Source organism: Ursus americanus, chromosome 25 (assembly GCF_024610735.1).
Source record: "Ursus americanus isolate L20-20 chromosome 25, mUrsAme1.1.p, whole genome shotgun sequence".
In the NCBI taxonomy this organism is placed as follows: Eukaryota; Metazoa; Chordata; class Mammalia; order Carnivora; family Ursidae; genus Ursus; species Ursus americanus.
Genome location: NC_142151.1, coordinates 45,676,143 through 45,748,231, shown reverse-complemented (window position 1 = coordinate 45,748,231; position 72,089 = coordinate 45,676,143). Strand labels below are relative to the sequence as shown.

General features: G+C 36.7%; 5 protein-coding genes and 1 pseudogene across 5 annotated transcripts; 2 read left to right on the top strand and 4 right to left on the bottom strand.

The window, feature by feature from the left end:
• Positions 1-16,714: 16,714 nt before the first annotated feature.
• LOC123794597 (olfactory receptor 9S13-like) lies at positions 16,715-17,662 on the bottom strand. Its single transcript, XM_045800756.2, has one exon. It carries the CDS (start codon positions 17,660-17,662, stop codon positions 16,715-16,717), a length of 948 nt encoding a protein of 315 aa, XP_045656712.2.
• A 9,080-nt stretch (positions 17,663-26,742) lies between these two features.
• LOC123794555 (olfactory receptor 9S13-like) lies at positions 26,743-27,679 on the bottom strand. Its single transcript, XM_045800722.2, is given in 2 exon segments — positions 26,743-27,507; positions 27,509-27,679. Coding segments are annotated over 2 exon segments (936 nt in total).
• Positions 27,680-34,695: 7,016 nt separating this feature from the next.
• Positions 34,696-35,715, top strand: LOC123794598 (olfactory receptor 9K2-like). The gene has a single exon (XM_045800757.2). The coding sequence runs from the start codon at positions 34,753-34,755 to the stop codon at positions 35,713-35,715; it is 963 nt and encodes a 320-aa protein (XP_045656713.2). The 5' UTR covers positions 34,696-34,752.
• Positions 35,716-45,732: 10,017 nt separating this feature from the next.
• On the bottom strand, positions 45,733-46,731 carry LOC123794599 (olfactory receptor 9K2-like). Its single transcript, XM_045800758.2, has one exon. It carries the CDS (start codon positions 46,672-46,674, stop codon positions 45,733-45,735), a length of 942 nt encoding a protein of 313 aa, XP_045656714.2. The 5' UTR covers positions 46,675-46,731.
• Positions 46,732-67,979: 21,248 nt separating this feature from the next.
• LOC123794600 (olfactory receptor 6C75-like) lies at positions 67,980-68,918 on the top strand. The gene has a single exon (XM_045800760.2). It carries the CDS (start codon positions 67,980-67,982, stop codon positions 68,916-68,918), a length of 939 nt encoding a protein of 312 aa, XP_045656716.2.
• Positions 68,919-71,779: 2,861 nt separating this feature from the next.
• LOC148107827 (glyceraldehyde-3-phosphate dehydrogenase pseudogene) overlaps positions 71,780-72,089 on the bottom strand; it is a 987-nt pseudogene continuing 677 nt past the window's right edge.

Here is a 72,089-nt window from a genome sequence, read left to right as displayed (position 1 = left end):
TCATGACCTGAGTGAAAACCAAGAGTCTATTGCTTAACTTGACTGTGCCACCCAGGTGCCCCAAAAGCTTTAAAATTTTTAAATCTTTAGAACACTACATTCCCTACTTAGAATAAGAAATCCTCCATCTCTAAGTGATAGAAGATTCTGGGAAAGGTTAAAAAAAACAGGTAAATTATAGCTTAATTATTTAGTGTCAGATTAGCCTCAAACAAAAGGTATAAAATATTTTATTTTGGACCACCAGTTAACATAATGTGTTTTTACTTCCTAAATCAACAACCAGTTAGGCTATACTTGGCTAGTTTCATCAAAGGAGAATCTCATATTTTTAGGGCAGTCCATTTTGCATTGTTTTAGGTAAATTACAGACTCAGTATTCTCATAATTTCCCTCTCTTCTTTCATATTTATCAATCTTAGTCATTACAGTCATGGAATTCCTCCCTGTAACTATCTTCCACTGTTATCACTAACTCATATTGAGGCACAGGAGAAAAACTCTTTTAAGATGACTGAGCATAATGGATGTCTTTGAGAAGACTTGAATAAGGGTGTTTTTGGTAGCCGTCCCTCAAATCCTGTGTATACTTAATTGTTACTACAGGTTGTTTGTGATGTGATTTTGATGCTTAATGGATACCAAGTCTTAGGAGCATTAATGTTTAAATTAATTCATTATTCTATTTTGTGACTGCTCTGGTTAAAGGGGCTAGGTGAAAATAGTGACTCAACATAGTTTCTAATGTACTTCAAAACAACTGCTCAGTCTAATCAACTGAACAATAGCCCTGAGATGTCATATATATATGTATATTATATATTCATATACATTATATATACATAATTCTATAATATTTATACATGCATTGTGTATACATAATTATATATTTATTATATTATATATACATATAGAATATTTATTATATTATATAAAATATATAGTATTTTTTATATATTATATATGTAAAAATATAAAGAATATATTACATTATATAATGGTTATATATATATAAAGGTTTTTATGTATAATATATGTATATAAAAGTTTGAAGGGATTAAAAATAATAATAATGTATCAATTGAGGGAAGTAAAGATTGTAACAGGTTTGTCGGATTGACTCATGGATATATCGTCTTTGAACTCTCCCATAAAATTTTTGCAGCATCTTGAGAAATTGTTTAATTGTATCTTGTCATTCAAACTGATTTTAAAAGAAAAAAATATTTTAACTTTCAGGAAATTAAGTAAAATATCATTTTACATGTGTGTACCAGAAGTAAGAGAAACTGTAGTTCAAATTTATGTATACATAAAGGAAACAGTTTCAGAAAGACAGCTTTTTTTATTTCACATTTATTCTAGGTTATGTTTATTAAACATGATGAATAATATAAGACCACTACTTCCACTGAAGGAATAAAAAATATAAAAAAATTCTAAACTAACTTCCAGGGATTAAGGAATGTAAAATGAGTTTAAACCAGAAGCTATAAATTGCACCTTCAAATAGATTCTTTTAAAAGATAAGTGGTCAAGGGCAGATGTAATTTTTCATGGAAAAAGTCAGAAAATAGTGTTTGCATATATATTAAAGTTATTTTTAACACGTGGACTCTTTGAGAACTACTCTAATAACATCAGCATCTACCCAAGAGATTCTTGCAAGCTCATGAGTGTGTTGTGTCTGTGTGTGTGTGTATGCCAAGTATGGAAATTTAAGGAGACACTTATCTCTGACTATATTTTTTTAACATTTAATGTATTTCTTAGAACTATTTCAAGCTTGAGTTACTCAATAATCACCTACTCAGGGATTTCTTAAGGTTCTTTCTAATTTAGATCTTTGACGAAATTCACTTTTTAATAAGGCCCAAAGAGACGGATTAAAATCAAGAGTTATTTTACATGGACTTCATTTAAGATAATTCATAGCAGGATATAAAAGTTTCATTCCACCAGTGGGAATCATCTGGTTGCCCTGATGTAACCTATAGCTAATTATGCCAAAACAAGATCAATTTGTCTGAGAAAGTTTGAGGAATTATCTGCCCTACACCCCAGTTGTGTCTTGAGACCAGTGGGATCCCATCTTCTCATCAACCTTCTTAAAGGCATGATTCTCTCATAGGTATCCCTCTAACTGGTACACTTAACTGTGAAAATGGAGTATTATTTTAGACATCCAGTGGGAATCACACTATTTGGAAACCATCAAAGTAAACTGGCTTCAAACATGCTATCCTGAGGATGACTTCATCTTGAATTAAAAATATTTATATAAATATTCTCCAAGGACAAAGATGATTAATGGTAACAATAGAGGAGTGCTGTGTTTCTGATTGGTCTCCAGGGTTTGCTGCACTAAAGATGTAATTTTTTTTTTACTATAAATCCCAGAAAGTGCATTAAATGCTTTAGGGAAAAAGGATATCTTAAAGGGATTTTGTCCTCTGGCATAATTAAGATGAGACACTCCTCTAAATAAATAAATAAATAAAATAGTATAAAATAAAATAAAATAAATAGATAAATAAATAATCAGAAAATTTCCCCATCAATTATACAAATTCTCAGGATTGGAGGTGGGGTGGAATCTAGTTATCAAGAACTATTTTTCTCTTATCTAAACTCTAATCTAAATGTAGGTAACATATTGTGGAAAAAAACAGGAACTTGGAATAAGAAGAATTGGATTCTAGTAGTGATTGGGACCAAAAAGAAGTGTGCACATGGACTCATTTTACGTTGCAGGTATTTCTCATTTAAAATCTATTAGAATTCCAGCCTATGTCACAAACTCTTTTGAAGACTGATTTTAACACTCCAGGCAAACTAATGCACACACCATTTCCTGTTTCCAGGCTGAACCACATTCAACTAAAACATCAGGTACTTATCATATTTTAAAGGAAATAAAAACAAACATCTAAAACAAGAGATTTGTTAATTATTTTAAATTATTCATTTTAATTTCACAATCCTACTCGCCAACACAAGTTAGCATTATTATTATTAAATGAGTCTTCAAAAATTGCCATGGCTTACTTCTTCACACTATTTCTTGGTTCAATTCACAATAGGGAAATAGTAACTTAATTAGAAATCCATAACAATAATAATAATACATCTAGAAAATCTCCAAATAGATGGAGTTAAATAACATCTAAAAATCTATGAACCAAAGTGAGAATTAAAAAAAGAAAAAATTTTTAACTGAGTGGTTTTACATTAAATGATACTGGGAAAAATAATTTCAAAATAACTGAGATGAAGATAACGCCATATTGATTTTGTCAATGATTTATTGATATTTATTCATATGATACCAAAAGCATAGAGAACAAAAGAAAATATAGACAAAATGACCTTTAAGAAAAGTTTAAAATCTTTTGCTTCAAAAGACATCATGAACAGAATAAAGATGCAGTTCCCTGAATGGGTGAAAATATTTTCAAATCACATATCTAATAAGTGACTAGTACTTAGAATAGAGAACTAAAATTCAACAAAAAAAGCAAAAAACATGACTCAAAAATGGGCAAAAAAATGAATAGACATATACAAATGACAATCACATGAAAAGATGCTGAATAGCACTCGTCCTTAGGGAGATGCATATCAACCCTGCGGTGAGATACCACGTCACACCCATTAGGATGGCTGCTATTAAAAAAAAGAAAGAAAGAAAGAAAGTATTGGTGAGATGTGGAGAAATTGGAACCACGGACACTTGGGAATGTAAGGTAGAGCTGTGGAAAGCAATACAGATGGTCCCCAATTTATGATGGTTCAACTTAACTATTTTTTGACTTTACAATCATGCAAAAATAATATGCATTCAGTAGAAATGGTACTTTGAATTTTGATCTTTTCGCAGGTGAGATGTGGTTCGATACTCTCTCCTGCTGCTGCTCCCGGTCAGCCACACAATCACGAAGGTCAGCAAGCAATACCATTACCTCAATTCTGTACCTGTACAACCATTCTGTTTTTCACTTTCAGTACAATATTCAATAACCTACATGAGATATCCAACCCTTTCTTATAAAATAGGCTTTGTGTTATATGATTATGCCCAACCATAGGCTACTGTAAATGTTCTGAGCACATTTAAGGTAGGCTTAGCTAAACTATGACGTTCAATAGATTAGGTGTATTAAATGAATTTTCAACTTCTGTTATTTCAATTTATGATGGGTTTATCAGAATGTAACCCCAATATAAGGTGAGGAAGATCTGCATAGTGGGTTCCTCAAAAAATTAAAAATAGAACTACCATATGATCCAGCAATTCCATTTCTAGGTGTATGCTCAAAAGAATTAAAAGCAGGGTCTCACAGGGATTTTTGTACACCCGTGTTTCTAGCGGCATAGTTCACAGTAGCTACAACATGGAAGCCTATCAGTGCGTCCACGTGTCTATCAATGGATGAACGGATAAGCAAAATATGATGTATACATACAATGGAATATTACCCAGCCTCAAAAAGGAAGGAAATTCTGACATATGCTACAATATACATTAACTTTGAGGGCATCGCTAAGTGGTATAAGCCAGTCACCAGATAAAAAGACAAATCCTATGCGATTCCACTCATATGAAGCAGTTAAAGTTGTAAAAATCGTTTAGATAGAAAATAGAATGGTGGTTGCCAAAAGCTGAGAGGTAGAAGGACAGCTAAGCATTGGGAGAAAATATTTGAAAAACATTTATCTATTAAAAGTTACCTACAACATATAAAAAACTTTTACAACTCAAAAATTAAAGGAAAAAAAAACCCAATAGGCAAAAACTTTAACAGACACATTACCAAACATGATATATGAATGTTAAACAATCAAATGAAAAGACCCCTAAACATCACTAGTCATCAGCGTAATGTTAGTTATGCACTAGAACGACTAAAGTTAAAACCACCGAGAATACCAAGCACTGATAAGGATTTGGAGCCACTTGAACTTTCATACATTGCTGGTGGTCATGCAAAATGCATAGGCACTTTGTAAACCAGTGCAGAGCATCATTAAAGTTAAATACACACTTACCTAAATCAGTAATCTCATCCCAAATATTTTATTAAGGAAATGAAAATAAATGTCATCATGAAGTTATGTATACAATTGTTCACAGCAGCATTTTCGATAAATGTTAAAAAAAGAAAGTAAACCAAATTCAGGTTCGATAGGTTGATAGATAAACGAATTACATCTATGTAATAAAATGTGACTTATGATGAAAAGGGCAAGCTGCTGATAGTAACGTATTTAGTAACATAAATATATCTCTAAAGCATTATGCTAAGAGAAAGACGTTATTACAAAAAAGATAAATACTGTGTGAGTCCATTTGTATGCAATTCTAGAAAATTAAATATGGTGACAGAGCTGATCAATGATTCTTAGAGGCTAGGGATGGAGTAAGGGGGTTGACTGTAAAGGTGTATGAAAATATTTTTTGGAATATGGAAATATTCTATATCATGATTTTATTTTAATTTTTTAAAGTAAGCTCTGGGCCCAACATGAGGCTTGAACTCACAACCCCAAGATCTTTTATCCTGAACATATAAGAACACCTATAACTCAAAAATTAAAAGACAAACATATCACCATGAAAATGAGCAAAGGAACATTCATTTATTTGACCACTAATGGCCAGTGAGTTCATGGAAACATACTAATTTGACATTATTAATACAGAAATTAGAGTTAAAATCACTATGCAATACCACTTTCCACAGAATAAACTGGCTAATAGCAAGAAGACAGATAAGCATTGGAACTCTCCTACCTTTCTGAGGGGCTGTATAAAACATTTTGTCAACTTGTGATTTAGTTAAAATGCATAGACAATGGGGCACTTGGATGGGTCAGTCGGTTAAGTGTCTGCCTTCAGCTTAGGTCATGATCTCAGGGTCCTGGGATTGAACCCCACATTGGGATCCCTGATCAGGGGGAAGCCTGCTTCTCCCTCTGCCTCTGCCCTCACCTCCCCCTGCTTGTGCACTCTCTCTCTCTCAAATAATTTTTTAAAAAAATCTAAAAAAATTAAAATAAAAAATAAAATGCATAGACAAATTAAAGACACCAATGTAATTAGGACATAATTAAAATAAAAATATTCTTATAGATAAAAATGAAATTTAGAACTAAATCAAAGTATTCTCCAATTGTAATTAATAAAATAGCTTCTATATAGAAAGCATATTACAGAAACAAATTGCCAAGTTTACCATCATAGTAGGAAACCATCACATATCTCACTAAATATTAAAAAATAAAGGAGACGAGAAATCAGGAAAAATGTAAAGAAGTACAAATAACAAGAAAAATATATATGCAGGAGCATATATAAATAGCACACATATAATGTGTGTGTGTCCCCAACACAAACAAAATACAGTTTCTCCCTCAGTAGGTGAGGAAAAATTACCAAAAAAAAAAAAATCATAAATTAGGCAATGAAGTTAGATTCTTCACAATTAGAAACATACATCAGGGGCGCCTGGGTGACGCAGTCGTTACTCGTCTGCCTTGGCTCAGGGCTTGATCTCGCCTTCTCCGATCCAGCCCCACGTCAGGCTCCTCTGCTGGGAGCCTGCTTCTTCCTCTCCCACTCCCCCTGCTTGTGTTCCCTCTCTGGCTGGCTGTCTCTCTCTGTCGAATAAATAAATAAAATCTTAAAAAAAAAAAAAAAAAAAAGAAAGAAAGAAAGAAGAAAAAAGAAATATATATCGTTTACATAACATTCTCTGAAAATAGAAAGTCAAAAACTAGAAAAGCTCATTACCAGTTCCCTCATATTTGTCTCTGTTTTACGAGCTCACTGGATTATCTTGACACAAAGGCATGGCAGCAGGTAGCAGGTCTCTGTGTCCTTTCCGCAGAACTGTCAAGAGCATCAATTCCACGACACACCGCGCAGTCGCCCAGGATTCTGGGCTGGGTTACGTGCCCAAGTGAGTGTTCTCCCAGCAGGCACGTCCCTGGGGACCACCCTCCCTGCGGAAGCGCATCTCACGGGGTGGTCCTGAGGCCCTTGCTCAGCCGGTGAGGTGCGTCCCGGGCGGGGGCCACGCAGGCACGAGGCGGGACAGACCCTGCGGAGCCTGCGCGGACGGGAGGGGCCTGGAGTCCCACAGCCCCACCGCTCACCGAACGACGCCAACCAAGACACGCTGCACTGGACAGGGAAAATGTAAACCAGCAGGGTCCGGGTCCTGCTGCATCGGGGGCGCCGACTGGACCCCAGCCCCGGGGACGGCTGCCCGCCCAGCAGGTGAACACACGGGTGGGACGCAGGGAGCACAAGGGACAGCGGCCTTCACCACCCTTCGGCCGGCAGTGTCCTGACGCACGGGGTGTCTCCGCAGGGAACAGGTGCCCCCGGCAGGGTCTCGGGCACGCGGGTGGCCTCCCAGAAGCAGCGCACGCCACCCGGTGCCCTCCGTGCAGCGCCCTGGGCCGGACCGCGGTGACGCTTGCTGCTCGGGCGCCGGCCGAGCTCGCAGAGCCCTGGGCTGGGGCTGCGTCAGGGCTTCTGGCCTGAGACGTGGCAAGAGTCACAGCCCAACGACAAGATAAACCAGGGCAACTATCACTTTGCCCTCTGCACGGCGGCCGCGTGCTGTCCGGGGGGCGTAGGCCGGCTCAGCGCTCCGCCACCCCAGCGCCCCTCTGGCAGAGAATTTAAAGTAACTTTGATTACTATGTCAACGGTTATAATGGAAATAATAGACAACATGAAAGATCATAAATTTAATTTTAGGGAAAAGATAGGAACTATAAGAAAAAAATGGAAATGCTGGAAATCAATACAGTAATGTAGATGAAGAATGTCTTGGATATTCTCATTAGTATACTTCACACATCTCCCCAAAATTATCAGAATTAATGAACATGAAGATAAATCAATATAAATTATTTAAAGTGAAGTGCAAAGAGATAAGACATTTTTAAAAGAGACAGCAGACATCCAGTAACTGTGGGACAATATCAAACAGCGTAACATATGGGTAATTGAAATCTCAGACAAGTTACGGACAAGTTTGAAGATACGTTTGCAGGTAAGTTTGATAAATAAGGCACCTGGGTAACTAAAAATTTTCCAAAGTAAGTGACAGATGCAAAACCAGAGATCCGACCAGGATAAGTATCAAAAATACTGCACATAGATGTATCATATTCAAACTACTTAAATCCAAAGACAAAGAGAAAATCATGAACATAACAAGAAAAGTGAAGGAAGGGCATCTATAAAAGAAATAAGGTTGAGAAGAATGGGAAAACAGAAAAGTTCTCGTAAGAAACCATGCAAGCAAGGAAACAATAGCGTAACATCTTTAAAGTGCTGAAAAACCAAACAAACAAAAAAAACTACAGACTTAGAATTCTATATCCAATGAAAATACCGTTCAGATATAAAAAGGAGAAAGACTGTCTAAGATAAAAACAAAGAATTCATTTCCCGCTTAAGAAAGGGTACTGAAATATTTCATAGGGAAGCAATATAATACAGGACAGAAACTTGAATCTACAGGAATTAAAAGTTTCAAAATGGGATAAATGAAGGTAAAATAAAATCTTACTTTCTCATTTTAAATTTCTGTAAAAGATAACTGTTTAAATAAGGAGTCAGCAAACTATACAGCCCTTGAGCAAATCTGACCAGCCACAAGTTTTTATATGTCTGTGAGTTAAAAACATTTATTCACTTTTAAATACATAATTTTAAATGACTGGATAAAATCAAAAGAAGGATATTTGATGACACAAGAAAATTATACGTGTCTCAAAAATGTCAGTAAAGTTTTGTGGGAAATTTGCGACGCTCATTCATTCATGTTTCTCTATGGTTGTTCTCTGTTACAATGACAGAGTTCAGAAACTGCAAGAGACCCAGTTACGTTGTACATTTCCTTCACATATTTTTATTTGATGCTTTTGTTTGTTTGTGTCTTTATCTTTCCACATTTATTTGGCACATTGCTTATTGAAGGCTCTTCATAAAGACAAAATGTCTAAAATGCACATTTTCACTCTTTATATAACATGATTTTTTTATTGCTTTGAGAATTTACTGTAATCTGACTGGATCATTATTGGTGAATTCCCAATTTTGGTATATTTGAGTCTCTCCTTCGAGAAACGTGAATTACTGAATTTTGGATAGAAGTCTGATAGCCAGTATTGTGGTATACAAGTGAGGGAGGAATCCAGAAGCATCTCACATTTGCTCAGAATATAGTTTTAATTGCTTGATCCTTTGGTATGAAGCCCACTTACGTTCTGCGCTGTCTCCAAATCTAGAAATTCTTTGTTTTACACTGCCTGGGATATAAATCTCAAATCTGTGGTGTGGGAGAAGCAATCACCCAGCATCACTATGTGGGGGAATGAAGGAAATCAGAAAGTCATCCCAAAATATGCCTCCTTGACATAAAAAGTGTTTTGAGTTAAAGGCAATTAAGAAATAACAAACCCAGAAAAAGCTCTCCCTTTTTGCCTAAAGAAATGAATCCCTCTTTAACTGGAGATGTACTCTTATCAGCCCAGAGACGGCACCAAAGAAATCTGCAAATAAAACTTACTCCATTAGTGTTTTCTGACATTATTTAACTTCTCTCAGTTTGGCACTGTGGAAGCCTAAAACTGCTTTCTTTTGTCCCATCATTTCTCTGTAAATTTACTGTTGTTTGTGGAGGAAGCTATATAAACTGGAATTCTAAATCACCATTTTAACTTACTTCTATTTTAGGGTTCTCCCATGTGTGTGCACTGCACACATTAATAAACTGTTTTTTTCTCTTGTTCATCTGTCTTTTCGTTTGAGTCCCAGATGAAGACCAGAGAGGGGTAGAAGTAAAGCTTTGACTCCCTACCAAAGAAGCAGGCGAAATTACGTATTTGTAAGCATGATTCTTGAAAGTTGTTAGTTCATTAATCACAAAATAAATGTGGCTTATACATTTATTTGCCTTTCAAAAAATTGATGTCCTGAGATAAACGATGCAGGAGTTCTGTGGTGGTCATATATTCATCAGGGACACTTGCTCTTTCTAACTTGTTGCCCTGCACCCTTCAGCGGGGGAGATACCACTTTGTAGTTCGTGACAAATATCACTCTGAAATTTTCCAGCTTCTTCTTACAAAGGGGGGAAGTTCACTTCTCCCTCTTTTGAGTCTGGGGTGGCCTTGTGAATTACATCAACTTATATGATGTGGTGGCATTGATGTTGTGGGAATTTTTAACCTTTATGAGGATTTGCAAATTCCCCTCTTGCTATATTTGTGAACTCTGTGCCCATCACCATGTTGAGGAGATGGGATTAATAGTCTAGAGAATGAGACATGTGGCCGAGAGCCCTCAGAGACAGTCACCCACCCAACAGCAAACAGGCAGATATGTAAGTGAGGCCGTGAAACACCATTTGACTGCAAGACACTGAATGATAAGCTTTTTAACGTTTGTTGTTTTAAGCCACTTAGTTTGGTAACACCACTGCTTGACCTCCAGCCAAAGAGAGAAATCTTTAATTAAAAAAAAAACACACACACATTATAGCCCTGATGAATTAAGAAGGAAAAAAAGATGTACGAATTTCCTTTAAGGATACTTAAATTTCCAAATGACACTGCCGCTTTTACCCTTTTGGTGAGATCATAACCATACAACCTGATGAGAAAACTCATGGATGTTACTCAGCCTAACAGACTAAAAATGAAAAACCATAATAATATTTATTGATAAGGAAAAATTCAACCTCCACTTCTGATGCAAGCTATAAAAGAATTATAATATAAAGGAAGTTCTACACCTCAGCCAAAGCATCTACAATGGAACAACAATTAACATCATACCTAATAGTGAGAGAATTTTCTGCTAACACCAGGAAAAAGACAAGAGTATCTGGCTCACCACCTCTGTTCACCATCGAATTGGGGTTCAAGAAGGTGCAATACAGTAAGAAAAAGAAATAAAAGGCACGCAAAATTAAAAAGAAGACGTGTAAAACTGCATTAGCAGATGACATAATTATCTGTGCATTAAATTCAATAAAATCTACAAAAAATACCAAAATTAACAAATGTCCAACCAACCTTACTCTCTTGGGATAAACTGTACTGGTCATGATGCAATATCCTTTTTATATATTATGGATTTGATTTTTCTAAAACTTTATCAAGAATGTTTGCCTATATATTCAGGAGAGATGGATATGCTATCAAAGTAATGGCCTCATAATGAGTTGCAGTGTATTATTTCTATTTATTTTCTAGTGGAGTTTGAGTAGAACTGTAATTCCACAAAAAAATACAATTTTTGATAGAAAAAAATATTAAATATTTAGTGATAAGTCTGACAAATGGGTAAGCCCAGTTCACTAAAAACTAGAAAATATTGACAAGAGAAATTACAGAAGACCTAAATAAATGGAGAGATGTGTCACAGTCATTCATTGGAACACTCAATAATATTAAGAGATGTGTTATACCCAAATTGATCTATGAATTCACCTCAATTTGAATCAAAATCCCAATAAGGTTTTTGTAGTTATGGGCAAGTTTATCCTAAAGTTTTACATAGAAATTCAAAGGAACTAGGATTGCCAAAACAACTTAAAAAAGAACAAGTTGGAGACCTAAATAATTTTAACACTAGTCTTGCAATTCTAAGATATTATAAATCAAAACCATATGGAAATTACATCAAGATATCCAAGTAGACCAAAGCAAGACAGCCCAAAATAGATCTATGCCTATATTGTCATATGCTTTCTCAGCAAGGACACAAAAGCAATTCATTGGAAAAAGAGAGAATCTTTTCAACAAAGTGCCGGAACAATTGGGTATCCATATACAAAAAATGAAATTTATTTATACTTCTCACCACATACAAAAATTAACCCAAAATACATCATAGAAATAGATGCAAAACCTAAAATATAAAATTCCTGGGAAACCTAGAAGAAAATGTTCGTGACTTCTAAAACTTATTAAAAAAAAACAAACAAGGGGGAAGAAAGAGAACTGAATAAACACTGCAAATAGAGGGGGTTGCAAAGGTTAAAGAAAAAACAAACTGCAAACAAAAAGGAAGAAACAAAAATATTAATAACGTATCAGATAGGATTCTGGGGAAAATCATTAGGCACATACAGAATAATACTGCATTATAATTTTACTACGTTTGAACTTCAAGTGTACGGAAAGGGATTTATGGTAATCCTTGTTTCATGCTACACTATCAGCTTCAGACCACATGTGACATGAACCGTTTCCCTCTTCTCTCATACCTGCATCCCCCATCCCAAGGTAATATCCTGACTCCCTTGTTAATCATTCCGTTGCTAACATTTAATATAGTTCGAGTAAATACATATGTCTTTTTAATTATTTTTATTTCTGTTGCCTTTATTAAAAAGTATCACATACAGAATTCCATATAATTTATGTATACACACCCCTCAAGGAGGTAAAGCTTAACTCCCCACTTCTTAAGAGGAAGCTATACTTAGTGATTTGCTTCCAAAGAGAACAGTATGAAAAGAGAGAAAAAGTAACTACAGAGGAAAACTTGGTAAGTACTACCTCAGCCAGGTGGTAATATTAACATTGTCACGGATTAAGTAATGATGACATATACTACACGCATCCTTGATATCGTGTGTTGAGAATGACACTTCACCTGTCTTCCTTCCAAAAACCATAAGAAAAAATTTCAGTCAAACCCCAGCTGGGAGGCATTCTACAAAATAACTGACCAGTACTCCTCAAAACTATCAGGGTTATCAAAAACAAGGAAGGTCTGAAAAACGGTCCCAGTTTAAGGTAGGCTAAAGATGCATGAGAATAAAATGTAGAATAAAACGGCACCCTGAGAGAGTCCCTGGAAAAGAAAAAGAATGTTAAGAAAAACACTAATGAAATCTGAATACAGTATGGACTTCAGTTTTTTAAAAAAGCGAATTCTATATGTAATGTTTTGGGACTGACTTTCGTCCTTACTATATTATTGCTCAGATTCACTCTCATTGTGGGTATATCTATCATTTCTTTGTTGTATAATAATCTGTTGTGTAAAAACAACAGTTTTCATTGATCAAAATTCCTGTTGAGGCACATTTTATTTCTGGAACTTTTATCTTGTTAGCTATGCTGTCATCGATATTCTTACACATGTCTTCTCCACTACATGTGTAAGATCTTCTCTTGGGCATCTGTTCGGGAATAGAGTTTGTGTGTCATAAGATACATAAATAACGCACTAGAAGAGATAGTGACAAACTTCCTAAATTATTTTTACTTTTTTACACCACCAAATGTAATGTAAAATTTACATTTACAGATTCAATCAGTGCTCCCGTGGGCACTGATTTGGTCTGGCCCCTGGGTAGATGGGACTGCCTCCTGTACTTTGTTCAGGAAGGTGGCACTAAGACAAGGATCTGCTTCGGGGTCCATAGTCAGGTCCTCAATCAGCAATCTATTGCTGGGTACACAGACAGGAGTGTCTCCTGCTGCCTCCCTAGACCTTAGGACTGCTGGCCACTGTGGCAGATGCAGACAGGAGTGTTTCCTGCCTAGTCCCTGTGTCAACAGGACCACTGATGAACTGCCGTGGGGACAGGCTGGAACCCTGTTACAGGACTACTCAAAATCTACAGTCTGACCCAGTTTGGTGGGCTTATCTCCAGGGGCTCCCAGACTCTGGCGGAGAGGGGCTAGAGCTGGTTTACCAGCTACTTCAGGGTCCACAGCCAAGATGAAGGTCTGTACGCCTATTACCCAACCCATGGATGGACATGATTCCCTTGAGTGCCCTGCCATATGGGACTGGTCACAGGATCAAGTCAAAAGGGGCTGCATTTGAGTCCTCAGGGGTATGGAGCTGTTTCCAGGACCATAGCTGGGACCATGTTGATGAGTCAGGCTGCTTGGGTGTGGGCCTGTGATCTCAAAGCTGTTCTCTACCATCTTGGACTGCACCAGGGTTGCATAGTCTCCTACCTGGATCCCAAACCTTCCCAAACCTCCCACAAAGGCATTGTTGTCCATGGACGGATGCCAAATTATTGTTCAGGAATATGAAAAGAGGATGGTTTATTCTATCATCTTGCTGATATCACTCTTCCCTTCTTCTTTGTAATTTTTGAATTATACTTTTCTACTGCATAATCCAAAGAATTTTATAATTTTCCAAATTGAGGTCTTACACATCTTTTGCTGAATTATATTAAATCCTTGATAATCTCTGATACACATATAAATGGTACAGCCTTTTAATTAAATATTTTAGTTGTTCATTACTGTTCTGTAGACATGAAATTGGTTTTTTTAAAGATTTCATTTATTCATGTGAGAGAGAGAGAGAGACCATGAGTAGGGGGGAGAGACAGAGGGAGAAGCAGACTCCCCGCTGAGCCAGAGCCCAATGTGGGGCTTGATCCCAGGACGCAAAGATCATGACCTGAGCTGAAGGCAGACACTTAACCATCTGAGCCACCCAGACACTCCATGAAATTGATTTTTTATGTTAATCCAGACATCTGTATAAACACTTCATATTTTCTTTGTAAATAATCATGTAAATGAACTGTTTCATCCTACACTTAATCCCTGAAACTTTAAATTTCTATTTATCATAACATTGCTCTTACTAGATATAATAAAATGCTGAACTGCATTGGGGATAATGGGGATTTGTCTTTTTCCTAATTTTATAGAAAATATGTCTAACAGCTTCCCCTTTAGAATGTGTGTTTATTCAGTTTGTATAAATGTACTTTGACAGACTACTGAAGTTTAGGGGTTATTTTTAAGGTTTTATTTATTTATTTGAATGAGAGAGAGAGCAGGGGAGAGGCAAAGAGGGAGAAGCAGACTCCCCGCTGAGCAGGGAGCCCAACGCGAGGCTCGATCCCAGGACCCTGAGATCATGACCTGAGCAGGAGGCAGACCTGACTCAACCACCCACGTGCCCTGAAGTTTAGTTATTTTTCTGATTTCACTGTTTTTAAAATCATAAAGGTCTGTTTATCAAATACTCTTTCATCTATGAGATAATATGGTTTTTTATATTACTCAACAATAAAAAGTTATCATCTAAATAAGTCGAGTACACTGAAATAAGAAACGTCATCTAAAGAATCCTTAACATCAAAAGTAAACAGAAAAATTATATATATAATGATGAAAACAAAAGCAAATTACATGGAAAACTATGTAAAAGTTTTAAATATATCATTAAAAACAGAAAATAAAATAACCAACACATGAATTTAGAAACAAAAATTTAATAAAACCAAAAGATCTTAAGTAAATGAATTAAAATAATTATGTAGATATGCAAATATATATGCAGATATTACATTAATGAATACAAAGTGTGTATGCATTAAATTTATGAGTTGTAATTTTGAATACATCTAAGCAAAACAAAACTAGAACAATAAACCTATGTAACAGCTGGATGCGACATTATAAACTATTTTAAAGATAATGACCAGGAACTCAAAATTCTCATAGTATAAAGTCAAAACCGTGGCAAATTTAATTAAAGAACATAAATACGGGGCTCCTGGGGGGCTCAGTTGGTTAAGCACCTGCCTTTGGCTCAGGTCATGATCCCAGCGTCCTAGGATCCAGCCCTGCATCCGGCTCCCTTCCCGGCTCAGTGTGGAGTCTGCTTCTCCCTCTCCTTCTGCCTTTCCCACCCCTGTTTGTGCTTGCTCACTCTCTCTCTCTCTCCTGTTCTCTCTCTCAAGTAAATAAAATCTTTTAAAAAAGAACATAAATAGATAAAGTTCTAAGGATTAATAATACAAAAGTATAGATAACCACAGACATCGAAAGAATTAAATTATATTAAGATGTGATTTTATGTCACTCCATGGCAATGATTTTTCAGATCTAGAGAAAAAGAAGGATTTTCAATCAATTTACAAGTTGTGAAAATGACCCCAGAATGTAAATAGACAGTAATGAGACCAATAAGCATGAGTGATACTGGAAAGATTGTCAAACATTTGTTGTTAAGACCCCCATGATAAGATAGTTTTATAGCAACCACATCACATTTATTTATTTATTTTTATTTTTTGCTTCTTGATGGAATCATTAATTTTTGGACAATGGAAGGACATTATTGAGAATATTATTGGTCTAATACTTTGTACCACTCCTTTGTATAATTTAGACAAAGCCAATAGTTCATATTATCATAGCACCTTGAATTCGCATTTGCAAAGATTGGACAGTGGCAAGCTTGATTATTATTTGGTGAAAACAAAGAGCATAGAGCTTCAGTAGTGTCTCTCTCACCTTTCTCCCCCCGCAGATATATAGACGGATATGTAAATACTTACACATATTCATATATATTTGTAGATATTATATTAATAAATTGAATGTGTGTGTTAATTTGGTATACCGTGTTTGTAAGTTGCAATTTTGCATACACGCAGGAAAAATAAAACATTAACAACAAACCTGCATAATAACTAGACATCACACCAAGAAATAATTGTGTAGGATTATGAAAAACCTATAATAATTTTTAAATTCGTTCCTAAAGAATCCATTGATTTTATAAAAATAAAATAAACTTTGATCTTCAAAACATCTGGATGTCTTTAGTTGAAACTATTGTATAACAAATTATTGGAAATATTGCTTTTAGTCTCTTCTAAGTTTTATAGATAGCTGGGCATCAATGAAAAGATAATTTTCTCAATAATACCTTTTTCACAGCATTTTTCACCTCCCTGTTCCTTAAACTATAAATCAATGGATTTAACATAGGGATGATAAGCGTGTAGAACACAGCTATAATCTTGCTTTTCTCTGGTGAAGAGATGGCCCCAGGCTGGGCATACATGAAGAACACGGTTCCATAGAATAAACTCACCACAGTGATGTGAGAGCTGCAAGTGGAGAAAGTCTTACTCCTGCCATGGGGGGAGGGGATCCTCAGGACGGTGGAGAGGATGGAAGCATAGGAAACCAGAATGACAGCTGTGGTGGTGAGGATGATGACGGCAGAGAGAATGAACAGCACAATCTCGTTCACAGAGGTGTCATCGCATGAGATCTTGATCAGGGCTGGGACGTCACAGAAAAAGTGGTCCAGTCTGTTTTCTCCACAGAAATGCAAACTGAAGGTGAAACCTGTTTGTATCATGGAGTTAATGCCTCCACAGGTATAGGAGCCCATCACCAAACGAACACAAGCCTGTTGAGACATACGAACAGGATAGAGGAAGGGCGAGCAAATGGCTGAGAAGTGATCATACGCCATCACGGCCAGAAGAAAGCCTTCAGTCCCAACACAGAGAGCGAAAAGAAAGAACTGTGTTGCACAGCCATTGTAGGAAATTTTCTTGTCCTTGGACAAGAAAGTAGCCAGAGTTTTGGGAGCAATGACTGTGGAGTAGCAGAGATCTAAATAGGACAAGTTTCTGAGAAAGAAATACATAGGTGTGTGAAGTCTGGAGTCTATTTTAATGACAATTATCATGCTGATATTTCCCACCACAATGACCGTGTAGATCAGCAGGAAGAATAAGAATAAGAGAATCTGTGTATCTGGAGCGGTTCTGAATCCCAGCAGAGTGAACTCGGTCACTTCCGAGTAATTCCTGTTCAGCTCTGTCTTCATAGCTGAGATCTATCTGAGAAAATGTGTGCATGATCATGAGGCCTGTGGATTGTCTTGTTAATTTTTGGTTCCTGAAGTTCTCAGTGAGAGAAAAAGTGTTGAGAGGTGTCCTTGGCAACACGTCTGACAGATTAGCCTTATTTTTTCTAATATATTTAGTGTCCTTATAATACGGGACATGTGGATGGGCAAAGGATGTCTGGGACAGTGATGACATCAGCCATTCTATGCCATTTGCTCTAACCCATGGAATCAGATGGACTGCGCCCAGATTCTACGTCTCCCAATCTAACAGAACCTAAGATAACTACCTGCATGTCCAACGCCTTGAGATCGTCTGTCAGACGGCAAATACTAATAATCCCTGTATTACAGGGCTACTGTGAGGGTCACATGAGACTGAATGTGAAAATAAACACTTACAGTTACTAGAACATTTAAAAGCGTAATAAATATTAGCCAAATAAATACACTAGCGAACAAGCACCTAAAAAATTATTTTTGCGTTAGGGATGGAAAGCTAGGTGAAAACACAGGTCATGTCCTTTCCCACCACGAGATGCAGTTAATTTGGTTCTCAAAACATTCTGCTATTTAAGAGACATTAGGAAACACGGGATTACTGTTTCATGAGGGAGAAGGAAGCATCCGTCTAAAAGTCACGTGACGCGATGACTCAAACTCCACACGAATGCTCTGTTCGACCTCTACGTCCTACGTCATTCACTCTGAACCTCTAACCTCTGATTCTGGGACGCCCACTCTCTTGTTGGCAGCCAACCTCCAGCCTGTCTGTTTCCCTTTCCTGTCAGATGCTAACATCTTAGCTACGGGAATCATTCTGTTGACATAGACGTATCATGGTTGAAGTACAAGATTAACTTCCCTAACGAGAAGTATTTTTTTCCTTATCTATGTTGTTAATTAAACTGAAGACATTAATGCAAATAAATAGAGCAAAAAATATCAATATTACACAGGTTTTGTATTTTGCTTTCTTAATAACTATCCTTCCATCTTAATGTCAAACACTAAAGAGACAAAGGGGCTCATGGGTAAAATAGTAATAATTTTTAAATATCAGAAAAATTAAATCCAAGTGGAATAAAATAAATTTTATGTTATGATTCTGTGGTTCCATTACTTTATTTAATTTCTGAACTGACATTTTTTTTCCCTTCAAGGAACTTATCACCATAGTTGAAGTCACGTTTTTATTTAGAAATTTACATAAAATTAAAGTACAGTAGAGTCATAAGTGAAACTGATTTAGCTTCTGTTGCTATTTTTGTGTGTGTGAAGTCAAAATGTTTTATTAGTTATAAGTATGGGATTTTAATTCATATAAATCTGAGTTTTAATCCATGTCCTGCTACTCACTGGCTAACTAATATTAGGCAAATTGTCCAAATTCCACAGAGCCTCAGTTTTCTCATTAGCAAACTGTATTTTAGAATATTTACCTCATAGGGGCGCCTGGGTGGCACAGCGGTTAAGCATCTGCCTTCAGCTCAGGGCGTGATCCTGGCGTTGTGGGATCGAGCCCCACGTCAGGCTCCTCCGCTATGAGCCTGCTTCTCCCTCTTCCACTCCCCCTGTTTGTGTTCCCTCTCTCGCTGGCTGTCTCTCTCTGTCAAATAAATAAATAAAATCTTTTAAAAAAAAAAAGAATATTTACCTCATAGGATTGTTGTTATAAGGATTAACTTAAATGATGTGTATAAATTAAATGAAATATGTAGCATCTGAGAAGAAAAAGTGCTCAAATAATGGATCTATGAAAGACTGAATGGAAAAAAATAAATGTTTGCCAAATTAAGAAAATGATCTTCAGAAAAAGTTGACTTTCAATAACTATGTACCTTACTTGAGATCCAGCAGTTTCCAAACAAGGATCGTTGAAGAATTTTAATAGCTGATCATTCCTTTAAAGGAAGCTCTGAGAAAACTGTAGTGAACTACAAAAGGGCTTCACAGTATGTGTTAGACTCCTTCTACTATCTGAGTACACTGAATCAGTAGACTTTTTTTATTTCTAAGTCTCATGTACCTTAATTTTACTTACTTGAACTAAAAGAGAATCTTAGTTTGGGTGTTCAGTTTGAACCTCAAGAAATATCTTACTCTATATTCTGCAAAGGCAGGGCTGAAAATTCCTGTGTTATCTGCTATATGTTTGATCTAGCCATATAGTTATTCTTAAAACCGAGGAGGGAGATTAGAAATATATATATACAAATGTGTGATGTTCATGAAAAGTAAGAAGGCCCTGGAGGTCAATTAGGTCAGTGTTTGCAAACGTCCCCATACCTCAGAATCAGCGGGGGAGGCTTGTTTTGCTCTGCTTTTAATATTGATTCCTAGATCACACCTCATTCTTAATTAATCTGAACATTGAAAATTATCTATTGTGAAATGAGTGTAGAGAAGCATTCATTTGTATTTTAAGATTTCCAACTGACTAAAGAAATCAGTCCCTATGTAGAAGTTTGAGAATCAGTGAATTTGGTCTTCTCCTTGCTTCCTGGAAGAATAGTGATTGTCTCACTCAAAGTCAATCAAAATCATCATTAATTAGAGGGCACATATCGCATGGTGCACTGGTTGTTATACACAAATAATGAATCATGGAACGTTGCATCAAAAACTGGGGATATACTGTATGGTGACTAATATAACAAAATAAAAATTTTTAAAAATCATCATTAATTATGAAGTCTCTTCTAAAAGGATACTCATAACCCTTCATGGTATTGTTTTACAAATACTACCTCCAGGAATTTCTATCTGTATCCAACACATATGTGTAATAAATACAACTAATTTCTTGCTTTTCTGATGCAATGGATGTTTAAAGTAGATCACTACAGGTTTATATAAACCAGGTTCACCCCCACTTCCAAGGCATTCTTTTACTTTCTTTACATTTCCACGCTGTACATCTACTTTTATCTTGGGCTCTAAAAGACCTTTTAAACAATGACGTAAAAGTAGACAGTGTATTTTATATATAGTTGAATATCTGGATCTGGAATATTTGAAGAAACTTCTGAGATATTATGAAACCCCAATAATTTTAAATAAAATTTTGTGCATTTAAATGACAAGTTTTAAGATTTATATCAAATTCTAAAAACAACTCCTAACCTAAAATTATTAGTAATAAAAGTTACAAGTGATATACCTACAAGTTAAGAATAATTGGACAATTAAAGTAAAGAACATATGTTATATTTTAGCATTCATAGTTGCAAATTATTTTTTAATATGCATCATTCAGTCAATTAATATCAACACAATACATGGTACAGAAGGAATATTAAATTTATTTTATTTTTCCTTTTTACACATTTGTTGTGTATATAAAATCATATTTTATAAAATACCTTATAATGGCTACCAACTATTTTAAAATTCTGTAACACTCCTTCTATACTGCTGTAGTTACTCGAGTCGAGTATTCTTTTTTTATTTTTTTAAAGATTTTATTTATTTATTTGACAGAGATAGAGACAGCCAGCAAGAGAGGGAACACAAGCAGGGGGAGTGGGAGAGGAAGAAGCAGGCTCATAGCGGAGGAGCCTGATGTGGGGCTCGATCCCATAACGCCGGGATCACGCCCTGAGCCGAAGGCAGACGCTTAACCGCTGTGCCACCCAGGCGCCCCTCGAGTCGAGTATTCTTACATAATATATTCATTGTCTCTATCTCATTTTGACTTTTTACTTAAATCTATTAATCTTTGAGTGCTTACATACTCAACTCTACCAGCACTCATAATCTCTCCTCAATACCAGGTATCAAACATTTTAAATTTCTTATTTTGCATATACTTTTCACAGTCTCCACTTCTTTTTTTCATTTTCCAATCACATATGTTCTTCATTTGGAAACTGGAGATAACAATGAATGGTATCTTCTCATAGAGTTGTTATATGGATTAAATGTTAAAATATGTAAAAAACAGCCCTATATATATATGCAAGGGATCATCATGATTATATTTCACATATACTATGAAACATTAAGCTACATTTCAACAGCAACAGCAGCAATGATATTACATTAAGACTACTCAACAACAAGAAAAAATTAAAAAGATAAAAGAGCCTGCCCACTGAAAAGGAAAGTTGTAATCCTTTGCAGCAAAACAAATTTTCAAAAAACTTTGTTGGTTTGAAGAAAGTAAATTTTTATTGAGGCATGAAGATGTTTGTCTTCCCAAAGTTCAAGAGTGGCAGAGTGGGATGTAGTTTCACTGTCCAGGAAAGAGGATTAGCAGCGCCGATGGGGTAAAAATGTTCAACCTGTGAACTCAAACGTGGAGATTTACATTTTCAAAAATAAAAGGCATGTGACTCACTCCTGATGCAGTGATTCCTAGAAAGGAAACAAGGAATCATTCCTGGTCTATGAATGAGGGACACACAAATCATTTCGACATAGAATCAAAGAGAATTCTCGAAGTTAGCATACAAAATGCTGGAACTAAGAGAAGCGGTCTTAAGAATCAAAGTGTCATCCCCAAAAGAATTTGGTCTTCAGAAAGCGAGATATTCTTCAAAAAAAGGAACAGAAATATATGTTTCTTCCCCGAACATCATGCAGCCTGTGCAGGCAGCTTTATCAACACTAGAACAGTTTTATCCATGGGAAATTTAATTTTAATCCAGAGGACTATTCAATGTTCAATGAGAAGCAACAGTCACATTGACCATACCTATGGAAGCCCCTAGTTAAACAGATAATTAAAAAAAAAAATCTAACTAAAGTTAAAGTATTCCTCCTACTCAGGCTGATTGACAAAAAAGTTTTAATTTGACTTGGAAAATAGATATACCTCGACTTCCGATTCTGGTCAAGATAAACTCATAGGAGCCGGGTTCACTCTCTTGCCTAAATCAACAAGAGAACATCTCTCTCTCTCACTCAGGCTTTCACCACCCTCTCTAGTAATTTATATAGATAGATATAGATAGATACAGATATATAACACACAGACACACATATACATACAAATATATGTGCATATACACTCAAGACATTGGAGGCAATAAAGAACAGTGATTCCTGAAAGGTTGGAAAGAAATGTGATAAGTCCAGGGATTACCCCGATTTATTTCACTGAGAACACTTCAAAAAATTGAAATTGGTGTTAAAAATAATCCTACAAAGGAAAACTCTGATTTGGTTGGCTGGTGAATTCTACCAAACATTTAAGTAAAAACCTAGTAACAGTTCTACACAAGCTTTCCCAAGGAATTTAAAATGAGAAAATGCTTCCTAATTTAGCCTATGAAACTAGTGTAATGTTAGTGGTAAACCAGATAGAAAAGGACAAGATAACTACTAGTCAATATCTGTTATGAACATAAATGCAAAATGTCTAAACCAAATTTTAGTAAATTCGATCTAGGAAAAGAGCAAAACTATAATATACTATGACCAGGTAGAGGTTATCCTAGGAATACAAAGTTGGTCTAAAATTCAAAAATAAATTAATTTAATTTACTATATTAACAAAACCAAATAGATTTCAATTATATTTAATAAAATAAATATATGTTATATATGAAAAAAATATATTTATATATAATATAAATGCATATAAATTATATATTATATATAAATATATGTGATATACAAAATACATATCATACGTATGCATATGTATATGTGTGTGTATGTGCATGTGTATATGTGGTTGACCCTTGAACAACATGGGAGTTAGGGGTGGCAACCAACCCCACACATAGTCAAAAATCCACATATAACTTTTGACTCCCCAAACACTTTACTAATAGTCCACTGTTGACCAGAAGCCTTACTGATAACATAAACACATACAATTAACACATATTTAGTATGTTATATGTATTATATGCTGTATTCTTACAATAAGGAAGCTAAAAAAAAGATAGTGTTACTAAGAAAATCATAAGGAACAGAAAATACATTTACAGTACTGTACTGTAAAAATCTGCTTATATGTAGACCCACACAATTCAAGCCAGTGTTGTTCAAAGTTGAAATTATTATATATATGATATATATATGAAATATTATCAGTTGACATGGAAAAAGCATCTGACAAAACCAGACATTCATGTCTGATAACAACTCTCAGCAATTTCCCAGGTCATATAAAGGGCACCTATACAAAACCCATAGGTTATATCACCCAGAATGACGAAAGACCGAGTGACTTCTAATATCAGGAACAAGAAGAGTTAGAAAATTTTAAGTGTAATTAATATTAGTTTAGCAGAAGCTTCAGGAGATTCAAAATTATGAACAATTTTGTTGAAAGAAAATTTTACTTTTTCAAACACCACATCAACTAATGACTTTCGATTTAATGGAACAACTATTGTAATGGCTTGGTCTAGTCCAGTCCCCTTGCATCAAATCGCATTCAGTGACAGCATGTCAGACCAAAGATTTCTCCCGACAATTTGAAAAAAGAAAGAAAGAAAGAAGGGTGCCTGGGTGGCTCAGTCAGTTAAGCCTCTGCCTTTGGCTCAGGTCATGATCCCAGAGTCCTGGGATGGAGCCCCAAGTAGGGCTCCCTGCTCAGCAGGGAGTCTGCTTCTCCCTCTCCCTCTCCTCCCTGCTCGTGTTCTCTCTCTCTCTTTCTCAAATAAATAAATAAATAAATAAATAAAATCTTAAAAACAAAAAAAAGAAGGGTAATGACGTGGAAACCTTTTGAATGATTTGTGTTAAAAACTACCACTAGGTAAGCAGTTTAATAAGATTAAAGGGACTGTTTTGTATCGACTGATATATTAAACACCGGTATACAAACATTACTGAACAAGTTGTTAAATATTTCAATTATCCCCACCTTGGTAACCACTGAAGCAACTCAATCATTAGTCAAACTCTACCCATAATAAAAATTCTTTGTCCAGATGGCGTCTCCCGTCAGTTCTCCCAAACCTTCAAAGAGAAAATTAATTTCAATGTTACGCAATCTCTTGTTCAAAACAGAAAAGGAGGACAAAGTCACCATCTTTTAATGATGTTAAGACATGATGAACATACTACACAACAGTTCTGATAAAATTCAGTAAAATCCTATGAAAATGTATCTCAAGATAAGACAAGTTCAGAAACAATACAAATGGCAAATATTTTCCATTTTCTACACAGCCCTTTTCTGAAACAAGGGCTGGGATTTTACAGGACTTATTTTTGGTGAGGGAAAAGCACAAAAGGAGGTGAGGGAAAGCAGGGCTGGCAATGCCAGACAACTTTACCTCAGGAGAGAGGGACGGATAGGCTAACTTTGCACCTATCTACTTGTGGTCAACCAATCTCCCTTGCTTAGGACAATATGGTGGGGATGGAAACTAAGTAACTAGGAAGTACTTTGACTTCGTAACCATTGCTCTGGAAGTCCCATTCTATTACAGCATCCAGAATCTTCAGTTCAGATTTAGGGGGAGTGTGGACGACAGCCACCAGATGGCAGCACTCGCAGCTGTGTCCAGGGTTTGCTTCTGGAGCCAGAACCCTCCAGGAATCCCGCGCAGTTCTGGGTCCTTGCCTGGATCTTATCATTTATTTCACAATAATTAGGCAGTTACTTTAGAAAAGAATATTATGGAACTAACCTATCATGTTAAAGCAAGATTTTAAAGCATTAGAAAATTGTATTCAGTAGTATATTAAAAGAGCCATATGTTATGACAAGTTTGGGCAAAACTTTTATTTCCTCTCTACGTTTTTCTAAATGTTAAAAACATTCATAACTGATGGAAAAACATATGAGTAAAGGCCTCAGTCCACACCATATAGAAAAAAAACCACTTTTATAATAACTAAAATTCAAATATAATATATAAAAACATTAATATTGGAAAATATTGAATTTTTGAATGGGTAAGTCCATGTGAGAAAAGAGAAAAAACAATAAATAAAATTATGTACAAATGTTATACTACTTCACATGCAAAACTGATTAAAATTTCAAAAGAAAATGAACACAAATTATTGCACAAATAATGACAGGATATGGGGCACCTGGGTAGCGTAGCTGGTTAAGCGTCTGATTCAGCTCAGGTCGTGATCTCAGGATTGTGAGCTCGAGCCTCACGTGGGCACGGATCCTGCTTAAGATTCTCTCTCTTCCTCTCCCTTGCACCCCCCCCCATTCTTGCTTGTGTGCTCTCTCTCTCTAAAAACAAGAAAAAAATTAAGATAATGACAGGACAATGGATCAATGACAGGACTGGCCGCATATCTAACCCTCCCTGCAGAAACAGCTGTGTCTAGATTGTGAGACTACATTTTCAGAACATTCCCCATGCTTTGCAACATATATTTGAAGAATAAACATTCTGGAGCCATACGAGCATTGAGTTTTGACTTCATCAAGTTACTTAGTCTCCGACGGCCTCAATTTCCTCATTTGAAAAACAGTGATAATAATGTTATGTGTTCTTTATGTATCAGATTTTATTATAAAATATATCATTTTGTATTAAGAAAAAAAATGAGGAAATAAAAATTAATAGAATGGTATTGCCATATATTTTCCATGTGAATAATTGTTTCTCAAATATACTGGGGGTGCTCTTTTTATAGCAGTAGTAATTCTAAGGATGATATATATATGAATATATATATAAAAATATATATACATGGATCTTTGGGAAAGAAAGGGGCCTTTACTCAAAAGTGTTCCATGTAACCATCACCATTCTGTTCTGCCACGTACATGGTGCGGCAGCTCTCTTTCCCAAACAAATACCAGTGTACTTGCTTTGTAGGATAGAAAAGTTAAAGAATAGTTCACACAGATGTAATATTTTAGTTATTATATAATTGCAGCTTTTACTATTTACTTCTTAAAGTAAAATTGAAATGAAGATATTATCACATCCAAAATTGAAAACAATGCTTTCATATATTTTAAGCACAGAAATACCATTTTGCAACACTTAGAAAAACACCTGCTGCCATATATAAAAATATCTTTGATATACTAATTTTCCAAGAACAAGGATAACTGGGACCCTTAGAAAACAGGCCGTGCCCACTGCCTCATGGTTTTCTAAACATCAGGGAAGGAATCAGTTCCTGTGTAGTATTCTTTTCACAGCATCTTTCACATCTCTGTTCCTCAGACTGTATATTAGAGGGTTTAGCATCGGTATTACCAATGTGTAGAGCACAGCTACGATCTTGTTTTGCTCTGGGGAGGAGATGGACCCAGGCTGGGCGTACGTGAAGAACACGGTCCCATAGAACAGACTCACCACAGCTATATGTGAGCCGCAGGTGGAGAAGGTCTTACCCCTGCCGCGGGGGGAGGGGATCCTCAGGACAGTGGAGAGGATGGAAGCATAGGAAACCAGAATGACAGCTGTGGTGGTGAGGATGATGACGCCTGAGAGAATGAACAGCACAATCTCGTTCACAGAGGTGTCATCGCATGAGATCTTGATCAGGGCTGGGACGTCGCAGAAAAAGTGGTCCAGTCTGTTTTCTCCACAGAAACGCAAACTGAAGGTGAAACCTGTTTGGACTATGGAGTTGATGCCTCCAAAGATGTAGGATCCCGTCACCAACTGAGCACAGACTTTCTGGGACATGTGCACAGGGTAAAGGAGAGGGGAGCAAATGGCTAAGAATCGATCGAATGCCATGACAGCCAAAAGAAAGCCTTCAGTTGTGACAAACAGAGCAAAGAAGAAAAATTGGGCTGCACAGCCGTTGTAAGAAATCTTCTTTTCATTAGACAGGAAGTTAGCTAAAGTTTTGGGGGCAATGACTGTGGAGTAGCAGAGATCTAAATAGGACAAGTTTCTAAGGAAGAAATACATGGGCATCTGCAAGTCTGGAGTCCATCTTAATGACAATTATCATGCTGGTATTTCCCAGCACAGTGACCGAGTAGATCAGTGAGAACAGTGAGAGTAAGAGGACTGGTAGCTTTGGAGGGGTTCCGAAGCCTAGCAGAATGAACTCGGTCACTTCTGAGTAATTCCTATTAAGCTCGTTCTTCATGGCTGAGATGTAGGTGGAACTGGAGAGATGGTAGAAATGAAAGAAATGAGTGATCAGAATACTCGTTTTAGTAAAAAATAACTAAAAACCAGCACAGAAAAAATTTCATCATATTGTTCCCAATAAATTACAAAATACCAATACAGAACAGATTGCTATGTTTAAAAAGTAAAGAATTTATTCTGATTGGTCAGCCTTTGAAATATACTTATTTTGCAAATAATGCAGATTTGTCCTCTAAGCGTACTTTGGAGAAAGGGAGATTCTAGGAAAGTTGTCTAGAAACAAGAGCTTGTTGTTTTTCCCTTCTTGAGTTATTATCAGTTACTGCCACTGAAAGTTGCCTCCTCTACTGGAAGATATTTCTCACAGACATTATAATCCACTTAAAAGTTCACTTGGAGTGAAAATCCATTAAATTGATGGCCTCTTTTTATTTTTTAAAAAATTAGTTTCCTTATCTACTATAGAAAAATAATAGACAAATATTATATTCATCTTTCTTATATTACGAAAAGAAAAACTTAAAATTCTGACAAAAGCATCATCCTTTTACACATTAACCTCATATTCTTATTTCTTCCATTATTTTTGTCTCTATGGTGACGTGACTCTTAGTGGCACAATTCATCTACCGAAAACAGAAGTGATTCTTGTGTATATTTTCTAAACATGATTTCATCAGACTGTTTTTTCTCTTTCCCCTTTTTTCCTTCCTTCCTTCCTTCCTTCCTTCCTTCCTTCCTTCCTTCCTTCCTTCCTTTATTCCTTCTTTCTCACCCTTTGGAATTTGCAGGTTGGAATGCAGGTGGGGAATTCTAAGATCTTGGGTAGAGATTTTTCTGTCCTTTCAGAAACAAACCAATCTAATAAAAAAATACAAAGATCTGTGCATATGGAGGACAGAAGAAACACAGGACAATTTAAATATAGGTCAAAATGGGAAAAAAGGAAGAAATATGTATTTAAACAAGTTTGCATTGTATTTATTTAGGCATATGCTATTATGGCCATAAGTGTCCTTAAAATATGGTGGTAGAGAAAGGAAGTAATTTTTTATTTTATTTTATGTGTGGAGAAATTAAGACAAAAACAGATTAAAAAGCTTCCCTAGAGGCATGAGATTGAGCAGCAGAGTGGTTTACTATTCAATAATCTATCACAAAATAAAAAAGAAAACTTGCAAACAATTCAAAGATTCACATACTATGGAAATATCTTTTATAATTTTAGAATCATAATTCTGTAAATATAGAAAATAATTATGTAAATTGTGTAATTATAATAATAAAAAGACATATGATATAAATTATACAATGTCTCATAATATCTCTTGTCATCTTTATTGTTGCCACTGCTATGGTTTCACTAATTGTGACATTCTTTGAAGACAGGTTGGGATGATGCAAGTATATTAGACTCAATTTGGTTCAGTATCTATGGTATCTACTTTCTTAAAAAAATTAAAAGTTAACAGAAATGTTGACTGATTGATTTTAGAAGGCAGAAGAATCATCAAAATAATCTCAGGTATGGTCTATCAATTAAAAAGTGCATGGTGGGGGCGCCTGGGTGGCACAGCGGTTAAGCGTCTGCCTTCGGCTCAGGGCGTGATCCCGGCGTTATGGGATCGAGCCCCACATCAGGCTCCTCCACTGGGAACCTGCTTCTTTCTCTCCCACTCCGCCTGCTTGTGTTCCCTCTCTCGCTGGCTGTCTCTCTCTGTTGAATAAATAAATAAAATCTTTTTTTAAAAAAAGTGCATGGTTTCCTTAAACTCATTTTGCCTAAAATTTCTGGTTTCAACAGAAAAAATTGAAATAAAAAAGAAAGATGTAACTAAAGCAATCTAAAAAAAAGGATGTGTTGAGAATAAATTAGATAGAAAAAATATCCTTAAGAACGAACTATTTCTTACCTTGTAACCCTCTACTATATGTGAAATCATGAAGAAACAAGAGTATGAAAAGAAGTGCACCTTGGTTTCCTGCAACATGGATGGCATCTCTTCCCAGGTCAGATCAGACTCCAACTGCTAAGATGAACAAGTATGAGCAACAATTGTAGTTTCTCTCTCTCTGTCTCTTTCAGTTTATTGTACTTTTTCATTGGTTAAAACAACAAGCAGACCTAGGATGGGTCCTGAGAGAAATTTTCTCATGAGGAGGGAAACCAGAGTGGCGTGCATTCCCTCTCAAGATATTAACAAGGCACAGAAGTCTTTCTCACCAGTAACGTACTTTGATCAGAATGCAGAAGAAAGTGAGAGAAGAAATGATTCATTAGAAACTCACCAGGCCTTGGGGAAGTAGAAGGGCTCTCCAGAGGACATGAGAACTATCCTTCTACTCACTGAACAAAATAATAATAATAATTAAACACTTTCGATGAGCAGGATTGGATTCTTCTTCTAACTTCCTGAGCTACACAGAGGGAAATTCACTGTTTTTCATCGGAGTCGATAACAACCCTGACTTTTAGAAACTCATTTCTTATCTCTACCGTTAATACATCATGCTTGTATTAGAAGAAATTTTACACGGAGAATAAACAGTCTGTTGAAGAGTTAGGGTGGGAGGGGATTTTGAAGTAACAGCGACTGGCCAGAGCGGGCAGTCTTACCTCCATCCATGATGTCAAAGCATGAGGAGAGGTGCTGTTACAGATCCCAGAAGCCTGGGAATTCCCTCAAGCGTGAGAACCATGGTGGGGCTTGGCCACCTGTGTTAGAACCAAAACGAGAAACCCCCGAGGAGCATACTGAGAGAGAAACTTCTTCTCGCACATCCTCAGCACTGCTATTAGTGGGGAAACAGCGTCTCCGGGATCCTAGAGATCCTTCCCACTCTATCCTGATGATATTTCCCTCTAGCTAGGACAACTTTCTTTGGCATTTCTTATGGCACAAAGCTGGCGTAAGGCATTCTCTTACTTTTCCTTTCTCTGAAAATTCCTTATTTTGCCTTCAATTCTGAAGCCTGTTCTTCTGAACATGCATGTTGGTTTGGTCTCCCGCCCTCCCATCTTTAAGCACTTTAAAGTTGTTGTTCAATTGTCTCTGGTTTGAACTGTTTCTGACAAGTGTATGCTTTAACTTTGATTTGCTTGTGTGTGATGTCTCTTCCCCCCCATCTTGCTACTTTGACAATGTCCCTTTGTCACTCATCTTCAGAATTTTATTCTGACGTGCTTTATTTGGTTTCTCTCTGTCTATCCTGCTTGGGATTTTGTCCATTTTCTTGCATCTGTGTGGTTAGATTTGTCATCAAATATGAAAAAAAAATTGCCCATTATAATTTACATTATTTTTCTGGCCCCTCTTCCAGTTATATGCGTAATATTTTCTCAGTTGTCACTGAATGCCTGTTCATTATTTTTCCTTAATTTTTTTAGTTAAATGTCCATATGACACTTATGAGAGATTCATAAATATAGTAGGAGAATATTTCCTTTATGACTATATTTGACAGAGTTTATGTAAAAATGATCTTATTTCTTTCTTAAATGTTTGCAAGTAAACACTGGTGAAGCCATTAATTCTTCATGGGAATAACACTAATAAAGATTCAGTTTCTTTAATAGATATTTTTAGATTCATATTTCTCTTTTACACATAATTTTGTTCTATTTAAAATATTTTTATTTAAAAAATCATCAATTTTTGCTAAAAATGTTTTCTTTTTTTTAATATCAGAAGACTCCGTAGTGCCATCCCCTTTTCATTCCTGATCCTTGTGATTTCATGTTGCTCTTTTCCCTTTTTAAATTGGCTAGGATTTTATACACACTACTAATCTTTCAAAGAATCAATGTTAAAGTCATGTGACTAGCTGGTATCATACATATTCTTTCTAATTAAGTAATTTTTATCTATATTATTTATTTTCATTCTTTGTTTTGTTTTGACTTGCCGTTTTCTATCTCACATTATTAGGAAGATTATTATTATTAAGATCTAGATGTTCCTGCCTTTCTTCATATTTACAAGTAAGGCTTTGTATATCCCTCTAAGTACTACTTTTTCTTATGAGGCTTAGATATACCATAATTCATTATAATTTAGTTCGAACTAAATCAAAATTTAATTTGATTAGATAGCTAGAAAACTTTATGGGCATAGACATTAGAAACAAACACTTCCTAAAAATCCATTTGATTTCTCTGTTAGGTTGACTATGATTAAGAACATACACTGAACGGTTTCAATCAGTGAATTTGTTGAGGGTTTATGTCCCATCGATTGTGAATGACAGTAAGTGGCTCTTAGGTAATTGTAAGAAATAGCATGTTGTTATTGCTAATGTTATTGTGGGTAGCTTGAGGATAAAAATAGTATATTAGATTCTGGTACATTTTACAGATTAGATATTCAAACTCTGTCTCTCGTGCTTTCTAGATGGAGAGATTGGAAAGCCTAAATGTCTCCTGCCACAAGGGTTCTTGACCCAGATTTTGTTCTACCAATTAGATCTATACAAACTCTGAATTTAGAATGGGGTAATGACATGGAGATCGACTTTCATTTTGACTTTTTTTCTACCAGTAGACAAGTAATGGAAACATGGCTTTTCTCTGCAGCATTGTTGAATCCCCAACTTCCTAAGAAGCAATTTTGATGGATGAGGAAGGAGTGACATCTTTTTGCTTCCTTGTATCTGACCCCTGGGTCATAGTTAAGGTGTTGTATTTTTAAATTGTTAAATTATTTTAAATTTTAAATTGTTAAATAATTATTTTAAATTTTAAATCTCTAATGGTAGCCTCTTTCTGTGAGTTAATCCCAAATTGTCCTAAGGGTTATTATAAGAGTATCACCCAGGAGTACCTGGGTGGCTCTGTCGGTTAAGCATCTGACTCTTGATTTTGGCTCAGGTCTTGATCATGAGGTCTTGATCTGGCTCAGGCTTAAGTCATGAGATCAAGATCTGTCACAGGCTCAGCGGGGAGTTTCTGCTTGAGGTTCTCTCCCTTGCCCTCTGCCCCTCCCCCTGCTCATGCATATGTGCACACACTTGTGAACTCTTTCTCTCTCTCAAATAAATAAATAAATCTTTAAAAAAAGTGTTACCCAGAAGTTCCTCCAGCCTTTCCAAATTGATAGGCCTCAATTCACCTTAATTAATATTTTCCTGTTTAAAGTAACTAACCTGTTTATTCCTACACTGAACAAACTTTAACTAATACTGTATTATAATGAGATCTTGCCCTATATCATTTTGTATTCCATACACTGAAAAATTCTAGATAAATTCTAGAAATAATTTTTAATTAAAAGGGGATTTAAAAAGTAGGATTACAATTAATTTATGGTAATATTCAGGAAAAAATGGCATCCTCAAAATATTAAGCCCATTAAGTAGAGTATTATGTCTATGGTTTTAATGTAGTCTTTTCATCACAAAATAGTTAATGTATTTTAAAATATTTCACTAAGGAATTTCAAAATAATCTTATTGAATACTATAATTTCTTTTATTTTCTAATTGTTTAGTATTTGAATATAGGAAAGCATAGAAGCCACAAAAGATTATCTGACTTTGACTCTGTGATTTACACAATATTTATCATATCACAAAATATGTCTACATCAAGAAATACAGGTAAACCATAAGGTGGAGTGAATTTTTGTGTCTTTTGAATGATAACGAATTTAATTTACTACATAATGTAAAATATTCACTTATCTAACACTTTTCTCATATAGTACAAACTTTTAAATCTGTTTCTCTGTGTCTACCAATATGTATGCTATGACAATTACCAGAAAGTTTTTCTTTGTCAATGAAAAAAATTAAGTCCAAAGGAAATTCCCAAAGGATACATATAACCAGAAAAGAAAAGTTTCTCGTACTTGGACTATGATTAGATTATTTGTTTGTATCTGAGGTTACTGCAGTCCTCATGGACAACAGCCCTGGAGCCTGCACTTAATGTCTCCATAATTGACTTTAAGGATATTCCTCTCCCAGTGGAATCGATCAGAGGATGAGCAAAACCTTAGTGTTAGAATATCCTGGAGAAAGGTTTCACAGGACTAAAAATAAGTAAGACCACCATAAGCAAGCACTGTTGATACTCAAACAAATATGATGGACCTAGATGACAGAGTTGCCAAGGTACTTTAATACCTGTGATTACCTCATTAGCCTTATTTTAAGACAGATAAAGCCTGTTATGAAAGGAACTTCCCTTTATATATATCCCCTAAATATACTTGCCCTGACTAAAGAGCAAGATCCCATGAATTGATGCGACTTTGCTAGAAAGTCATCATTGCGGTGTAAGAACTGGAATGTTGGTCAGCTTCTCCCTGCTTCAGAAAAAGAGCTACTGATTATGGTATATTTTATTAAACAACTACTAGTAGGAAGTAAAATACTTATAATGAGGCAATAAAAATGCCTTATTTGGGGGGATGGACTTGATCTGAGGAAATGACCATTTATTTAGAAAGAGCTTTAGAGCATTTTATTTAATCTAAGATTAGTGGTTTTTAAATTTTATTAATTTTAACATAGAAATAACTTATCTGTTTTTAGTCTATTTTCAAAGATGGATACAGTAATAATTAAAACTAAAGAAATTGAGGTAAATAAGGTAACAATATTTTAAAATATATTTATTATTGTCCTGTAATGATTCAAACACTGGGCTATCATAGGCTACAAACACTGTCATAGAGATTGCATGTCACGTCTCTTAGATTCTCATAATGCTACTATTTTAGATAATGAAAATTCTTTAACTACAAAAATGTTAAGAATAGAAATTTCAAATGTGACTAAAATTAGACAATACTGAATGCTACTTACTGACTGAATTCTCAGCAAAATTATTATTTAAATAGAATAACCCCTGGAATTTCTTTCCCATAACTGAGTATAAGTTTCATAAGTCTAGTATTATCTAATGCAAATTATTGATCTTTCATGACATTAAAATTGTTTTATATGCAATATTTAATTAAGATGTAAATAATTTATTCTACATTTAAGAAACTGTTTATGTCACTGGGAACAAAGCCTGGATTACTTTTGTTTATTTTGCCTTGTGCCTCTCAGCAGGTTTCTGCCATGGGCGACAGGGGGACAAGCAATCACTCAGAAGTGACTGACTTCATTCTTGTAGGCTTCAGGGTCTGCCCAGAACTCTACATTCTCCTCTTCCTGCTCTTTCTGCTTGTGTATGCCATGATCCTTCTAGGGAATGTTGGCATGATGACCATTATTATGACTGATCCACGGCTGAACACACCAATGTATTTCTTCCTAGGCAACCTCTCCTTCATTGATCTCTTCTATTCTTCTGTTATTGCCCCCAAGGCCATGATCAACTTCTGGTCTGAGAGCAAGTCCATCTCCTTTGCAGGCTGTGTGACCCAGGTCTTTCTCTTTGCCCTCTTCATTGTGGCTGAAGGATTTCTCCTGGCAGCCATGGCTTATGACCGCTTCATTGCCATCTGCAACCCCCTCCTCTACTCTGTCCAGATGTCAACTCGTCTCTGCATTCAGTTGGTGGCTGGTTCCTATTTTTGTGGCTGCATCAGCTCAGTTCTTCAGACGAGCATGACATTTACTTTGTCCTTTTGTGCTTCTCGGGCCATCAACCACTTCTACTGTGATGACCGTCCACTTCAAAGGATTTCTTGCTCTGATCTCTATTTTCATAAGATAGTTTCCTTTTTCTTATGCAGCATTATTATTTTGCCTACCATAATTGTCATTATTGTGTCCTATATGTATATTGTGTCCACGGTTCTAAAGATAAAATCCACTGAGGGACGTAAGAAAGCCTTCTCCACTTGCAGCTCCCACCTAGGAGTCGTGGGTGTGTTGTACGGTGCCATCATTTTTATGTATTTCATCCCTGACAGGTTTCCTGAGCTGAGTAAAGTGGCTTCTCTGTGTTACACCTTAGTCACGCCCATGTTGAATCCCTTGATTTACTCCCTGAGAAACAAAGATGTCAGAGAGGCTCTGAGAAAGATCCTGGGGACAAAAATATTTTTATTTAATTCTATCTTAACAGTGATATAACTGAAAGGCCTGGACATTATGACAACTTAGGAAGGCATTGATGGAAAGAATGCACACATGATTTTGAAATATTTAATTCTAGAAAGTTTATTTGTTTGAATCCCATGTACTTCAGCTGAAGAATACATTTGGATGGTATTTTTCCTGACTGTTGATTTTGGAGTGGAATGGCTTTCTCCGACTTCATCTTCATTTGGGTAAAGATAATGATTGCTGTGTACTTCAATTTTAGGGAAAATATATTCCAAGCTTGCTACTGACACTCTGAGGATGATGTTGGGATGTTTATCTTGAGTCAGTAACAAGTGTTTTGTAATATGTATATGATTGGTAGAAGTAACAAAGTCTGATATAAGAAGACAGAACAAAATATCAGATTTACTGAAGAAACCTTTTTGAGTTCTGGATGAGAGAAACAGCTACTCTGCGGTGCACACAGTTGTAAGGGTGAATGTGAGTCACTCTTAATTGTCCAGAGGCTCAATGAGTGACACACATATTTCACAGTTTTCTGTGGCTTAAATTATTCTTGAAAAATCCTCGTTTTTACAAGAACACTGCAATGAAAATGAACCAAAAATAAAGATGATTCATTTTTTGTTCTATATGCCTTAGAATTAATTCACCAAATTGATATTTATTGAATTTTGATATACATTTTGCTGTATGAAAATCCCTAGGTAAAAATAATTTCTGTAGTTAAGCTCACAATCAGATGAGGAGAAAATAGCTGGCTAGAGAACTAAAATGCCACATGGAAACCCAGTGAAAAAGACATTTATGGAGTATACAAAAAGAGTGCAGCCTTTAGAAGTGAATGGTCTTGATGGTCAGTGAAATCTTCCTTGATACATTTTTAAAAATAGGTAGAATTGAGCAAGATGAAAAAGACAGGTTTCTGGGCAAAGAGAAATAACCATATGGTGAACTGCAGGAAGTTTGATAAGTCATTTGTAAGGCACAAGAAAAAAGAGTGAGGGATAAGCCTTAAAAGGAAATTCATGGAAATCATGCAGACCTCTATGTCAAGCCAAGGAAGACATTCATTCTGTAGACAGGGGATAGGCATGGGGGATTTTGAAGAAAGACAGTATTCTGTTCAACTTGGCATTTCAGAAAAATCATACTGATAGCTTTATGGAAGATAAATATTCACAAGGAGAAGACAGTAGTCTTAGAAAGTGTGTGGTCATTCAAGTAAAATGTTATGATGGCTTTACTAAAGGCAGTCTTCTTAGTGACAGTGAGAACATACTACCTTTAGAATGGCAGGTAAAGCAAGCTGAATATTGACTGATGGTTGATAAAATGAGAATGATGTAGAAGTGCATAATGACTTCTGATGTTCGAGCTTCTCTGCTGGAGAAATGCTACCGCATAAAACGAGGAAAAAAGCCTGGGTAATAATAGTTCATTGTTAACTTAAGAGTTAAGAAAATAGGGGCGCCTGGGTGGCGCAGTCGTTAAGCGTCTGCCTTTGGCTCAGGGTGTGATCCCGGCGTTCCGGGATCGAGTCCCACATCAGGCTCCTCTGCTATGAGCCTGCTTCTTCCTCTCCCACTCCCCCTGCTTGTGTTCCCTCTCTCGCTGGCTGTCTCTGTGAAATAAATAAATAAAATCTTAAAAAAAAAAAAGAGAGAGTTAAGAAAATAGGCTCAGGTGCCATACCAAGCTTTCAAATTCTGTGTTTGCCAATGCAGCTTTGGGCAAGTTACATACTATCTCTATATTGTAATTTCCTTCTGTAAATGGGGTATATAACAGTATCTACATCTCAGAGTTACTTGAATGATTCAATTACATAAATTTCATACAAATTTGTTAAATCTATATATTTATTCGCTGCCAGATTTGTTTTTTCTTCATGCCTTTATTACTATTGATGTTAAGTCTGAGAGAGGAAAACAGTAACTTTCTCTGTCCCTTTCCCTTCATTCTCTGCCATGAGGCATCCCCAGTCTCCAGGAGTACCTATGTTTTCATTTCCGTAGACAGAGCTTGAGTTACCTTACTTTGTTATTTCAGTCTTTATGTTTCTTTTTGCTGAGAATAGAAAAGATTCAAAATAGACAAAAAGAACAGAGACCCCAGTTAAATGCAAAATGGTATCTTATCATCAAATGTGGTATCTATTCGTCTCTCTACTCATGTCTTTCCCTAAGAATCCTCCCTTATATATCAATAAATGTCACCTCTTTCACCCACATTTTTTAAAATATGGGGGAAAACAGGGGACTCACTAAGTAGAAAAACTTCGTGAGGATTTTTAAGTAAGTGCGCACTGTGCTCTCCTGAGATGAAGCAGAAAGGTTTTAGGTTAAAAGAGGCATATTTTACAAACCCTCCCCGTGTGTACAACGCAGAATCCTTCATGCCAATGCTCTTAGTCCTATAATGGGATGAACCAGCAAGGAAGGAAGCTCCCCAGCCTTCAAATCATCATCCGTTGGATATTAGTGACCCTTTACCAAACTGAGGTAAGAGACCCTAACAACAGTGTTGACTGTTAGAACAATGTTCGTCTATCTGCACCATGTGCTGTACCCCCCACAACCACCATCACACACACACACAAATACGAACATAATCATGGTCTCTGTCCCTCTGCTCCTGTCTTTTTGTCTCTGTCTCTGTCTCTCTCTCACACACGTACACGTACACCCCAGGATACCTTTGAGAAGAACGCCAAGAACCGAGCACTGGTTATACCACTCCCCAGAGCAATATATGTCCAGTGTCATCCAGCTGACTCAGAAAAGAATCCTCGGGCTAAGCTAGGAGCTAACAGACCTCACCATGAGAAGATATGAACGGTAATTTTTCAATGTTGATTTTTTCCCTTCTTTTCCCAACGTCAAGTAATTTTTGTCATTGTTACAGAAATTACATTCAGGTATATTCTGTTCTCACTCCTGTTTGGAACTTGCTCTTCTCATTTTACTTTTCAATTCCATTAAGATTCATGTGCTATACAGTGTAGTTCTGAAAGTAGGGATGAGATTGAAAAATAATGATAACTATCAAGTTAATACAGATTAATAAAAATATATGCATAAATGCATACATACACATAAATGTATATATATGTAATTCTCTAAGTAATATATATACACTATAAGGCTGCTCATGAAATAATCAAAGTTGTAGTGCAAGTCATGTAAAAAGTCATTTCAATACTATAGAGCTAATATTTTGATTTGAGAATTAATAGTTTTTTTAAAAACATCACGGTTAGTACTTAAATCACACAATTATTTAAAATATTATTCATGTAAGGAGCTTCTTCAAACTCATCTAATGACTTCCCACTGAATATATAATTATAGCTGACTATATTGTTAATAACTAGTAAAGTCTTCTTTTTTTAAGATTTTATTTATTTAAGAGGGAGAGAGACAGACAGAGAGAGGGTATGAGCAGGGGAAGGGGCAGAGGGAGAAGGGGACTCCCCACTGAGCAGGGAGCCCAACTCGGGGCTTGATCCCAGGACCCTGAGATCATTACCTGACCCTAAGGCAGATGCTTAAGCAACTGAGACACCCCGGTGCCCACTAGTAAAGTTTTGATAATTTAAATGATAATGCTAATGGTGGTAAATCCCCACTTAACTGCTGCTACACTAACAACAATTATATTAGAAGGTTTTAGCCTACTTTTTGCATTGAGATTTTTTTTCTTTTTTTTTTAATTTTTTTATTATATTATGTTAGTCACCACACAGTGCATCCCTGGTTTCTGATGTACAGTTCGATGATTCATTAGTTGCATATAACACCCAGTGCACCATGCAATACGTGCCCTCCTTACTACCCATCACCAGCCTATCCCATTCCCCCACCCCCCTCTCCTCTGAAGCCCTCAGTTATTTTCTCAGAGTCCATAGTCTCTCATGATTCACTCCCCCTTCTGATTACCCCCCCTTTCTTTACCCCTTTCTTCTCCTACCGATCTTCCTAGTTCTTATGTTCCATAGATGAAAGAAACCATATGATAATTGTCTTTCTCTGCTTATTTCACTTAGCATTATCTCCTCCAGTGCCGTCCATGTTGCAGCAAATGTTGAGAACTCGTTCTTTCTGATAGCTGAGTAATATTCCATTGTATATATGGACCACATCTTCTTAATCCAGTCATCTGTTGAAGGGCATCTCGGTTCCTTCCACGCTTTGGCTATTGTGGACAATGCTGCTATGAACATTGGGGTGCATATGGCCCTTCTCTTCACTACATCTGTCTCTTTGGGGTAAATACCCAGTATTGCAATGGCTGGGTCATAGGGTAGCTCAATTTTTAACTTTTTAAGGGACGTCCACACTGTTTTCCAGAGTGGCTGTACCAACTTGCATTCCCACCAACAATGTAGGAGGGATCCCCTTTCTCCACATCCTCTCCAACAATTGTTGTTTCTTGCCTTGTCATTTTTTGCCATTCTAACTGGTGAGATTTTTTATATAATAAATATCTTCTATTGCCTTCAGTAAATTCCTGTGTTTTAGGCCCAAATTAAATCTTAAGTCAAAAAAAAAAAAAAGGACATTTCTTAGTCATTACTCTAAAATGAAGTCCTTGGATCTAAAAAAACAAAACAAAACAAGAAAACAAAAAACAAAACTCTTTGCCCATTATTTTTTCTCAAATATTTCATTGAAGGATAATTGTGTGAAATGAACTGTATTTATTCAGTGTACAATTCCATGCATTTGAACAATTTATACATCAATGAAACCATCACCACAGGACACAGAATATTTTCATCACCTCTAAAAGATTTATCATGCCCCTTGCTAGTCCATACCTCTGTCCAGTTCCATTTCTACATCATCAGTGATCTGCTGTGTTTTGCATATCTCTATATATAAACTGCGTACTGTATGCACTCTTCTGGTAGGCTTCTTGAACTGAGTAATGTGAATTTTAAATTTATTTATTTTGTCATCTGTTTAAGTAATTCATTCTTCTTATTGCTCAATAGTATTCCATTTCCCATTGTACATATATGGCTGAATTTTGTTTATGCACTCTAAAATTGATGGGCAATTGAAGTGTTTCCACCTTTTAAATACTGTGAATAAAGCCAATAGGAACACGCACATGTATGTTTTTGAGCCAGGGCCTACTCCCTCCCTCTCCTCTCCCAGCCCAGCATGATAAGCACATAGGCAAGTTCATACAAGAACATAGGGGGACTCCTCTTCCCCTAGATCCCAGGCATGGGCTACCAAATCACCTTGAGAGTGGCAGGCTGAAAACATTTATTTCCTCCAGCTCCAAGCTGAAGGAGCTCTATTCAAGACAAGAGTGGCTACAGTGTCTGGAGATCTCTTCCTCTACCCAAGACCCATTCATAGGCTAGAAGCTCTACCCCAGGTACAATAGGCCAAGACTAATGGGTCCCCAGTTTCAGTTGCTCCAGGTCAAAGGATAGAGATTTTTTGTCAAGAGGGATAAGCTTAGAAGACTATAGGCTACTGGCCTCACCCAGAAACCTCCTCATAAAGCCAGGGTGTCACTCTGAGAGAACTGGGCCACTGCTCCTGGTTTTACCCAGAATGAAAGGCAGGCCATAGTAACAGAGGGCTCCGAAGCGCCCCTCAAGTGAACTGACGTTATTTGGAACGAGGTGTGGGAAAGTTCAAGCATACGGGACTCTCAAACACAATACACATCTGGTGAACAGCCGTTACGAGAGGTTGGTAGCTCCACAGAGCAACAAGCTAACTGAGGACCAACTAGAAGTCTACCAGAGAACCAGGGAAGGACACAGCAAAGCAGGCCCTCTTAGGGTTGGAGCAAACCTCAAAGACTGGCCTTAAAGACTATCCTTGCAGAGGGGACCAAAACAACTGGATCAGACAATAGAGAAGCATATGTCCCACAATGTTTTCAAAACAACAGAACAAAAGAAGAATTAATGGAACCTCCCTGCTGGGTAGGAAACCTACAGAGGCACATCCAATAAAATGATCAGGGGAGGACACAGCCCAAACTAGCCTGATAAAACCACTGCCATCCAAGAGTACGCACAAGCCTAAGGTTGTACCTCTGAGAAGTGACGTGAAAGGCTTCTCAGAGCAAACAGAATCCTTTTTTTTAATATTTTAAATTTTAATTCAATTAATTAACATATAATGCATTATTGGTTTCAGAGGTAGTGATTCATCTATCTTATATAATACCCAGTGCTCATTACATCACATGCCCTCCTTAATGTCCATCACCAGTTACCCGATCCCTCCAACCCCTTCCCTCCAGCAGCCCTCAGTTTATTTACTATGATTAAGAGTCTCTTGTGCTTTGTCTCCCTCTCTGGTTTCATCTTGTTTCATTTTTTCCTCTCTTCCCCTATGATCCTCTCTACCTTGTTTCTCAAATTCCACATATCAGTGAGATCATATGATAATTGTCCTTCTCTGATTGACTTCTTTGGCCTAGCATAATACCCTCTAGTTCCATCCACATCATTGCAAATGGCAAGATTTCATTTTTTTTTGATGGCTAATACTGATATATATAATATATATATATATATATGTATATATATATATATGTTATATATATATATATATCACATCTTCTTTATCCATTCATCTGTTGATGGACATCTGGGCTCTTTCCATAGTTTGGCTAGTGTGGACTTTGCTGCTATAAACATTGGGGGAACAAATAGAATCCAATAAAATAGTAAACAAAAAAATAGGCAAACAACAACAAAAATACAAAAATTATTTCAAAAACATATTCTGGAGTTTAAAAATGCAATAACAGAATGTTAAATTGTGGCAATCATGCAGTATGTACCCTTTTCAGATTGGCTTCTTTCACATAGGATTGTGCATTTATGATTCATCCATGTCCTTCCACAGCTTAATAGCTCGTTATCAACTTCCCTCACCAGCCTCGTATATTTACTACAATTGATGAGCCTACATTGACTTATTTTACCATCCAAAATCCATAGTCTACTTTTTTTTTTTGAAGATTTTTATTTATTTGAGAGAGAGTGGGAGCTAGAGAGAGAGAGAGTGCACACAGAGGAAGGAAGAAAGAGAAAAAGACCCTCCACTGACCAGGGAGCCCAATTTTGGGCTCAATCCCAGGACCCTGGGATCATGACCTGAGCCTAAGGCAGACATTTAATCCACTGAGGCATCCAGGTGCCCCATAAGTATTTTACTAGACAATACTTATGTATACAGTATAGGGTGGGGATAATATAAATGGTATCGGGCTTTTAATTTAAATTCCATTTGCTCATTGCTAGTGTATGGAAAGCAATTAACTATTATATAGTAACCATGTATCCAGCAACCTTTCTATTATCTCTCAGTTTCAGGACATTTTTTGTCAATTCTTTCAGATTTTCTGCATAGATATCATGTGAAAAGAAGAATTTGTTGTTTTTTTTTTCTTTTTCCCATTCTGTATACGTTTTTGGAATAGTTTGCCAAGGCTCCCAAAACAAAACTACCACAGACTGGGTGGCTTAAACAACAAATTTATTTTCTCACATTTGTGGAGGCTGAAAGTCCAAGAACAAGATGCCAGCAGATTTGGTTTCCTCTGAGGTCTCTCTCCTTGTCTGCCTCTTGCTCTTTCTTCTCATAGCTGTCCCTCAGTGCACGTGTGCCCTGGGGTCTCCCTGTGTACCCTACTTCCTTCTTATAGACACCAGTCAGATTGAATTAGAATCCACCGTAACAGCCTTATTTAAATTATCTATTTGAAAGCCCTATCTCCAAATATATTCACATATTTGATAATAGGGGTTAGGGCTAAAAATATGCATTTGGGAAGACATAATTCAGCCCATAACACTTTTATTTACTTTTTGTCTTTTGCATTACCTAAGAATCTCAAAAGGATGCTGAAAAGGGGAGGTGAGGGGAGACATCCTTGTCTTGTTCCTATCTTAGCAGGAAAGCTTCTACTTTGCACCATTAAATATAATCTTAACTGTAGGTTTTTTTAAGTGTTCTTTTTCAATTTTAGGAAACCCCCCTCTATCCCTAGTTTGCTGAGAGGTCCTTTATTTTTTACCATCACCAGGCACATCATACAAGTTCAAAAACATGAAACACACCTGCTTTGGAATACTCTCCTCATACTAGTCAGTTAATCAGTTCTGTGTATTTTGTTTGCAGTTTTTCAAATCAGCCTTTTAAAATTTACATTGGCATACTTCAAAGCTTCCCCAATCATATGAAATGATACAGCTGTTTCCCTGACTCCAATCTTACTCTCTTTAAATATATCTTCCATGTAGCCCTGAAGATTTTCCCTTGTTACCAACCACCAGCCTCAGGTACCCGACTTTACCATCTCTGTGTATTTTTGGCACACACATCTCTGGATTATAATTGTCTGAGCAAGGATGTGACTCTCACACTAAATTAGAAGCTCCCTAAAGAACGACCTTATTTAGACCCAAGCTTATCCCAAAACCAGAATATATTACACAGGCAGTCGATAAAATTAATCAAATAAATAAATATTCAAAAGAATGGAAGAGTAAATTTTGGATCACACATTATTTAATGACTACCTCCCTGCTATTCTTTTTTTTTTTTTAATTTTCCTTAGATTGTATATATGGACCACATCTTCTTAATCCAGTCATCTGTTGAAGGGCTTCTCGGCTCCTTCCATGATTTAGCTATTGTGGGCAATGCTGCTATGAACATTGGGGTGCATATGGCCCTTCTCTTCACTACGTCTGTATCTTTGGGGTAAATACCGAGTAGTGTAATGGCTAGGTCATAGGGTAGCTCAATTTTTAACTTTTTAAGGGACCTCCACACTGTTTTCCAAAGTGGCTGTACCAACTTGCATTCATACCAACAGTGTAAGGGGGATCCCCTTTCTCCACATCCTCTCCAACATTTGTTGTTTCCTGCCTTGTCAATTTTTGCCATTCTAACTGGCATAAGGTGGTATCTCTATGTTACTCAGCCATCAAAAAGAACGATTTCTCAACATTTGCAGAAACATGGACGGGACTGGCGGAGATAATGCTAAGTGAAATAAGTCAAGCAGAGAAAGACAATTATCATATGGTTTCACTCATTTATGGCACATAAGAAGTAGGAAGATCGGTAGGAGAAGGAAGGGAAGAATGAAGGGGGGGGGTAAACAGAAGGGGGAAGGAACCATGAGAGACTATGAACTATGAGAAACAAAATGAGGGCTTCAGAGAGGAGGGGGGTGGGGGAATGGGATAGACCGGTGATGGGTAGTAAGGAGGGCACGTATTGCATGGTGCACTGGGTGTTATATGCAACTAATGAATCATCGAACTTTCCATCAAAAACTAGGGATGTACTGTATGGTGACTAACATAATATAATAAAAATTATTATAAAAAATGAAAAAAAATTCCATTGGGTGAAACATGAAAAAAAAATTCCTTTAGAATAATTAACACAGTAAAAAAGTTATGAAGATCCAAATTGAGGGAATGTTTGCTCAAAAGTGTTTGCCGTTCTCTTTCTCCCACTTGGTTCTTCGTGTTAGTTAGGGTCCGGTAGCTAGAGAGCCTCAGAGCACTCCGTAGCAATAAACAGTTTTTCAGTTAATGTATATTATGAAGGTTGACTGTTTTGTGTTTTCATTATACTCTTTCTCAATATATGACATAGTAAATACTTGATTCAAAGTGAAAATTCAAGAACTGTTTAACATGTACTGTTTCTACACTATAATAAAATATAAAAATCATTTTTAGCAGCAAGGCATAAGAAGATAGAAGTCAATTCAATGAAATTAAATGTTATTTTAGATCAGTGGCAGGGTTCACCTTGAAAAATGCTTCCTTAATGTCCAGGACACCTCCAACATTGAGGATGTTTTAGATTAACAATGTCTCTGAGGGGAAAAAAAGAAGTAATATGTGGGACATGAGACACCTTGGAAAAGCTTCTGTTAATATTTCTATGATGTTCAAGAGAATAACTTTCATTAATGGTCACAAGAAGTATGAAAGAAATAGCCACAACACCTTCAATAGCCAAGAAATAATAATCAAAGAATAGTATTTTTCATCTCTAAAAGTTTTTTTAGAGCCTCTTTGACATCTTTGTTTCTCAGGGAGTAAATCAAAGGGTTCAACATGGGAGTGACTAAGGTGTAACATAAGGAGGCCACTTTACTCAGCTCAGGAAATCTGTCGGGAGTGAGATATGTAAAAAAAACAGCACCATACAATACACTCACAACTCCTAGGTGAGAGCTGCAAGTGGAGAAGGCTTTCTTACGTCCCTCAGACGAGCGTATCTTTAAAACCGTGGACACTATGTATATATAAGACACAATAATGACAATTATGGTAGGCAGGGTAATGATGCTGGATAAAGAGAAAGAAATCATCCTATAGATGAAGGGGTCAGAACAAGATATCCTCTGAAGTGGGCGAATATCACAGAAAAAGTGGTCAATGGCTCGAGAAGCACAAAAGGGCAAAGTAAATGTCATGCTCGTCTGAAGAACTGAGCTGATGCAGCCACAAAAATAGGAACCAGCCACCAACTGAATGCAGAGACGAGTTGACATCTGGACAGAGTAGAGGAGGGGGTTGCAGATGGCAATGAAGCGGTCATAAGCCATGGCTGCCAGGAGAAATCCCTCGGCCACCATGAAGATGGCAAAGAGAAAGAACTGGGTCATACAGCCTGCAAAGGAGATGGACTTGCTCTCAGACCAGAAGTTGATCATGGCCTTGGGGGCAATAACAGAAGAATAGAAGAGATCAATGAAGGAGAGGTTGCCTAGGAAGAAATACATTGGTGTGTTCAGCCGTGGATCAGTCATAATAATGGTCATCATGCCAACATTCCCTAGAAGGATCACGGCATACACAAGCAGGAAGAGCAGGAAGAGGAGAATGTGGAGCTCTGGGCGGACCCTGAAGCCTACAAGAATGAAGTCAGTCACTTCTGAGTGATTGCTTGTCCCCCTGTCGCCCATGGCAGAAATCTGCTGAGAGACATAAGGAAAAATAAACAAATGAACTCTGGGCTTTGATCCTAGCTACAAATAATCTCTTACAGTATTAGGATTTATAAAGTTATTCTATAGTCATTACTTGTTAAATTTATAAATTATTGTGACCTAAATTTAAGCCCATTGCAACTGATGATGACTCAAAGATTAATTTCATGGCTCTAGTCCTACAAGCAGTGGAATTACATCTTTTTCTTCTGAGTCTAATGCAATGCAGTTCCACTCAAAATGCCTCTTGCATTTGCAAATGTTTCCTCTGTGTCTGTGACTGACTCATGATTTAGGCAATATATTCAATGTCAGGAAACAGAGTTTGCAAGAGAGCACAAATAATTTAATAAATGACCTTTGGAAAGCAATTCTGGAGTTTGGAGATACTAGGGGAGGAATTCAGTAACCTACTTTTGGAAAACCTAACTTTGAAACTTTAGTTTATATTACATACCAGCAGATATAAAGAAAGTCACTAAATTTAAAAACAACTTAAGAGGGGGCACCTGGGTGGCTCAGTCAGTTAAGCATCTGACTCTTAATTTTGGCTCAGGTCATGATCTCAGGGTTGTGAGATCTAGCCCCCAAGTTGGGCTCCACACTCAGCAGGGAGTTTGCTTGTCCCTCGCCCTCCCTCCCTGTGCTCTCTCTCTCTCTCAAATAAATAAATAAATAAAATCTTAAGGGAAAAAAAACAACTTAAGAGGTACAATTGCTTTTTGTGAGTAATGGAAACTTCGAATTCTGATATACGTTGTTTACTCACTAAAATCAAAGTTGTCCACAAACACAGAAATTATCAGGACTCGCATCCTAGGATTTCTCTCCCAGATGGGCCTCCAAAGCCCTTTCGTAAAGACGATTTCCCTCCCTTTCCTCAGCCTGCAGCTTATAGTTTTCTTAAGGAGCGGCCGAGAGTGGGTCTAGATGGAAGAGTTACTTTAGAAAAAGATACTGAACAAAGGTACATATGAGGGATTAATGATGCTTTCTTATTTACTCAGGGTGTGACTTTCACAGCCGTCATACCTCATTACTAGACAGCTCAATAAAGCTTTGAACTGCTTGTGTTGACAGCACGGTCCCTCTTTCTCTCCGCTCAGGGCTCTGTATGCATGGTTCTGCGTAGATGACAGTAGTAACATAATAGCAAACAAATATGTGGCACTTTTTTATATGCCGGACACTTTTCTAAATGCTTTCAGAGTAGTTCATTTCATTCACATAACGGTAAGATGAGGTGAGTACTATCATATTCCCTAGTTTCTAGGTGAGAAAACTGAGGCACACATGAGTGGAATCTTTTGAAAGCCTCCTACCAAGGTCAGAATGGGGATTGAAAGCTAAGAAACCAGATTCCAGAATCCAGGCATTCTTGATCACTGCAAGACCGTCTTTGATAACGTGCCATTCCAGTTCCTTCCGCTGTGGGTACTTCCATTTACAGAGTCCAGTGGAAGTTTCTTATCTTCACAATCAATTCCCCTGTTCTTGAACCTGGGTTAAAACTCCTCTGCATACAACATGCTCTCAAGGATAGTGGCTATTCTCGCCATATTTATATTCCTATTAAATATTAATAATTCCTTCCTTGAGATCAAAACTGCAACTTGTCCTCCATGTATCTCCAACATAACCTTTTGTGTCTGCAAATGGCAATTAATCAGGAGATATTTCTTATATAGACATATGTTGAATGATCACTGAACATGCAGAATCAGAGAAAATTTGTAGACTCTGTAATGTGACTGGTGTAGCATGGATTCAGGCTTGAATAGAAGTAAGTTTCTGCACTGCTTCTCACATTTTCTAAATGGGAACTTGGGCAAGTTATGTGTAGAGGCTGCTTTTAGGCAACAGGCTTGAGCAATGGAAACTTGAGCAAGGCAAAAGGTCCACAGGGACCACTGAGCTGACCCAAACAGGCTCTTGAAGCCATAAGCCCTACTGACCAATGGGCTACTTACAAGCAGACACAGTTACCGAAGGAGGGAAAATTCCATACATCTCCATCCTGACAAGTTACTATACCACTGTATCCTCATATAAAGGAGAGATGAAAATATAACTGGCAAAGTTTTCATGAGAGTATATACTTAGATAATGCCTGTAAATAACAGCACCATTTAAAACAGAGTAAGCACTTGACAAATATTAACTATTGTTAATTTTATGGTATCTTTCTGCACTAATTCCACAATGCACACCAAACTAATCAATGCTAATTAGGCTGAAAATTAATAATAAAAAATGGGCTTTTTGAAGTAGACCATTCTAAGTTGAGGGAAGGAATCAGAGAACTGTTAAAAGTTTAAAAAGAATAAAGAAATCTGAAAGAAATATAATATTTTGTCAGAGAAAGATGACAGACAGAAAAATGGCATGGTGTCTTATTGTCATATTTTTATTATTTGCCAGCTCCATTAAAAATTAAATCTGCAAATAATTGTAATGAGACAAGGAAACTAAAGGGACCCCATAAGAGAAAAAGGTGGGTTTTTTTCTTTGCTTCTTTTCCTGCTTCTATTCTTTTTAGGACTTGCACCCCCACTTGACTTTGCAAGTCAATGATGAAAATAACCTATGTCCTTTGTGTAAGGGATAAGGAATTAATGATTTTCTAGAGTAAATAACATCTAAGGAAAGACCTGGTGAGAACGACCTTATGAAGCTATCGTACACATATTCCAGACCAGTGAGTTAAGCATCTCCTCACCAACACCCCCTGGTTCCAAGGAACAACGCCTGGGCCCTTGTCTTTGTTCTTTTTTCTTTTTTAAGATTTTATTTATTTATTTGACAGAGAGAGAGGCAGCGAGAGAGGGAACACAAGCAGGGGGAGTGGGAGAGGGAGAAGCAGGCTTCCTGCTAAGCAGGGAACCCCATGCAGGGCTTGACCCCAGAACGCTGGGATCATGACCTGAGCTGAAGGCAGAATCTTAACGACTGAGCCACCCAGGCGTCCCCCTTGTCTTTGTTCTAACTAGTTCCTATTTGTCTGAGAGGACACATACATCAGACCACCACCCTCGATAAAACCTCAGATCCAGAGCAGACTGGATGACACTCATGATCTTTTCCCTTTTGAGTCTCCCAGACGCTCCTTCCATCTTTCTCTCTCTATACATAGACATAGACATATATATCTTCAGTGAACTCTGCTTTCGCCTCCCGCTGGCTCATGTTTGATTTCCATCTTGTGTGAAGCCCAGAACCTCCTTGGCCGGTCCTTCCTCAGACTTGGCCTATTGGCATCAGTATTATAAAGGAGCAATTTTAAATAGATCATACTTAGGGCCTAAGGAGGCATAAGATACTTAAGCCATGAAAAGGGAGCCTGAAGTAGTCATGAATATTTTTTGAAAAATAATATATTTTATTTATTTGCCTTTAATCTTGCCTAGGGGCAAGGACACTGATCATTTTAATTTTCCAGATTTATTCCTATCAAACTCATTGTAATGTTAATAAGTTTTTGCCTGAAGACCTGAAAAAGGAGAGTTTTCCCCAGACTAGCCAATAAACAAGTGTTCAGTCTGTGACTTATTTGTCAGAGTTCACATGTTTTCAGATTTAGTCTTACCTTATATTGTTTGGTGATTTGTCAGATTCTGAAAATAAAGCAGCAGAATTCTCATGCTTTCTTCTTGTTACTGTTTTAATTCTAGAAAGAGTACGCATAAAGTTAATTAATGACTACACTGCAAGCGCTGTGTAATCACTGTGCCAAGATAAAATGAACCCCTCCCCCCAAATTTTCCAAATGCATGTTTATCATCCCAGTTTTAGTTCTTCCCATAGAGAAACTGGATTAATTGCCCTCATTTCTCTGTTTAAATAATGGTCCTTTCCTTTAGTAGATGATTTCTTGAAAAATGCTATAGTCCTTTGTGGAAGAGACACACGGTGAATTTTCCAAATGATGCTTTGCTAATACTGAGAGAGTTCCCGGAATGATATTCTATAGTTATACAAGGTGAATCTGAGGAATCAGTCCGAGGGATATTCTCTGTCCTGCATTCTTGGATGCTGAATGCTTTGAAAGAAGGAAGGTAGATTGTCTTGGATATGTAAGTAGAGGTCCTGAGCCATCTGGAATCTCTGATCATCTGCCAGAATATCAGCAGCAGGCATCTCTACTGGCTTTGATTTTGCCATAACAGTGTAACTTTTTCAAATAATTACAGCAGTGAGGTTTCTCTTACCTTCTGGGAGATAGTTCCCCTGGGAGAGAAGGCAGCATAAGTAAGGTACCCAGGCTCCAGAGCCAAGATCCATGAGGACCACAGAGGCTCTAGATGAAAGAAAGAAAGAAAAAAGAAAGAAAGAGACAAAAAAAAAAAGAAAAAGAAAAGAAAAGAAAGAAAGAAAGAAAAAGAAAAAGAAAAAGAAAGGGAAAAAAAGAGCCTAAACTTAATAGGTGTCAAAATACATACAGGAAGTTTTTTTCTTTCTTTTGTTGTTGTGTTACTCCTTTGGGAGGGACCAAAAGATCCTTCGATCTTAATTTCTTCACCAAAAAAGAAGCATTTCAATTTCTCATTACAACAAAGTTTTGGATAGGCAAACAGAAACAAATATGAAAGGAAATATTATGTTATGAAACATATTTTGTGGGGAAATAAAGTTCATTTCATTTTCACCCCTGTCTACATTTATTCTTCAGCTATATTTTGTCCATGATAATTGATACTAAGTGCAATTACATGACAATGGTGTGGTGCAGAGCCCAACAAATGCCCTCTAATTCCTTAAGTACAGGTTAAATAATGATTAACCGGATGTAAAGTTAGTTTTACTTTGTAACTTTAGTTGCTCGACGGTTGTTTATTTCGGGTCCTACGTTAAGTAATAGTTTCTCCAGGGGGCCTGAGTGGCTCAGTCAGTTGAGCATCTGACTCTTGATTTAGGCTCAGGTCATGATCTCAGGGTGGGGGGACCTAGCCCTTTGTTGGGCTCTGCGCTCAGCGGGGAGACTGCTTGTCCCTCTCCCTCCCCTCCACCCCCCTCTCTTTCTCAAATAAATAAATAAAATCTTTTAAAAAATTATTTCTCAACAGTCACTGATTACACTTCAAATAATTTTTAAAATTGTTCTGTATCAGTCAAAAAATCCCAATTTGCATATGAAAAATCAAAGTATTAAGCTAACTGCCATAAATACATCTTATGTAATATATAGTAAGGAAAGAAGAATGGGTAGGAAAGAAATTAGTGATAGTTCATAAAGTCCTCACATATGCAATTGGTCAAAGGGAATAGGTGATATTTTCTTTCCATGTTTATCTTGGTCTTCACAATAACCTCAGTATCCAGAAGCTATTTACCTGGTGGGGTGACATGAACCTTTATTAAGTTCTAAGTTATCAAAGTTCTTGTGATCCTGCCATATTGAACTGCTATGCTATACTTGTTCATTAATATTTGCCATCAGACATGGTGGCATTAGGAGGCATCCTGGAAAATTCCCTGGTTTACAGCTATAGACCTCCCCTTCTCCTTTCTATTAATATCTTTTGCTAGTCACTATCAGTTACCCAAAAGAATGTTACAAAAACCAGAGTTCTTTTCATCACATGAAAGGCCAATACTCAAGAGACGAGTGTTGACTGGAAAAGTATATGAGCTTTATTCAGGAGACCAGCCACCTAGGGAGAAGGCAGACTCTTGTCAAGAGGCCAAATCCAAGGTTTCTGCATGGCCCAGGCATTTCTACAGGGGTTTAAAGCAGTTAATCAGTAAAAGGAGTGCAGGGGTTTATAACAATTCTTGATTACGTGCAGACTCGATGGTGCCAGCTATACACGTTATCTCAGTGCTCGGAGGTTGTGCAAGGGGCTCTGATTCCTGTTTCATAACAAGCAGGAGTGCTCTGTTCTTTCTAGGAAAGAATGCATGGTCTATAGATATAAAATTTAAAGACCACTATGTTAGTTGGAGGGGCTGAGGCTGCTTCAAGAATACAAAGCATTTTGTTTACCCGTTGGTTCATTGAAATAAATACCCAGCAGGCAGGAGTAACTGTTGTGTCCCCAGTAAAATTATCCCTCTGTTGACTAGTAAGTATACTAATTCAGCAAAGTCCAGTGTCATAGGGGTAGCAAGGAAAAAAACAACAACAACAGAGTGGGTTAGTAGGTTTTATAGGGGTGGATGACATTCCCACTTTGACCCATTGTACTTGGATCAATAATCTGATTATGAAAGAAATAGCTTCAAAGATTGGTCCCTAATGCAGAGCACAGACCATATCCTAGAGACAATAACCCAGTTTTGTGAAGTGCTGAGAGCCAGGTCCAACAACTGGGTCTTCAATAAGTGACTCCACCATTCCGTAAGTTCACCTGATCCGGTCTGACAAGGTGCATGATAACTCTACTGACTCTCTTGGGTTGAGTGCACTGCCTTACTTCTCTTCTTATGGAATGCCGTGCACCAAAGCATTACTGCAATATGGCATCATAATGAACATGACATTTGTTGAATCCTGACAGGGTGGTATTGACAGAAGCAATCTGGGCGAGGACAAGATAATGTCTAGAGCAGAGCCTGGACAAAGAGTTACTTCTCCTTGAAGGAAAAAATAAATAAATGTTAAAAAAAATAAATCGGTATTTGGTTTCTGGAAGCATTCAAGTTAACCTATTTGGATTTGAGCAAACTCTTAGGCATCAAGACAGCTTCGATTAATTTAAAATGTTACTGTTATTTTTCTATGAAAACACAGTCATTGTCAATTAAGTTGTCTAGCAATTAAGGATGACATTAAACATCTTTTCTTCTTTGATGGCATGTATCTTTCCAAGGAGTTGCAAAGATAATAAGAACCAGCAAATAATCCACAAAATGTCTTTACTGGAATTAAAATGAGTGATAGAGTAGCAATCAAAATTAGAGAGCATAGAGTTTCTCTTTGACTCTCCACTCTCCAACGATTGTTAAGAGATTTTTTTTGTTTTTTGTTGTTCCATTGTCTACAAAAATTCCTTGATCCCAAAGTCTTCATGATTTCTTTTGCTTCTTTTGTGTGTCTCCTTTCCCAACCACTTTCTCAAAGAAAGGGATAAAATTAATTCATATACATTCAAATCAAGAGGAAAATGACTGAAGGGAATATAGAACCATTCTCAGTCTCCATTCTTGTACCAGAGCTCCACCATATATTTAAAATCCGTTCAGATAATTGTACAGTAATTTCATTTTAGTAGGAGGTGGGAGATGAATTAGGTTTACAGGTTAACATACAGGAGTATGATTATATTTTATTCTAGAACTAATAGAATGAAACTTTTTAGGCATAAATCTATATAGAGCAGTTTCAAGAGACAGTCATCATGCATTTTTTTTGGAATTAAAAAAAAAGACTTAAGAGGAATAAGAAGCACTTTTAAGACATGCTAAAATTCTTTCTGCAGATGCACAAGACATACACTTTGTCCTTTGGACTTATTTCTAAGAGAGGAGGAGGAGAAGCAGAAGGAGGAAAAGATAGAGAAGAAGAAGAAATATAAGTTCTTAAACAAAATGTTACTTTTTTGATGGACGTTGTATCGATGAAAGTAATATATTAATATTTCAAGGATATCCTAACCTAGAGTAATAGACTATGGTAGAGTAGTACTGTTTATTGCTTTTATACAAAACTGTAGAATGTGGACTATGAAAAGGTGCACTTCTGTTCATAAAAGAATTATAAATAGTCAATATTAGGTATTAAATGATCAAAATAGAGATTGTGAAGGATTTATGATTGTGAGGCCTTCTAAGCAGCAGAATAAAAGAAAAGAAAGAATACAATGCACATTACTAGGATTATATTTTAAATGTTAGTTATCTCACTGTAGTTTTGATTTGTATTTCTGTGATGATCAATGATCTTGAGCATCTTTTCATGTATCTGTTGGCCATCTGGATGTCCTCTTTGGAAAAATGCCTATTCATGTCTTCTGCCCATTTTTAATCAGATCGTTCATTGTTTGGGTGTTGAATTTGATACGTTCTTTATAGATTTTGGATACCAATTCTTCATCAGATATATCATTTGCAAATATCTTCTTTGATTCTGAAGGTTGCCTTTTAGCTTTGTTGATTACTTCCTTCACTGTACAGAAGCTTTTTATCTTGATGAAGTCCCAATAGTTCATTTCCTTTTTTTATAATAATTTTTTATTATGTCGTTAGTCACCATACAGTATATCCTTAGTTTTTGATGTAACGTTCCATGCAATAGTTCATTTCTGCTTTTGTTTCCTTTGCCTCAGGAGATATATTTAGAAAGAAGTTGCTATGGCCGATGCCAAAGAGGTTACTGGTTGTGTTCTCTAGGATTTTGATGGTCTCCTGTCCCACATTTTGTCTTCAATCCATTTTGAATTTATTTTTGTGTATGACATAAAGTGGTTCCATTTTTTTCTTTTGTGTGTTGCTGTCCAGTTTTCCAAACACCATTTGTTGAAGAGACTGCCTCTTTACCATTGGATATTCTTTCCTGCTTTGTGAAGCAGCCCACGTGTTCATTGACTGATGAATGGATAAAGATGTGGTATGTATGTGTATATCTATAGATCCATAATTATATAACGGAATACTACTCAGCCATAAAAAAGACTGATATCTTGCCATTTGCAACAACATGGATGGAGCTAGAGAGTATAATTCTAAACGAAATAAGTCATTCAGAGAGAGACAAATACTATATGATTTTACTCATATGTAGAATTTAAGAAACAAAACTAACAAGCAAAGGGGGAAAAAAAAGAGAGAGCGGGGCAAAGCAAGAAACAGACTCTTAACTACAGAGAACAAACTGATGGTTACCAGAGGGGACGTGAGTGAGGGGATGGGCTAAAAAGGTGAAGGGATTAAGGAGGGCACCTGCTGTGATGAGCACTAGGTGTTGTAGGGAAGTGTTAAATTACTGTAGTGCACACCTGAAACTAATATTACACTGTATGTTAACTAACTGGAATTAAAATAAAAACTAAACAAAAACAAAAAGAGTTAGTTATATTCCCAATTTGATCTAGCCATAATCTGCTTCCAAGCAATGGAATATGAATTATTGAGGTTTATTCTCATCTTGATAATCTTTAATTTATGGCATACCACATTTTGGAATGCAAGAAAAATATCTTTTATATGTGTAGGAAATGTTCTTGGTGGTCTTATTCTATGACTAAAAGAAGTGTGATTGTTTTTAAATTATTTTTACCTGAACTTATATTTCTTTTCTATCTTGTGAACTTTTGCATGCAAAACTGCAGAGATCTAAATTCTTTTTATTTCAGTCTAAGAAAGAAAATGTATTTTAAAAATAAAACTACCAATGACAATGCCAAAATTAAACACCCCAAACAATGTTTAATCCCCAATAAAATAACAACCTCCTTAAGCATGATATGACCATGTTTTTTGTTAGTGGCATTGCCTATGGGTCCATGATTTTTATTACCTATTATTAACATTTGCCCTTTCTTTAATATAATCTTGTTTGACAACCTGTTGTATCTGTCTTCCTGAATGCTGAGTGAAGATGATGGACTAGGAATCCCTTTAGTTCATTTAGAGAAGTACAGGTGTTTTTATCAAGGTGTTTTTATCCCTACCTTCTTCTGTCTCCACAACCAGGGATCCCTCTTCTCCCCAGCACCCGGGATCCACTTCTCCCCCAAACCACGTCTCTGCACCTCCTACCTTCCACAATGTGGCCTCTTCTCTCCCTTTAGTTGTGCAATTTGTTCCATCAACCCTCAGATCTATTTCTTGGGTATTCAGAATGATTTGATATTTATCTAGCCGTGCAAGGGATGAGGCAAAGCTAGGGTCTGCCTACTACTCCACCATCTTAGCTCCTTTCTGCCTGTCACTGATTGTGACAACTTTTAATGAGCTCCATTTTTCATTATCAAATTTCCATAAGTAATAACATTGTTTTCTATTATATAAGAAAATATTTTTAATCTAGTGCTTGAAATAATCCTCACATTCATTTTTTTTCTTTATTTTCACTGCTACAGTGATAATTCAAATTTGGAACCTCCTCATCTCAATGAGTATAATAATAATAATTTTTAAATCTTACGTGATTATCTTCTCAGCATTCATATTTTTTAAGGTTCCAGATTTGTGCATTCTAAAATACTATTTTAATCATGTCATTCCTTTCTCTTTTTTTAAAAGATTTTATTTATTTTGAGAGAGAGAGTGTGAGTGGGGAGAGGGGCACAAGGAGAGAGAGAATCTCAAGCAGACTCCATGCTGAGTATGGAACCTCCACAGGCCTTATCCCACGATGCTGAGATCATGACCTTAGTTGAAATCAGGAGTCAGACGCTTAACCTGCTGAGCCACCCAGGCAGCCCCATGTCATTCCTTTCTTAAGAGATTTTGTTAGTTCCCAATTTCTATTTAGAAAATTAGGCTTTCTATTACTCTCCAAATTATAACCTCATGAAATTGATAGGCTGCCTCACTTTGCATCCATTCATCTCGCTCTGTCTAGCCTTGGCACCCTCACATGAATTATCTCCAATTTTCTCTCCTTGAGTCTAGTTCTAAATCCTACCAACATCTAAGACTCAGTTCCTATCTGTCCAAAATATACCATTGTCTTGCTACTGTAACCAACTTTGGCATCACTTCTTCACATGCTTTTTCAATATAATTATAGTTACCCCCATATATGGTAGTACCTATTTACACTTTGATTATCTCATGCATATCATTTTACATTCCCAGCTGGATTTTCTTTTCTTTTCTTTTTTTTTAAAGATTTTATTTATTTATTCGACAGAGATAGAGACAGCCAGCGAGAGAGGGAACACAAGCAGGGGGAGTGGGAGAGGAAGAAGCAGGCTCATAGTGGAGGAGCCTGACGTGGGGCTCGGTCCCAGAACGCTGGGATCACGCCCTGAGCTGAAGGCAGACGCTTAATGACTGCACCACCCAGGCGCCCCTCCAGCTGGATTTTCTGCTGCCTTAAGATGGAATGAATTTCTCTATAAGGCCCTCTAGTTACCACAATTTGTTGTGCATTACGGATGCTCATTTATTGTTTATTTATTGAATGTATTTGTATTTCCTTATTCTAAAATAATTTGGATTAATTTGCAACAAAATTAGTGATAAAATAATTTATTAAAAGTATTGAAAATTCACTTTGTGTCCAGCATTCTTCTAAGCACTTTTATACAGACTGCATATTTTGTTTCTCAAATCAATTTTACCAACTGATCTCCACAGCTTATGTACTATTTTTATCAGTGTAAAGATGATAAAACTGAGGTGCAGAGCAATTAATATCAAGGGGAGGAGCCCAAATTCTAATCCAGGAATTCTGGCTTCAAAACAAGTGTTTTAACCAATAAAGAACTATATCATATTTATAATCAGCAAAATAAAAATGACAATCTCATACAAAATTAATGAAAGTATAAACTTTATATAGGCTAGCTAGAATATTTTCTATGGTTTCACTTCAAATACTCTCTTTGAAGGTATGATAATCACGGCTGAAAAGAAAAGTATTCTTTGCATTATTTTAAATTTTTTTGCATTATTGGAGAAAAAGTACTATAGTAACATTTCAAAAAAAGAAAAGTTTTCTTAGCATTAAATTCTAAAAAACCCTCATGTGTAGAGCTTATTATTATGGACAAAATAATATGTTTATACTGGGTGCAAAGATTTAATGTAGTGACACGTGGTAGCAACTTTCTATAAAAGCTAAGGATATTGCACTAGAAGATTTGTAGAAGCCTAAGATAATTTGGTCAGTTTGTATACTCATAGGGTTTAACTTCATACAAATATACAATTTGTATTAACTACAGGGGTGTTAAACACTAATCATTTATTTATAAGAGTTACGTTTTTCAGAGCTGGAATGATAGATTCTGTTTTCTAACGAAGGCCTGGGATGGTGATATTTAAAATTTCTCCATTCAGTATTTTAAATTTCATCAATAAAAGTATTGATTTTTTATCACTTGAAAATCCCTCCAAGACTCATCCTTCTTCCCTATTTTTTACTGCTATGTTGGTTATCCAAGTTTGAAGACCTGTCTTTCCCAAACTAAGCCCCATGGCGAGCTGGAAGCATCCTACTGATGCTTCTGAAACCAAATGAGCAGCTGAGGTGGTGTCTGACTATAGCTGAAGGACTTAATCATGAGAGACTGTGCACTCTGGGAAACAAACTGAGGGCTTCAGAGGGGAGGGGGTGGGGGAATGGGATAGGCTGGTGATGGGTAGTAAGGAGGGCACGTATTGCATGGTGCACTGGGTGTTATACGCAAGTAATTAATCATGGAACTTTAACAAATAAAAAAATAAAAACCAAATGCGCAGTAGAGACAGATTAAAAAAAAAAAGAACTTGGGGCGCCTGGGTGGCACAGCGGTTAAGCGTCTGCCTTCGGCTCAGGGCGTGATCCTGGCGTTATGGGATCGAGTCCCACATCAGGCTCCTCTGCTATGAGCCTGCTTCTTCCTCTCCCACTCCCCCTGCTTGTGTTCCCTCTCTCGCTGGCTGTCTGTCAAATAAATAGATAAAATCTTTAAAGAAAAAAAAAAGAACTTAATCAAAATTCATGCTTGTGAAAAATCTTATATGTCTGCATGGGAGTAAGACTTCATATATCTTCAGGAAAAAAGGCAGAATTTTTTTCATTCATTTTGAATCTGTTCCATTCATGTCATAGAAAATGAATGACAAGGGACACCTGAGTGGCTGTCAGTTAAATGTCTGCCTTCAGCTGAGACGTGTATGAAAAGAAAGAAAATGAATGATAAAAAAAAAACAATGTAACTAATAAATAAAATTAGTAAATAGGTAAAAATTAAATTTAAAACCTGTCTCTGGGGGCATCTGGGTGGCTCAGTCAGTTAAGCAACTGACTCTTGGTTTCTGCTCAGGTCATGATCTTGGGGTCATAAGATTGAGCCTTGCCTTTGGCTTTGCCCTCGGCACAGAGGCTGCTTGGGATTCATTCCCTCTTCCTCTCCTTCCCCTTCTGCCTCTCCCTCCACTCGCGCATGTTCTCTCTCTCTCTCTCTCTAAAATAAATAAATAAATAAATAAAAACTAAAGAAAATAACCTGTCTCTCTTTATGCTGCATAATTCCCTTGAAAAGAAATATAATATTTATACAGATATATTCAGAAACATTAATGTTAACAGTAGATATCTCTGGAAAACAAGCTTATATGGGTAATAGGTATTTTATGTTTTGAATAGAAACAACTTTTACATATGATACGATTCATTTAATAGCGCAGAAACTGAAGTATTGATCATTTAATAGGGTAATAGAAGTTGTAGACCTGGACCGTCCCTGGCGGATTTCTCTGTGATAGTATCAATAGATAAATATAGATCTACAGATTAAAGGAAAGCGGTGGTGTATGAAGCTAATGAGATGGATATTTTATCTGGAAGTACATACGTGATATACACCGCATATCAAAATAGATGTCATATCATGGTGTAAAGTTCACCAAGGAGGTGGGTAAGCACCTATGTCACAACTTATAACACATCACACATATGGAGCTTGCTGAACCAAAGGAACCAGCACTAGTAGAATAGGACCAAGCTTCAATTTGGAGGAATTCTTCTCTTCCATCTTGCTAACCTTCCATAATTAGAGTGCAGGAAGCCCGAAGGAGAGCAGGGAGATTCTTATTTGATGGATACTGTTACTACGATCTACCCTAACTGCCCATGTGCCTTATAAATCTTGAAAAATGACTATTCCAATAATGGGTTTTTGTAAGTTCTTCAGACACCCTCCCTAGTTCCTGAGTATCTCTCCCCTCTGGTTCCCTTGGATCTGTGTGTTCATCACCAGATGAATGGATAAAGAAGATGTGACCTATATACAGAGGAATAGCATCCAGCTATTGAACAGAAGGAAATCCTGGGGCCCCTTGGTGGCTCAGAAGCTTGTGTCTGCCTTTGGCTCCGGTCATGATCCCCAGGTCCTGGGATCGAGCTCCACGTTGGGCTCCCTGCTCCGAGGGAGTCTGCTTCTCTGTCCCCCTCGACCTCTCCTTCTGCTTGCGCTCTCTCTGTTTCTTCTCTGTTCTCTCTCTCTCTCAAACGAATAAATATAATCTTCCAAAAAAAAAAAAAAAAGAAGGAAACCCTGCCACTTGTAACAACATGGATGAACCTTGGGGACATTATGCTAAGTGAAATAAGTCAGACAGAGAAAGACAAATACCATGTGATATCACTTATATGTGGAATTTTATTTTATTTTTTTAAGACTTTATTCATTTGACAGAGAGAGAGGCAGTGAGAGAGAGAGAACACAAGCAGGGGGAGTGGGAGAGGGAGAAGCAAGCTTCCTACTGAGCAGGGAGCCCGATTCGGGGCTCAATCCCAGAACGCTGGGATCATGACCTGAGCCGAAGGCAGACGCTTAATGACTGAGCCACCCAGGCGCCCCATATATGTGGAATTTTAAAAGCCAAACTCATAGAAACAGTTGAATGATGACTGTCAGGGGCTGAGAGGTGGGGGAAATGATTGAGGGTGGTCAAAGTGTGCAAACTTCTAGTACAGGAAAGTTGTGGGGGCCTCCAATACAGTATCTGCCTATGATGAACAGTACTGTACTGTGTACCTGAAAGTTGCTAAGAGAATAGATCTTAAATGTCCTCACCACCATAAATGAATCAATAATAAATAAATAAATAAAATACGGAGCTAATGGGGTGACGGATTTGCTAACTAATCTTACTGTAACCATTTCATAATGCAGGCATATAACAAGTCATCCTGTTGTACAGCTCACACGTACACAGTGTTAGACATCAAACATCTCGACGACACTGGAAAACGATATGTGGATATTACGGTAGAAAGTCCGTACATCTTAGATCACATTAACATATACACATGTATTCGTAACAAAATAAGGAGGAAATGCTCATGAACTTTTTATTTGTTTGTTTAAATGGAGTTGAATAACGGAGATTTGGTGTCTGGCAAATTCCTGAGATCACTGAAAAAGTAACAAACTATTCCTTGCGTCTGATATGTAAAATTCTTCCGAGCATTCTCCCAATCATTAGAATGTACTGCCAGCTGTGACTCTCTAATGATCTCGCCTTTCACTGCTCTTCACTCTGCCCATTCCGGGGAGAGTAAGATTGGGAACGTTTGGGGAGGCTGTACCCGTTACTCTGAGTGGCTGCTCTGAGGGACCGTTCCTTCAGTGAACACCCTGCTTGGCCTTGGAGAGAGGCTCTGGGCTGTCAGCTCAGATGAACTCATCAAATCCTGCTTTCAGAGCTTTTGTGCATGTCGGGGACGCGACGAGGTCAAAAATCCACACTGCAGTTACATTGTGACAAACATGCGATGGACTGTAAAACCTCAATGCAATTTGAATACAATCTCTATACTAGTAAAAAAAAAAAAAAAGCTCCATTTTCAATATGAGATACAAAGGTATTTTGCAAAAAGTGCAAAGTTTCATGGCTGCTGCCATAGCTGCAATGACAGCTTCATGACCCCCCCTTTTTACAGTAGTCCTTAATGGTGGATTAATTTATCTTGAAATGGTGGCAACCACAAGTGCAGACCTCAATCTATACTACAGGTCAAGCAATCCAACTTTTTCTTGTAATGTCATGACTTTTCCCAGTTTCTTAGGAGCATTCCCAGCATCACTAGTGGCACTTCATGTGGGATTCATGGTGTCATTCAGGGTTTATGGCATTGCACTAAACACAATGAGAAGAACTCAACTGCAAGACTCCACCTTTTATTGTGATAAGCAATTTCTATCAGAGATGAACAGCTCACATTCAGGCATTAGGGTCACATGGCTTTTTAAGGAGAAATTTGGGGCATCTGGGTGTCTCGGTCAGTTAAGCGTCTGCCTTTGGCTCAGGTCATGATGTCAGGGTCCTGCACTGGGCTCCCTGCTCAGCAGTAAGTCTGCTTTTCCCTCTCCCTCTGTGATCTCTCTCTCACTTTCTCTCAAATAAATACATAAAATCTTAAAAAAATAAAGAGAGATACAACTCTTGAGCTCACCATAATGACGACAGGAGGAGGCTATGGAATTACACAGCAGTACGGTCTGTACTACAGTTAATCTTACGCAGTTATGCTTTAATACTACATCTTTATGTTGCCTACACTCCCCTCCATTGTGAACGGGGCCATGTATGGTCTGCCAATATTTGTGTGCATACATTTTGATAAATTTTAACTTTTTAAAAAGTGATTATAGAATTCTCAGTTAACATACAGTGTAATATTAGTTTCAGGTGTACAATATAGTGATTCAACCCTTCCATACATCGCCCTGTGCTGACCGCAAGTACACTCCTTAATCCCCATTACCTATTTAATCCATTGTCCCACCTACCTCCATTCCAAGTTATTTAGAGAAAGACAAGTGCCGTATGATTTCACTCATATGTGGAATTTTAAGAAACAAAACAAATGAGCAAAGGAAAATTTTTAACTTCTTATAATAGATTTGTGTCTATTTTACGGTAGTAAGTGATAGAATAGTGTCTACATATATTTTATGCCCTCATGACATACCTAATTTTTTCTTAAATTTTTTGATATTTCTAAGCTACAGAGTTTGTTTTTTCAGATTGTTGCCAATCTCCAAAAATTTTTTTCAATATATTTACTGAGAAAATTTGTATATAAGTGAAATTGTGCAATTGAAGCCCATGTTACTCAAGGGCCAGCTGTATTCGTCTGGGGTACTGTACTGGTTTGCACAGTGCCCATCAAAAATTCGTGTCCACTGGAAAACTATAGGTATAACCTTATTTGGAAATAGGATCTTTGCAGATGTAATTAAAGAGCAGTATATACCATCGATATGCCTCTTTGGCATAAGGATCATTTTGAGCTGGTTATTCCTAAGAAATAGGGACAAAGGAAAAGCTCTGAAAACTGAGTAGCACTTAGTCTTTCATGAGACATTTACATTAATAAGGGAAATCCCCATGTGCAACGGTGTCTCTGTACCTCTTTACCAGGAAGTGGAGGATGACCAGATCTCTACAAATTCTTACTGAAGGAGACGATGGCAACTTAAATCTATGCGATGACCATACCCTCATTCACTGTGCTTCCCCTGATAACTTCCTATAAGTGGCTCCCTCCCCATCCCACAACATCTTCCTTTGGCTGTAGCTGAAGAAGTTATTTAAGGTAGTGGCCTTGGGCCATTTGGGGGAGTTATTCAGTTATTAAACTTCTGTTTGTTTCTGTGGCACCTGGGTGGCTCAGTTGGTTAAGCTTTGGACTTTTGATTTCAGCTCAGGTCATGAGCTCAGGGTCTTGAGATGAAGCCCTAGGTGGGGCTCCGGCTCTGCACTAGGCGTGGAGCGTGCTTGGGGTTCTCTCTCTCCCTCACCCTCGGCCCCTCCCCCTCACCTGCACAGGGATGTGCATATGGCCACTCTCTCTAAAAAAAAGCAACAAACAAAAAAACAAAAACAAAAAACAAACAACAACAACTTCTGTTTGTTTTTCTCTTGTTAATCTGTCTTTTATTATAGAGGCTAGTCTCACTCAAGAACCTAGAAAAATAGAAGGAAAATTATCTTTCCTCCCCTACATAATCAAGTTAGGATGAAGTCAAATACAGTAAAGCGATTTTTCACATATCTTTATTTAATGACACGTTCACCATAATGTATAATTTTAAATAATATTTTGGCCTACGCATAAACATCACATAAATACAATTGCAAAAATGTTTTTAATGAAACATGGGCATGTTTATGGCACATTATTCAAATTATTGACTTTTATCATTAATAGATTAATATACTTTCATTTAAAATAGCTGTTCTGCTCTAACAGTCTCCTTTAGTGCACTCTGTGTTATTTCATCATATTCTTTGAATAACTTCATGTCTTCCAAAGAAATAGTAAAAATATCTTAAAATCTTTGTTCAGAGAGTCTCTAGCATTTTAACGTCATCAAATAATCCCAAATTCCACTTAATTTAAACTATTTAAATGTCTTATGTAACTCCTTGATTAAGCAGCAACTAAATATAAGTCTCAAATGATGAATGTAAATAGGATATTATACATGTCATTTTAGGTCAATGCAGCGAGAAATGAGATGATGCAGGTGGGCGGGTGGGATAGTGTTTCAGTTGGACATGAAATACAGAATCTGAGATTTCAAAATAATTCTCACATTTTTCTGTTAGTGAAACTCATGCAGAAAGTTGTCTTTATCATCTCTGTATTCTCAGAATCCTAAGCTTGACCCAACACATAATTAGTATCTAAAAAGTAATTCTTGTAAAAATAAAGAAAATAAAGATTTTTTAAGAAGTAATCACTGAATGAGTAAATGGTAATGATTTTCATCATGATCAACTGTACTATGTCATCATTCAGTGGAAAATGTAAAACTTTAAAGACACGCCTGACATCTCTTATGGTGTAGAATGATAGAGACCTCAGCCCCAGTCTAAATCATCACAGTGAATTCTTAGTATAGTCCCTAAGTTTGGAGAAACACCCACTGTTCACAACTTAGTCTGTTGCCCTTGAGAAATGACTCATCTCTATTACGCCATTATTAAGTTTCTTCTCCTTGCGAAGTTACAAATTACTATGAAAGTTTAAAGGAGTCTATATATTTTCTGCTCTGATCTCAGGCCACTCTCACCCAAATATTCTATTCTAAATTGTGTGCTAATTCGGATTATAGTTTAATGCTAGTGCTCTGAGAACACCAATCACCATAGTACCTTTTGTTTATTCATTCACCTAATCCCCTGAGTCCACTGTGAATGGAGCAGATAAAATTATGGCTAGCCTGCACAACATTACTAAGATCACATCATTTTGTCCACCGAGCTTGGAAGACAATAGATTACCCTTTATTTCAACTATAATTTATTTCATTTTAAGTATCGAGATAATAATTTTTTAATGGCAATAGGTAGGATATTCTAAGATCTCAGATCCTTAGAGAAATTTGGGTTGATGGACAGAAATGGGCTAATGTAGACCCTTTTTATAAACACAGTAGAGGGGCTCTTGGATATAGTCCTTATGATCAATATTTTGAATATTTGGTTAGAAATATAAAATGACAGAGGAGAAACAGATTGCAAAGGCTTTTGAAAAATCCCAAAGCACTATGTTTAAATAAATTAAAGAAGCCATTATAAATAGCATTGACTACACCAGGCCTATTCACCATAAAAGTATGTTTTTAACTCTTTCTTCCAGGAATATATTTTTGCTTTTATAGTATAAGTTTATGCTTTATATAAGTATTCTCCATCATGCACAATGCTATATATGAATAAAATTGAGCCACACAGTTTATATGTAATATAAAAACGAAGAGAATTTTAAAACTACTACAATTTAATAGTTTCAAGCAACATTTTTGTTTACTGTAACGTAGATATTTTGTGATTGATAGGACTACATGTGCATGATTTTTGTGTTCTTATCTAGGTATCATTAGGTGTCTTTCAATAATCACTTTAATATAATCAATTTCAGGACACAAAATGTATTCTTTTAGTGCAAGATTCAAAACAATCTAATTGACATATCTTAACACTGAGCAGATAGACTTGATGTCTAATTTTACACAATGTGCATCCATACGCAGGAAAGGTTAGCATCCATCAGATAGAGGCAGAAGCCAAAAGATGCGTTTCTTATGACCACAAGGAGTTGGATACACAGATGATGGAAAGTAAGAATCATTCCCTGCATGTCTTCATTGGAAAAGTGTCCGTTCATATCTTCTGCCCATTTTTTGATTTGTTTATTTGTTTCTCGTGTATTGAGTTTGAGAAGTTCTTTGTAGATCTTGGATACCAGTCCTTTATCTGTAGTGTCATTTGCAAATCATATATATATAAGAATAAAAAATAAAAAAATAAAATGGGATAGACCGGTGATGGGTAGTAAGGAGGGCACGTATTGCATGGTGCACTGGGTGTTATACGCAAGTAATGAATCATGGAACTTTACATCAAAAACTAGGGATGTACTGTATGGTGACTAACATAATATAATAAAAAAAATGTTATTATTAAAAAAAAAAGAAAAGAAAAAAATAAATAAAATAAAATGTCTTACTCTTAAAAAAAAAAAGAATCATTCCCTGCAGCAATTATGCAGGTAAAAGATTTTAGTAACTTTATTAACATGTTATATTAATTGGCTAATCCTCAGAAAATATTATTCCTTTTGAAAGCTCTGAAGCCTCTGAAGGATATAGAAAACAAATGAGACATTTCAGCCTCAGCCAGACTGTCTGGACAGTTAAGTATGTTTCAAATGGTCTTAGATGACAGCACGTTGAAAGCTTTTATGGAAAATAATAACTTTAAACAGGAAAAACAAACAAATCCTGAACAACACGCAGAGTTGTACTAGAACCAAAAATAAAAGAAAAAATAGTAATAATCTTTGCCTCCTAAAACTGAGCTTGAATGTTGAACTACTCCCTTTTATCACCCTTCCAGAAAAGAATAGGCAATGCTCAGAGAAGTGCCTGAGTTACTTTAGAAATAAGTGAGAACACGTAGAGTTTACAAAAATATAATTAGGACTTAAAATAAAAATGCTGCTTTATATATGAGAGATTCATGATAGGTCGAGCAACGTATAAAAATATATGTAAGAAAAACATATTAACAGTCTTAGAAGAGACTATTATAACAGATTAGTGATTAAAATTAGAATGTCTTATGGCATAGCCATTGGAATTAGATCTGTAAACTGTTATCAGGGACACGTTAGAGTGGTCTCTGTAGATGGTAAAAGTTTGAACAGGGAAAGAGAAAGAAATGTTTATCCAAAAGAGAAAAAAATTTAAATACATAGAGAGGAAAGCAACAACTAAAAATACCTTCAAAGAATATTGTGGTACGCTGAGGGTAAGCTCATAGTTTTATTTGAGGAGGTTTCAGTCTCAGAGGTTTTAATCTCCATTTTCTTTCCTTATTTTCAGGAATACATTGAAACACGCAGAAGACAGATTTATACTGAGAAATGTGAAAATACAATTAAGGAAATATAGAGATAATGAACCAGTATATGATATAAAAAATAAACTTTAAAGGTATTTTGTTTCTTTTATTACAAAGTCATTTTTCTCTAAAAGCAAAAGACAGCAATGATTTTTAAAATGTGTTTGTACATGTTTATGTGTGTGTTTCAGTTTCTTTTCTGTCTTATTTTTTCATCTGTTTTTCAGCTAAAACAAAGAATACCCTCATAAAGAAGGGAAATAATGAGAAATCACACAGCAGTAACACAGTTTATTCTTCTTGGGTTGACAGATGACCCACAGTGGCAGGTTGTACTTTCCATATTTCTTCTTGGTGCCTACATGCTCAGTGTGACGGGGAACCTGATCATTATCACCCTCACCCTTACAGATCCCCACCTGAAGACTCCAATGTATTTCTTCCTTCGGAACTTCTCATTCCTAGAAATATCATTCACGTCTGTCGGCATTCCCAGATTCCTTGTCACTATCGTGACGGGAAACAAAACCATTTCCTACAACGATTGTGTGGCTCAGCTATTTTTCTTCATCTTATTGGGGGTGACAGAATTTTACCTTCTGGCCGCCATGTCCTATGACCGCTACGTGGCCATCTGCAACCCTCTCCACTACACCACCATCATGAGCAGCAGAGTCTGCGTCCTTCTTGTCTTTAGCTCCTGGCTCGCAGGATTCCTGGTCATCTTTCCACCAGTAATCCTGCTGCTTCAGTTGGATTTCTGTGCCTCCAATATAATCGATCATTTTATCTGTGACTCTTCTCCAATTCTACAGCTTTCTTGCACAAACACTAGCTTTCTAGAACTCATGGCATTTATTTTAGCAGTGGTAACACTGATGGTCACCTTAACGCTTGTTATGCTCTCCTACACATACGTCATCCGGACGGTTCTGAGAATTCCTTCCACGAGTCAAAGGAAAAAAGCCTTTTCCACCTGTTCCTCCCACATGATAGTGGTCTCCCTCTCTTACGGCAGCTGCATCTTCATGTACATTAAACCTTCCGCAAGAGAAAGGGTGACTTTAAACAAAGGAGTAGCTGTGATCCTTACCTCAGTGGCTCCTCTCTTGAATCCTTTCATATATACACTAAGAAACCAGCAGGTGAAGCAAGCCTTCAAACACATGGTCCGGAGAATGGCCTTTTCTTCAAATAAATGAATGTGATTATGCAAAATATAGTATACATACCCCGGAAAGCAAAGCTGAACGAAAAACCCTCTAGCTTTTACTATATAAATTCTTGAAACACCTCATTTCATTCTTTCAGTTAGACACTTTTATATATCATTAATATCTCTTTTTCTTAGCCTAAAAGCCGGGTCCTATCTATTTTAAGTTATATAGAAAATGGCCAGTCTTCACCTGTGTAACTAAATTTTAGATGTCAGTAATCTTTACTGTTTCCATATCAAAGCAAGGTAGCTTATAAATTTATACAAAAATGCAAATTGCTGTACTATAAGAAGCTGACTTGACACCACATACAAATATAAAATTTATTTTATGTGAAACAAATAAAAATGTGTAGCTTAACCAATACCTCTAAAATTTCTTCTTCTTGTCACCAAGAAAAGAAAATCTTTCACTGAAGATTTCCCTATCCTGCCAATCATATTTAAAAGGAAAACCATGGTCTATAAAGGTAAATTAAGCTATCCCGAGAAAATTCATTTTTATAATCAGATTCTTTCAATTGCTACAAAAGTCATCTTTTCTACTGACATGAAGAAAATGACAAACTTAGAATCTAGAATGCTGTGACACGTAGACTTCAGAGAGTATCTTGGAAATGATGACATGACTTATGCCTCAGCTTTCCTTTATTAGCAAATCTACATACTGCCTTTATCTTTCCAGTGCCCCTTTCACGGCAGGTTCTACCTCCCCCACCCCTTTCCAAGAAAATGACTCTTGCAGGTACAGTGAAAAATGCGTCCAAGCCTGGTTCCTACAGTCACCAAGCCCCTCAGCTGCAATGTATCACTACACAAAATTGTTTGCCTAGAGACAATAGTTATGAGTCTAACCAGATCCTGGGTAAATGGATTGACTTTGGTTTCTTGATTTCCAGCTTGGTCTGATATATACATTAATGTAAAGAGCTCTACCATACATCGTCTCTACTTAGAGACTTTTCTTTTCTGATTGCTCATAGACGAGACTGTCCGTGAGCACTCACCTATTTCTTACCATTTTACATTCATGGAATAAATTACATTTTATCAAGCAGATTTAACACAATAAAACCACAAAGTGAAAGGTAAGTAATTTTTTTATTATAAATTCTTTAATGGAGCAATTTGTAAAGAAATGAAACAATACATGTTTGCTTTTGTAAGACTATTCCAAGTACACAGAAGCGCAAAAGTGAAAATCAGGAATGTGGAAAACAACATGCAAATGCTAACTAAATGAATATATATTATATGTGTGGTATATATGATAGACAGGGACGAAGGAAGGCAGAAGAGAGAAAGGGGATAAGATGGTAAAGAAAGACGATCCTCTTGATTGACAGTAAGTTTTCTGAGGAAGTTGATTCTAACATTCACATTGTCAGTAAGATACGAAAATCCCTATACATCTTTCCAAAACTAATATCAAATGCTTTAATTGAAATATCATTTTTTAAAAGTATTAGGAAATAATGAAGTTTTATTGTAAATGTAATTTTGGTGAGAAATGTGTCAGATATATATTGGAGGTCATGGTTTCAGAGGCTTTCAAAAAGTATGTTCATATTTAATGTTCACACTAATATTTCAAAAATATTTTTCCTTTTTTTAAAGAACTAAGGAGATTATAAAAAATCTTTAAAGATAATATCTTAAGTAATTCACTGATCACATAGTTGAGTGATCTGTTGATTTGCTGCATTTTTAATGAAGGGCAAGTACTCTGAGTTGAGAGTAATATGCAATCTGAATGAGGCAAAATTTTATTATCATTTTATTATCATGTTGCTAGAGTCCACAAATCTAATGGACCATGTTTTTAGTTAACGAACAAATGAATGAATGAATGAATGAATGAGTGAATAAGGGGTTGGAAGGCTGTTGGCTCTAGCAAAAATAAACCATTTTTAGTACCATCTCTTTCGCCAGTTTCCACTTTCTCACAGTGATTCTCACTGCTCTCTGCCTTATTCGTTTTCATTTTCCAGAATATATAGACCCACGACAGTATTTATGTCTTCTGTGGTTTCACTGGCATTCTACTTCTACAGTCTTTAATATTTAACAATAGAATGAAACCAACAATTTACTTACACAAATTACAAAAGGAACCAACATTCCTGTAACTCTACTATTTAATAAAGGAAGAGAAAAAGAAAAAATCATTAAAACATCAGAAATCAATTCTCCAAAGTTCCTAGACATAGACGTAACTAGTTACACACACATACATGGTCTATGTATATATTATATATTTTTTATATTTTATATATCTAGTATTATATATATCTATATATAAATATTTGTATTTATTTTTTAAGATTTATTTATTTGAGAGAGAGCGCACAAGTTGGGGGAGGGGCAGAGGGAGAGGGAGAAGCAGACTCCCTGCTGAGCAGGGAGACCAACGCAGGGTTCGATCCCAGGACCCTGGTACCATCACCTGAGCCGAAAGCAAATGCTTAACCAACAGAGCTACCCAGGTGCCCCATAAATATTTGTATGTAAGTATAGACACATAATATGTATAAATCCATAGACATACATCTGTGTGTGCGTGTGCAGAATCCCAAACATTTTAAAACTTGAATTAATTCTTTTTAAGATTTGAGAGCAGTGTCTGCACATGCACATATATTTTCTGGTTGGGTCCAATATACTTTATTGATAGTACATGACAGGATAGGGCTCCCTGAGTCCCTCCCCTTCTTCAAGGGGTCTGAGATAGAGACTGTAGAGGTCAGGAGATTCTCAGTGTGCTAGGGGATGAGTTGGGGCAAGGACTCTCCATCAGCTGAGGGCCTCTCTCTTTTACTTATGCTGTCAGTGGGGCTTGTGGTCCAGGGGGCTCTTACTCCTTGGAAGCCATATGGGCCATAAGGTCTACTACCTTGTTGGTATAGCCAAATTCATTGTGGTACCAGGAAATGAGCTTAGCAAACTAGTTATTGAGAGCAATGTCAGCCCCAGCATCAAAGGTGGAAGACTGGGTGTCACTGTCAAAGGTACAGGAGACAACCTGGTTCTCAGTGTATCCCAGGATGTCCTTGAGGGTGCCAGTGTTGCCTACTTCACCACTTTCTTGATGTCATCATTTTTGGCAGCTTTCCCCAGGCAGCAGGTCAGATGCATAACTGACCCATTAAGGGTGGGA

Excerpts from the sequence above, each read along its gene's own strand:
- LOC123794597 (XM_045800756.2), bottom strand. The coding sequence starts at position 17,662 with ATGAAGACAGAGCTGAACAGGAATTACTCGGAAGTGACCGAGTTCACT.
- LOC123794598 (XM_045800757.2), top strand. The coding sequence starts at position 34,753 with ATGGGCGACAGGGGGACAAGCAATCACTCAGAAGTGACTGACTTCATT.
- LOC123794599 (XM_045800758.2), bottom strand. The coding sequence starts at position 46,674 with ATGGGCGACAGGGGGACAAGCAATCACTCAGAAGTGACTGACTTCATT.
- LOC123794600 (XM_045800760.2), top strand. The coding sequence starts at position 67,980 with ATGAGAAATCACACAGCAGTAACACAGTTTATTCTTCTTGGGTTGACA.